The sequence below is a fragment of the Myotis daubentonii genome, chromosome 14 (assembly GCF_963259705.1).
Source record: "Myotis daubentonii chromosome 14, mMyoDau2.1, whole genome shotgun sequence".
Classification (NCBI taxonomy): domain Eukaryota; kingdom Metazoa; phylum Chordata; class Mammalia; order Chiroptera; family Vespertilionidae; genus Myotis; species Myotis daubentonii.
In genome coordinates, this window is record NC_081853.1 from 29182416 (window position 1) to 29254504 (window position 72089).

At 46.1% G+C, this 72089-nt stretch overlaps 2 protein-coding genes and 1 pseudogene across 2 annotated transcripts; all 3 read left to right on the plus strand.

The window, feature by feature from the left end:
- Nucleotides 1–32091: 32091 nt before the first annotated feature.
- On the plus strand, nucleotides 32092–32862 carry LOC132215144 (proline-rich protein 23C-like). The gene has a single exon (XM_059662911.1). The coding sequence runs from the start codon at nucleotides 32092–32094 to the stop codon at nucleotides 32860–32862; it is 771 nt and encodes a 256-aa protein (XP_059518894.1).
- Nucleotides 32863–39849: 6987 nt separating this feature from the next.
- Nucleotides 39850–40620, plus strand: LOC132215145 (proline-rich protein 23C-like). Its single transcript, XM_059662912.1, has one exon. The coding sequence runs from the start codon at nucleotides 39850–39852 to the stop codon at nucleotides 40618–40620; it is 771 nt and encodes a 256-aa protein (XP_059518895.1).
- A 6189-nt stretch (nucleotides 40621–46809) lies between these two features.
- LOC132215414 (proline-rich protein 23A-like) lies at nucleotides 46810–47578 on the plus strand (annotated as a pseudogene).
- The last annotated feature ends 24511 nt before the right edge of the window (nucleotides 47579–72089 follow it).

The following is a 72089-nucleotide window of genomic DNA, read 5'->3' on the forward strand; positions in this document are numbered from 1 at the left end:
CAGACCTTGAAACAAAGGCTCAGTGGCCATGGGCAGAGCATCAGAGGCTAACAACAAAGTCTGCAGCCTGAGGGAAGCACGGACATGTGTGTGGGCGCAGAGAGTAAGGCTAAGCTTCAATTAGGTTGATCTGTTTTGTAACTTGTTCTGGCCTTTTAAATCCCAACTCTCATGGAGGCCTCTGCTTTCCAGGAAGTTGTTCCCATCAGCAGTTGTTTCTGCAATCGTTGCTGTTATGAAACCCTTTGTTTTGAAAGCACATTTCAAAACAAGGCTTCTTACGCACTCAGCTTTCTCTGGTTCGTTTGGAGCAAAATGGCGCAGATGTTTCCCTGTGGCCCATACACCCTATGTTATCCCCGCAGGCCATTCAAGTCCCAAAATCCATCGTGTAGTCACCACGGAAAAATGCAGAGGCAGGCTGTGGGGGACGCACGTCAACTCATCCCAAACACTCCCCTTCAGCCGGCTCCCTGCCCCACACGTGGCTGAGCCATGACTCAACGGCCTGCTCCTCAGAGAGTAATTCATTATGTAATTAATTTTTTTCATCAAAGTCAATTTCTAAAGCAACTGCTGAGATAACACCAATTAGGAAACACTAACAGAGGAGGAGCTGGCCCTGACGTCAGGGCTCACGCCCGTAAGAGTTTACATGACTTGTCAGATGCTTGTGCGCGGGACCCTGACAGAATGCTGGGTAAGAAACAAACAGCACATGCTCCTCAGGCTGGAATGGACCTTCGTAGAGTGGGCCTGTTCCCACAGGGGACCAGGGTGTAGTCATGCAAAGTAATGGACTTTGAGATGAGACCAAGGGGAAACCTAATCCCTACTCCAAGTGTTACCAGCTGGGGCCCCTGGGCAAGTCACTTCACCTCTCTGAAGCTCACTTTCTTCATTGGAGGGATGTTTTTATACTACCTACCTCACAGGGCTCTGTGAGGGTTAGAGGTAAGACATGTTAAACACTGGAAAACAGTGCTGATACATAGTAGGTCTCTGTGTGGAGTCAGTGCTACTGCCTTCCCACTCTGGAGTGAATTTCAAGTCCATTGGTCCCTCGTTGGCATGGCCAGAGTTCTCACCCTCTGTTTCCTCCTCCAGAAAGCTGTCCACAGACACTCAGCAAATGCCAGAGGCTTCCCCACCTCTCCTTGGTTCCATTCAGGGTTTGGTTCAGAAAACTCCTCATAAGCCCTGCTCTCAGGGTCTCACTTTGCAGGGAGGCAATAGACCGTTAATCCCAATAGCTCCTGACCAGGGCAATGAGAGGCGTGTGTGCTTTCTGGAGGAGGAAACAGAGGGTGAGAAGAGAAGTTTCTGGGAAGATGGAATGGGGATGAGCAAAGGCTCCGAGGTGAAGAGGCAGGAGCCGTGGGCAGGACCAGGTCTCTGGCTGCAGCATGAAGGTGCTCATCCTTCAGCTGTGTGTTTAAGAAGGCACCACCAGCAGAGTGAGGACAAGGGATTGCACAGGTGTGACGTGGGACTCTGGTGTCTAGGAGGCAGGCAGAGGCAGCCACTCAAGGGAGGAGGGCAGCGTGGTGGCCCACTGACAGCTGGGCCAGGCTTATCTTCACTCTGGAACCAGAAGGGAAAACCAATTTGACAAATGGAAAAAGTCTCAGGTCCAGGAATCAAGTTACCGCTGGGGCAGCAGGCCTTCCCCTGACCTCCTTCCTGAGGCAAGTTCTCTCTGCAGCCCTGTGAGCCCAGCCCTGGGCCAGCCCAGCTGCATAAGCCCAGGCTGCAGGCCATCTGACTGGGTGGGAGCTGGAAATAGGCCTCACTCGGGAAACAGGTGGGAAACAGCACAGGTGGGCCCCCTCTGACCTGCCACAACTCTCAGCCCACTGGGTCGTCTACCCTGTGATAGCCAGACCAGAGCTTTTGCCACCTCAGAAATGACACAGGGCCCCCCTTGCTTGCCACCTGCCACTACTGTGGGCTCAGTGAGCGGCCAACCTCTCACACAGGTGTCAGCCCCCTCCTGCCTGATGACAACTGCTGTCCACAACCATCAGGCTGGATCCTGCCCACCTGTGGACTCAGTGCTGGAAACCAGGTCCCTGGTGCCGATCTTCAGGATTGGCCATCTAATGATTTCAGCCCTTCTCTGAGGTCCCTGTGAGTGCCACACCCAGATCCTGGAAGGTTGGCCTGATGACAGAGGAGCGCTAGAAGCCAGGCCTGGGCTGGGAGACCTTGGGAGGAGTCGGATTTCAGAGGCCTTGATGGAGATGGGGTCCAGGAGCCCCTCACACTCTCCATCCCTGCTCTCGCTGTGGCACCATGAGAAGAGCTGTACCAACGCTGTCTGCCTCCACTTGTGATTTAAAAGGAGAAGCATACCCAATTATCCCCCCCTTTAGAAGCGTATAATTTGTACATTATAGACTTAAGAAAATATATAAAGAAACAACGCCTGCCCTGGCTGGGTGCCTCTGTTGTTGGAAGATTGTCCTGTTCACCAAAGGTGTCAGGTTTGATTCCCAGTCAAGGCACGTCCCCATGTTGGGCTGCATACGGAAGGCAACCAATCAATGTTTCTCTCTCTCTCCTCTCTCTCTCTCTTTTTCTTTCTCTTCCTCTCTCTAAAATCAATAAAAACAAATCCTTGGGTGAGGATTTCAAAAAGAAACAATGCCTGACCTGTGCAATTTACACTCACATACATTCACACCCCAATACCCAGCTCCAGAGGACTCTACAATGTGCATGTCTCTGGGAGAGGCTGTTCCTCTGACCCATGAGTACAGCTCTCCCCTGGTCAGGGGGCAGTCAGCCATATTGTTTAACCTGCTGTGATTTTGACTGTGGGGGCAATACCCTCACAAAGAAGAGGTTTCCTAAGCCATCCCAGATCCAGATGGAGAGAGGCCAGTCAGTCCCTGTGATGGTTAATTTTATGTCAACTTGGCTGGGCTAGTGCTCAGATATTTGGTCAAACATGTCTGAATGTCACTGTGAAATTTTTTTTAGGTAAAGTTAACATTTAAATCAGATTATCTGCCAGTATTGCTGTGCAAAATGTGGGTGGGTCTCGTCCAATCAGTTGAAGGCCTTAAGAAAAAACCTGATATTCCCTGGAGAAAAGGGAATTCTGCCAGCAGCCTGCCTTCAGATACAAACTGAAGCATCATCTCTTCCCTGGGTCTCAGCCTGCCAGCCTACCCTGAAAACTGTGGACTAGCCAGCCTCAACCATTACATGAGCCAATTCCTTTTTCTTTAATTCCTTTAAAAATATATAGGGTGCCCCCCACAAAAATGTATACACACACTTTGAATAATTATAAAGGCAGGGTTTATTAAAATACATTTCATTTTCAGAATTGAGTTATCAGCTGTTAAAGTATGAGTACATTTTTGAGGGGACACCACACACACACACACACCACACACACACACACACACAAACACACACACATCCATCCCCTGTTGGCTTCTCTAGAGAACCCTGACTAATATAATACATCAAAGGTGATGGAGACCTGGTCTCCAGCTTGGGTACCATGTAGAGATGGTGCTGCATTCATGGAAAGGCCACCACCTTCTGGATTCTACCTTGGGTCTAATTTCTAAAATGCATATGCACATTGGTATACACACACATATACATGTATGCACACGCAATACCTCCACCCTATCTGGCTACTCTAAACCCTATTCATTCCAAGACACCTGTGATACATCCATACAACATATACAGGTGGAAATGGATGCCCAAGCCAGCCCTCCCTTAGACTAGTTTACCGATGGCAACCTCCTTGAGGGCAGGCAGGGGCTGACCAAGCACTCTGCCTCTTACTGAGTAGATCTTCTTAGACATGGGATCTGACCTCTTTGGCCTCAGCTCCTTCTTATGGAAATGGGACTAATAACAGTGCCTGTCTCATAGGGTCACTGTCAACAAGATGGAGTGCCCAACACAGCTCCTGGCCACTCCCAATAGAGCATTCCCAATAACTGAATATTATTCTCACTCACAGGATGCATACATGTTCCCACCTTCATATTTATACACACAAAGACTATTAAGCAGAGCTCATAGTTCACTTCATGAAGGTCTCAGGAGAAAACGCTGACCTTGCTTTTAAATCAACTCCTTGTAGCCACAGAAACTGACAGCCATTATGTTCTTTGATTTTCTCTAGATTGTGGGGTACTGAGTAGCTTAGTCCATATGCTAGGTGGAAACAGTGAAGCAAAGGGACAGCATGGGATATACTTAATTTGGTGATGGAGCTGCCGAAAACCTGCAACTCCTGGCTCTACTCCCTAGGGCTCTGCTGGTTCCGACTGGTTCCACTTGAGCAGATAGGCCACAGAGGCAGCCAGTGCGGACCCAGCCCTTAGGCAACTACCTGGCAGTTCCACCCACCCTCAGGCAATCCTTCCTTGTGGCTCACCTAAGACACTCTTGCACTCTTTCAGTCTGCCAACTGGGGTTTAACCGGAGTCACCAGTCTTGGCCAAGGCCTTGTGTAATTTGCTGCCCTGTATTCTTTCAAATAACTCTCTCGTAAGATTTATTTTCCAATATCTAGACTTACAATCTTCCTAGCCAGAATCTAACTGGAATACAGAGACACAAAGAGGAGCATTAATTTGGAGCTTTCTCTTGGCAGCCATGTCAAAATACCCTAAAACACCAGACAAAGGAAGTTGGGGTGGTGTTGAGGACTGTCCTTGTTTGAACAGAGAACTAGGTCATCTGGAAAGGCAAGGTTTGTTCAGAAAGGCGTGGCCACTGGTGGTCAGAGACCCAAATTCCAATCACTGCCACTAGTCCTGGGTCCATGGGCACCTCATTTTGCCTATATGTGCCTCAGTTTCTACATCTATGAAATAAATGAGTGATTTAGATAATTTCTAAAGTCCTAAATATCTAGGATTCTCTTGACTTACAGGTGCATCCTCATAGATAAGTTAAGAAAAAATATGTTATGAGTGCTACTCTGACCCCAAGCCTTGGGCAGACACCACTGATTGGCAGCAGCCTTCCTTCCTCTTAAGCTAGACCCAGCCTCAGAAGTCTTCTCAACATAGCACTCCAGCAGCTACTACCACCCATCCGGGGTTAAGATGCAAAATAAAATGTATTTGCATTAGAAACATCCGAGCCCCTGAAAACTTCCCCCCAATCCAAATCCCCCAAACTGCCCACCCAGAGTGTGGGGCATGCTGGGGCTCTGCACTGTCTCTGGGCTTGGATTTCAGGAGAACTCGCCAGCCTCCCACAGAGGTGGGCTATTAGGAGAGCTGGACCTGCCCTGGTCACTCAGCAACTCCCTGGGGTCAGGTGCTCACTTCCCAGGGCTCATAGGAGATGTCTCAGAAGCAGTAACTTCTATCTTAAGGAACAATTCCAGAGAAGCAGAGGCACAAAGGATGGGCTGGGGCATTGCAAGACCCAAGCCAGGGATGCCTAAAACATGCGTGCGCGCACACACGTGTGCACACACACACACATAGACTCCCCAATCAGCTCAGATATTCATGCATGCACACCCTCACACATACACCCTAAGATGGGCTTCTGGGTGGAAACAACCTGCAACAGTGCCATCTAGTGGGGGCCGGGGCTGTCTTGCCCTCAGAGGTTTCCCCACTGAACCCCAGAGGGATGGTCTCTAGATTCAGGGCCATGAAGGCTGTGGCTGTGTCTTACGGAGAAGGATACAAAAGAAGCGATGAGACTATCTTGGGACCTCTCATCACCCCACTAAATTCCTACCTCCACGGGTGCTAAGTGACCCCCATACCTACACATCCAAATGCTCATAGCCCTGTCAAACCCTGCACCCGACAGAGATGACAAGCTCTCCACATGAACTGCAGGAAACTCATATGGGAACAGTTCTGTAGGGAGTGGGAAAAGAGCACATCGCATTCACCCAAGCCAAGAAATGTCTGTGCTCCTGAGAGATGGTGCAGTGCAGGATTTAAGGGCACAGACCAAGTTCAAGTTCCTGCTACAGGCACTTCTACCCCAGCACTCAGACACACAAATATGGGCAAGGCTCCAGCCAGATTCTGCCTCAGTTATTCCCGTTTCCTGCCTCTGAAACTCAGTTTACTCTTCTATATAATGGAAGAAGAATAATGCCTTCCTGACTGGGCTGCTGTGTCCATGATGTTTCAAAGAGCCCAGCAGCACCCAGGAAGGTCATGGCTCAAGGTGGTTGGGAAGGCCATCTGCTAGAGTCAGGGTAGGACTCATTCCTATAGGGGCTGAGAGTACCTGGACAGTCCCTCTGCTCCCCTGCTAGGGACTCTTCAGTGGGGGGTAGGACACTATCATTTTATTTATTTTTTTAATATGTTTTTATTGATTCCAGAGACAGGAAGGGAGAGGGATAGAGAGATAGAAACATCAATGAGAAACAAACATCAATAGGCTGCCTCCTGCATGCCCCCCACCAGGGACTGAGCCCACAACCCGGGCATGCACCCCAACCAGGAATCAATCCTGTGACCTCTTGGTTCATGGGTGGAGCTCAACCATTGAGCCACCCCAGCCGGGCAACACCATCATTTTAAATAATTAAATATAACACAGACTCTTGCCAAGAGGACCCCTCTTTGCCTTTTTAGAATCTGTAGGACAATCTGTTATAATTTAATGATCTCTGGTTTGGGCAGAGGTTGGGGGAGAATGGTGCTTTACAAATCAAATCACCCCCAATCTCCCCCTCTTACTGCTCACACTAAACCACCTCTGGCCCCATGACAAGGTCAGAACTCCCAGCATCACCCAACACTCTCTCTCTCTCTCTCTCTCTCTCTCTCTCTCTCTCTCTCTCTCTCTCTCTCTTCTCTCTCTCTTCTCTCTTCTTCTCTCTCACTCCTCCCTCAACTTTTTCTACTCACTCACCTGCTCACACATGGCCACATCATGACCAACCAGAATCTAGCCTCAGCTCTTGAGTTGTGTCCTACCAGCTTAAGCACCCCACACCTTTCTCTGTGTATTATCTTAAATCTCAAGAGAAAAATCTGACTGGTTTAATCTAGCCTATGATTTGGATCCTCTGGAGTCAGATGGCCTTCCTATCCAGTCAGCTGTGAGCTGGCCCCAGGCAGTTGGGATGAAGAGGGTAGTTAGGGTTGGGTCACGTGGTATAAGCAGAGCAACTGAAATGTGTGATGTGAAAAGAAATTGGGTGCATAAGAAATATGATATATATATCAAATATATGTATGTTTATGTGAACGTATGTATATGTATATATGTGTACACACACACACAAATATTAAGTCCTTCTTTAAGGTCCTAGATGGGTTCTTGGAACTGTGGTGAAACAATGTATAACAAAGCCAGTTTACCATAGGCCAATCAATATAAACAAGAGTTAAATTCCCACAGCATCTCATCAACATTATAATGAAATGACTTTAAATGAAACCAACTTATCCAAGCACCTCCTGTATGTGTATAATATGCAGAGATGTGAAAATGTTTCATACAGTATTATTTATAACAAAAAAATCACATTTCTCACCCACTGGTTCACTCAGTTATTAACTCGCTATGCATTCACTTAGCACGCGCTACTTTTCAGACTGTGAATGGAACGCTGGACCCTGAGGCAAGGAAGTCTAGCCTCAGCTCAGTAAAACACAGTCACTACCTGGATAGAGGACCAAGCCACAGACAGCATCTCCAAGGGAAGGGCTAGGCAAAGGCCAGCAGGTACCTCTAGAAAAGAAAAAAATAAATAGCTAACAAATCAAATACGCCAAGCCCCAGTGAGAAACCTGCAGAGCAACCAGAATAACACTAAGGGCAATAGGCCCTTCCTGGCGGGGGCAGGTGATGACAGTATCCGGGCTCACGGGCCAGTGGCCAAGAGCATCTGGCAGGAGGTCTAGCCTCCCAGCTTGAACCTGCCTTTTGGCCTAAGAGCCAGCAGCCCCAGCTGACAGACACAGTGTCCTTGCCTCTACCTGAGTTTAATTCAAACCATTCTGTCCGGCCCTAATTCAGAGCTTTTATTGGGTTTTAAGTTACTCTATATATGCCACAATAGAAATATTTTTTCAATCTTAAATTAGAAACATACCACAGGAGGATTTTTGAAGCTTTTTAACAACATTGCAGAGTGAAATGTCTTCAACTCTGCAGCTGAAATCTAACCAAGTCAACCTTCCTCTAGAGAGACTTTGATATTGAGAGTGGCATGTGTCCTCTGGAATGTGCTCTTCTCCCCTTCTTCCAAAAGCAGTCCACAGTGGTCCTCTAAGCGGTCTGGGTGTGCAAGTGTTGAAAGAATACTCTGGGATTCCTGAAGGACCAACATCAGAGGTGGACAGAGCAAAATCACCACTCTGGACATACCCTTTTTAAATATATATATATTGATTTCAGAGAGGAAGGGAAAGGGAGAGAGATAGAAACATCAATGATGAGAGAGAATCATTGATTGTCTGCCTCCTGTTCGCCCCCTACTAGGGACTAAGCATGCAACCTGGGCATGTGCCCTGACCCAGGGAATTGAACCATGACCTCTTGGTTCAGAGGCTGACACTCAACCACTGAGCCACGCCGGCCGGGCTTTAAAAAGGTATTTCCATCACCACCATCAACTACGATAAAGTGAGGCCTGGGAGAAGGCTGTTGTCCAGATGGATCACACCAGATTCCTGGCTTGCCTGGCAGTTAGACACCTGAGGCAAGTTGTAAAGGAGACCATTCTCATGAGAGGAGGGGGTGCTAGAGACCAGGAGACAAATGGTCTGAGCTCTAGATGGCCCCAAAGTACTTAATCTAGAAAATGCTTCTGGCAGCCCTGCTAATAACAGCTCCTCCGCAGAGCGCTCCTCTCAGGAACGAACACATTTCACACGCACTCTGACATGAGGGGCTCAGGAGCTCCTCTGCATTCTGGCTGTACCCCTGCTGGACATCGTAAGGGTAGCCTGTTGAATGATCAAAGATGCAGGCATATGGCTTGGCACATGGCAGAGCCCAATCTTTTGACATTTTGGACCCAGCGTAGAATTCTGGAATGAATGTAGTTGTCTTTTGGAAAGAAATCAAGGCAATGAATAAAAGGCAGCTGATAAATGCCAGGAAAAAATATAGGAATCATGAGAATATGCGTAGATTTGTCCTATATGGGGTAATCTCATTTCCTTGAATTGTACTAAGAAACCCTGAAATCTAAAAACCAGAGCATCACTCTCCAAGGCTGTTTTGTCCCTGTGATCTGACCAGCATCTCGAGGGCAGAGCAACTGGACAGCTTGGTGTCACTGTCACCATACTGAAGACAATGCAAACACAGGACCAGGAAGACAAATCGCCCCTTTGAAGCACTGAGAAAGGGTGGGCTCATTCCTCAGTGTAGGGATTGTGTTTGCTATCCCACAAGCCAACTGGCTGAGTGGCACTGTCAAGTAGAATAAAGACAATCTGGCACCTCCAGGCTTTGGGGCCTGAGGTCACATGGGGTACCTTGCCCCCATTTGAAGACAACCCCAGACCACAGCTCTGCCTATGGCCCCTCTGATGCTGGGGCTTCCTGTACGCCTCCACCCAGTGCTGGGCTGGTGCCTGCTCACCACTGTAGGCTGGTGGGGAGGAAGTGACCTTGGTAGTACAGGTTCCTGCCTGGTGGTAGAGACTGGACCTTCATGTGAAATGGTGAGGGAATTACACAGGCCATAGACCTGAATGGAGTGTCCCTGATGTCCATAAATTTACAGGAGGAACTCTGAGTGAAAAAAGGTCCAGTGAGCTGGAAAAGGCATAAAGGCTTTCCAGAGAGACAGGCCTGGAGTAGGTCCTTAAAAGAGAAACAGAAAAGGGGAAGGCATTTAAGGCAGGTGGTACAGCCAGCGCTAAGACTTGGAGGTGGAATAAACAAGGCATGTCAGAGGATGGCCACAGCAGGACAAAGGGCTTGCCTTGCAGGGGAGCAGGAATGAGCAACGTTTCATCTCCCCTAGTTTATTCCCTGGTGGGTTCTCATCTCTGAGAGTCCTCTGAGGTGGATCTTCAGATCTGAAATGCCACCTGACAAAGAGAAAGCAGGCAGGGCTGCCCGGAACAGTGCTGAGCCTCCCCTCCTCCAGCCCCCAGGCCAAAAGTTTTCACAGTGACCAATGACTTGAGAGAAGTCAGCTGCGCCTGTTGCCCCTGCCCCCACACTTCTGGCTCCCACAATCTTGGACAGCAGCTTCTACCATTGATAACTCCCCCAGAACAGGTTCAGTCTGCCCTGCCTTTGGACATGGGGTCAGAGTGAGCTCTAGGCCTTGGGCACAGCCCTCAGATGTTGGGCAGGTTGAAATGCAGACCGAGGCCCGGCCTCCTGCCTGTCCTCGGCCTTGAGAATATCACTCTATAGGATGGGAAACCAATGGAGCCTCACTGCATTAGAAGGTGGGGGCAGGACAGCTTTAGACCCTCCTCCCCCAGTCAGGAACCCGGGCCAGCCTGGCTTTCAGCTGACCTCTGGAAATGGAAAAGATCACAGGCTCTTATCTGCAGGCACTACCAGGCCTCCAAGGCTTTCTCTGCAGCATCGGACTCTCCCTAAACCAGCCTCAACTGGCACATCTGTTAACTCAGCTCGCGTCCTTCTCCTACCTCCTCCCCTAGCAGCAGAAAGCAGCACTTGGGAGTTCATTTGGATGCTGCCTCACATGCTGGGTCCCCAAATGGAGCCTGCTCAGGTCAGCAACTCCACCTTCTTCCTCTCGGCTCACGCAGGCACGGCCAGATCCCACTGAGTGAAAAAGAGGGCTGGGGCCCAGTCCCACTCAACCCAGAGCCCCAGTGACCAGCACAGGGAGTTAGGAAGTGGCCATGGCTAGACCAGACCAGAGCAGCTCCTGCCCCCAACAAAATCTACCTTGGAAAGCTGCTGCTCCTTCGTGTGTATGAAAAAGGGTGAACAGCAGTGTGGTTTACACCTGTTGTCCCTGCTCAGTTCACTCTTGAAAGTGTTCCAGTTGAGATGATGAAGTATATGGTCACCCACTTCTACCAGTTCTAAGGCTAGTGAGTGGTCAAGATAAAATTTGAACCCAGATCTGGCTTTAAGTACCAAATTATCCACTCAGACATAAGGACTAACAAAGGCTTGAAGAGGGTATGGTAAACAATCAGAGTGGTACTTTAAAGAGTAGCCTACAGGCAACATAAACAAGGATAGGGAGGACCCTGGAAGACCTCCTGGAAGAGGTGATGTGGCCACAGGCTGTGGCAGATGAGCAGAAGGAAGAATGTGTGCAAAGGTGGCAGGCAGCCTGACTCTGAGAGAGACATCTCAGCCTCAGAGACTCCCTGGCTAAGATGGCTGTGATGAAGACATTATTTTCAAATAATGAGTCTGTCGTCTAAAATATTTCCATTTTGGCTTGAATGAAGAGGTTTGATCTCCGAATGGAATCTGGGTATATAGGACAGCAATCAAAGCCAGGCATCTGATGTCAGACAGAAGTATGTAAAAACCCCTGGGTGAGTAGAGGATGAATCGTTCTTCCTCTGAAGCATTAGGGACATCTGCTGGGCCAGGTCGTGAGCAGGCCAGGGCAGAATGTGCAGCCTGGAGACCTAGGGAGGTCTGCTCCACTGTGTCTAGTGAGTCAGCAGCAGCACCAGGAATTTGGGCATTAACCCCAGAGTCTTGCAGACTTGGGCCAAGGTGTAAACTGTGAGGGCTCCCTGAGGGGTACCTTGTGGGCAGGACCGGAGGTACCGGCAATGCAGGAGTGTCACAGAGCCCAGGAAGGCCCCAAGCCAGGACATCTTCCCTGCCTGGCCAATTCCTTCTCATCTTAAAGTTTCGCTCCTCTGAAAGGTGAGCAGTATTATCCCGTTTTACAGGGGAGACAGCTGGGGCCAGAGGGGCCAAGGAAGCACAGCTCATTAGAAGGCAGGCCCTGGGTCCACATACGGGCCCACTGACACCCAACCCATCCCGGGCTCAGGGCTGCCTCCATCACAGGCCCTGTCCAGGCTCTGCATGTGGGGAGTCTCGTGTCAGTAATGACAGGCTATAGCACAGCTTCTGAGACTGACTGAAGGAACGTATGCTTGGCTTTCACCACAGGCAGCAGGAGGGAGCCACCATCTCCAGTGGTAATCTTGCCAGTCAAGGTCCCAGGCCTTGCTTCACAAACAAAGGACCTTGAAAATAGGGGCAGGGCTGAAGATAGTAGGGAAGTCCCACACTTTTCATCACTCTTCTTCCCAGCTGGGTCAGGGGCAGTACTGGTCATGAGCCATGTTAAAACCAAAGAACCTAGGGGAGACCCCAAAGTAGAGGGCAGGGCCTGGGGGCTCCATTGGTCAGAGAGAGAACGCAGTCGAGAGAAACTTGGTGCAGCAAATAACAGCCACTTCCCTTCCACTCCCTCTACAGAACACATGTCTCCTCCCACACACCTGAGCCACACAGAGGGGGTTCTAGCAGGTGGGGCAGCAACAAGACAGGGTAACTCTACTGTCCTTCCCGTCTCCAGACAGGAGTGTTTGGTGGGGAGACAGGCCAGGCCTGGGGTCCCTGCAGGGCTGTGAGAATGCAGGGGCAGCAGGTGGGATGCCTGAGAAGCTGGGGCTCAGGGAAATCAACCCAGGGACAGTACTGCACGGTGGCTGGCGAGCCAGACCCACGTTTCACGGCAGGAGACCAAGGCCAGACAGGGAAGGGCTTTGCTCAGGGCCACAGCGTGAGGGCGGGCTGTATTGGGGTGGGCTCCAGGCCTGGATTCCTCCACACCGCTCTGAAAACTGTTCCTCTCTGACCCCAAGCCCACTGGGGACTGGGCAGAATCAACTGAGCGGAACCGGGCTGAAGAAGGTATCCATGGGACCTAGACCAGCAGGCCCCAGACTTGCTTCTCTTTCACCCTGTGAACTGTGATTTACCTCCTCCCTCCCCTCATGGATGTGGTCATGGATGGAAGCCAGGTCCCCTGAGTCCCTGAGAGGAGCCACCCCCATCCCCATTTCTTGGGCATGGAGAGAGAACAAATGGTGGGCCACAGGAGGGGTGGAGAAAGACCAGGCTCTGTCAGTGTGCAGACCTGTACTTAGGCTCCATACCTGCTGGCTCGCTGCTCTTGTCACCTCAGCTCTGAGTCCTCATCTGTGAAATGGGGGCAGTGACAGTGCCTCCCTTGGAGGACGGTGGGAAGGATGAAACAGGCCCATGTGCAGCTAGCACTCAGTCAGCCTCCTTCAGGACAAGCTCCTCCTCTTCCTTGCTGTGAACAATCTCTTCCCACCCCATCCACACAATCTCTGGGCTTCTGGAAAGCATTTCTATGGATTCTTCCTTAAGTCCCAACTTGACCCTGGCATATGGGATTGAGGTCTGATATACAGCACAACTTATTGAGCCTCTGTGTGTGCCAAGTCAGTGAGGATGCCGCAGTGGGGGGTATCATATTCACAATTTGACTGAGGAGACTATGGCTTCAGTAGGCACAGAGTAGGCCCTCAATAAACATCTGCCCAAAATATTGACTCATGGCTCATATAGTCAATCGACAATCATTCTCAACCTCATTCCCCTGTTTTCGTGATGGACTGTCACACCAGAGGATGTGATAAGAACACAGAGACTTCCCAAAACTTGCATGAAGTCACCACAGCAGGCTGGTGCCAGAGACTGGACCAGGGAGGCAGCAGAGCAAGTTTATTAACAGAATAACCCAAATTGGCTTGAATCCCATTTCAAACTCTGGCTTTATTTTCCACTTAAGGCTGTGTGACCTTGGGCAGGGTATTTCATCTCTCTGATCATCCGCTTCTTCTGCAAAATGAGGTAACATCTTTCTCCCAGAGTAGAAGTGAGATTGACAAGAGGCCCATGGATGTAGTATCAAGTGTAGTGTGAGACACTTGGAAGGACTCAGTACCTGCCCACCCTAAACCCCCCTCGAGTAGCCAGAGAGCTGTGACACACTGAAAAGGCCTTAAGTGCCAAACAGTGAAGCTCAGTTCTAGAATGTCCATAGAAGAGCAGCAAGAAAATAGAAAACCACACAGGAGCTTGTTTTCAAAAACAAAGAAAAATAGGATTAACCAGGCCCAAGAATGCTGTTATAAAAGAATGAAAATATTTTCCTTACCAGGGCAATTGTATGTCAACAGATGATAAGGGGTAGGAGCAGCCACCACAAGGCCGCCAGACACTGCGAACCACATGACATGAAGGTCCACAAGCAGGGGCCAAGCAGACCCCAGTGGTCCAGCAGGTAAGGGAGGCTTTTCAAAGGCCTGTTCTCCAGCCTGTGAAATGGACTGCTCAGTTTGGTCTCAGTCTGGCCTGGCTCCTTTCTTTTTCTCTTTCTTTTTTAACTAATAATTATATATACGCAAGGTACACAACATGATGATCTGATATACATGTTTACAGTGAAATGGTTATCATAATCAAGCTAATTAATAAACCATCCCCTCACATAGTTACCTTTGTGTGTGTGTGCATGGTAAGAGCATCTGAAATCTGTTCTGTTAGCAAATGTCCAGCATTTAATACAGTAATATTAATTATAGTCATCATGCTGCACCTTAGACCTCTAGGCTTATCCGACATAACTGCCACTTTGTACATCCTGACCAGCACCTTCCCATGCCCTCTACCCCTCTGCCCAGATAACCACTGTTCTAGTCTCTGCTTCCATGACTTTGACATTTTTAGATACCACATAATAGTGAGATCATGCAATACTGTATTTTTCTTTCTGTGACTGGCTTATCTCACTTAGGTTCATCCATGTTATTGCAAATAGCAAGATCTCCTTCTTTCCTAAGGCTGAATAATATTCCATTGTATTCATACCATAATTTCTTATCCATTCATCTGTGGCTTCCTTCTATTGGCCCTCTTCTGGTAAACTGGAGTGCAGTCGCTATAATTACTGCCTCCAGGCCGGTGGAGGGAGCTGATACGTGGTGGTCAGGCTCAGGAAGGTTAGGGACAGTCCCTGAGGTCACACAGCTAAGAGGGGCATGGTGAGGCTGGACCATGGCCCACCTGGCCCCACTCTGCCACACTGTCTCCCATCCCTGGGGGCTCCGTGTTCATTCACTCAGGCCCCGTGAGGGCACTGATATGAACCAGCGACTGGCCCACGAGCAAGCTCTCTCAGCACTCCTGCCCCATCCTCTCACTTGAGGGCCAGCCACCTGGTCCTGTCAGCTCTGCCCCTCACCCAACACCCAGACACAACATGTGGGAATTTTCTTTCTGGTTGTCCTCACTTTGCTCCTCTCTGCTCAAGCAACCATGACCGGTTTCCTATTCTCAGATTCCTTGCCTCCCTCTCACCTTCCTTTCCCCACTGTTGCCAACCTTGTCCAACTCTCACCTGATCCTTGGGTCACGGCAAGCACCCTCCTGACCTTGCACATTCTAGATTTCCACCTCTCCCAAATGCCCCCATGGAAACCAGTGTCTGAGGAATGCCAACATGCTTATCCTCCCCCAACCCACCCACACCCCCACCCTGGCTTTGCATCCTTCTGTACCTCCTTCCCTCGCCAACTACCTGATACAGTTCATAGCTTCTGTAACTATACTCACACCACCACCTGCTGTACACAGGTGCTCAATAGATGCACGTTGATGATAAATACTTTTGTACATTTGGTTAATGTCACTGGGATCCCCTTTTCTTTCTAGATTTCATCCGCAGCTCCTGGAGTCTGTAAAATCCCAGCAGGAGCCATTCCCACAGTGGGTGCTCACAGAGCACCTACTAATCCGCCCTGGGTCCAGTCCCTCCTGCATTTTCCAAGCAAGAGGAAACCCACCTCCCAATTTCCCAGCCTTACACACTGACTTCTGAGCCTCGACAGCACAGAGCAGTTCACCCCCAACTCTACCTTGGGACAGAGCCATTCAAGACTTAAAACACCTCCGTGTTCTCAGGATGGAGATGCTTAAGTGAGGAAACTGAGACTCCAAGAGGGATGTGTTCCAGTCACCCAGAGCCCAGGTTCAAGCCCTAGCTGAGCTGTTCTGGCCCATTCACTGCACCCTGCCATCCCCCTCCATCCAAATCCCCTGGCAGGGGATCACAACCACCCTCAGCCCCAAGGGGACACCTGCTTCAGATCCTCTTCCAGGTCTACCCAGGTCCATCCCAGAGGCATTATCTCACCAGAGAACTGCCCAGCAGCTGCAAGTGCTTGGGAAGGTCTCCCAAAAAGCTTCCTAGGAGGGGGGGGGGTGGTGATGAGGGCACAGCAAAAATGTCTGCGGAGGCAGCCCATCCAGGTGCAGACACTCCCTTCCTCTCCTGCAGGTGGCAGGCAGAAACGACCAGTTCCCAGGCAACCTCTCAGGGCCAAAGGGGCAGTGTCTGTGAGAAGACAGGCTGCCACCAAGCATGCTTTGTTATGAGCCCCGCATGGAAGGTGAGCAATGTTGGTGGCTCCACTATTTATCCTCTGTGCTCCCCAGCGCCAGGGCAGGGGAGGAACTGGGAGACACTCACAATGCTGTGCAGGCTGAGAACTGGTGCAATGTACAAGCAATGAGATTTTCCTGAACAAGAGCTGCCACGTCTAAAACCTCCCCAGACCCAGGCCCAGTGGATCAGTGCTTACATTCAGGTGGACATAGTAAAACAGCAACAATCGGGGCCTTGGGGAGCCTGCAGTCCATCCTGATGGGAATCAACATCACCACCATGGTTCTCAGGTCACTGGCTGTTGCTGTGGGTCTGGCCCTGTGCTAAGCACTGGAGATGCAGGTGTTAATGAGATGTGGGCCCCATACCGCAGAGTTTGGGCAGGTGAGAGAAGACAAATGAATAGCCCTGCGTCCATGTGCTGAGGCTGTCAGTGGGTTAGAGATGCAGACCCATGAGTCTGCCTGCTCCCAGCTCCCTTCTGCAGGACTCTGCTGTCTGGGCTGCCATAGTGTGGGCCACATGACTCCACCAGCCCAATCCCAGCTGATCCAAACAGGGGGGAAACTGGCCCAAGAGTAGCCAGTCTACTAGCTGACTGGTGAAAAGATGAAGAGGGCAGCCCTAACCGGTTTGGCTCAATGGATAGAGCATCGGCCTGTAGACTGAAAGGTCCCAGGTTCGATTCCGGTCAAGTGCATGTACCTTGGTTGTGGGCACATCCCCAGTAGGAGGTGTGCAGGAAGCAGCTGATCGATGCATCTTTCTCATCGATGTTTCTAACTCTCTATCCCTCTCTCTTCCTCTCTGTAGAAAATCAATAAAATATGTATTTTTTAAAAAAAAAAGATGAAGAGGGCAATGATGAGTCTGACTTTAGAAAATTAGTTTCACAAACAAGTGAGTTTGGCCTGGCCGGCATGGCTCAGTGGTTGGGCATCTATGAACCTATGAATCAGAAGATCACGGTTCAATTCCCGGTCAGGGCCAAACTCACTTGTTTTTGAAACTAATTCTCAGTAAGTGACCTAACTCCCTAAGCCTCATGTTCTCAGTGTCCTCAGCACAAAAGGGAATCATAATCACACCTATCTCAATTAGCTGCTGTGAGAATTAAATTAGATAATATGTGGCTACACTAGGCACAGTGCTGAGGGAAGGCTACCCTGCTAGAGCCCAGAATGTACCAAGCATAAAGTATGAAACCAATCAACATCTGATTGACTGAAAGATTGATTTGCACATTGTAAGCACTCAGTAATAACTGTTATTTTTACCATTTGTTTATGAGTTCTCACAAGTGGGCATGTTTGATAATGAAGATGCAGGCATGGTTTCTGGATTTGGGATGAGAAAAAAACAATATTGTTCAGGCAACCAGAGAAAACACCCCTGTGGTTAAAATGATTAAGGATTTTCAAGAATCAAGGTGTCTAAAATTCCCCTTTAAGCTGTTTGCTTCCTCAATATGTAATTCTCCTCTACTGCCTAAATCCTTCAATAAAATCTGCACATACACAATCTCTTGGGAAGTAGAGTTGGAGGGGTGAGATGATTGGAGCATGTCCATCAAATGACATGAAAAAGAAAAAGCACAAAACACACACACAGCAAGCAAACACAGAGAGCTGATGGAGAACTTAGCCTCTGCTCTGGGGAGCAGAAACATGCACACTACACATTGCATCTATCTATAGAAGAACCATTAAAAGGGCAGTACAAGAGTATGTGATTTCCAAACTAACAGAAAACGAAATAATTAAGTCCAAAAGAGGAAGACAAGAAAAAAGAAAAGAGAAACCTCATGTGGACAGAAAGAAAGCATATAGTAAAAATGGAAGATGTACTATATTGAATGTAAAAGGACTAAATGCTCCACTTAAAAAACTCCAACGAAAGGTTAGCAGAAATACTTTTAACTTAAACACATTTATTTAAAAAGAGAAATATAGCCGAAACCGGTTTGGCTCAGTGGATAGAGCGTCGGCCTGCGGACTAAAAGGTCCCAGGTTCGATTCCGGTCAAGGGCATGTACCTGGGTTGCGGGCACATCCCCAGTAGGAGGTATGCAGGAAGCAGCTGATCGATGCATCTCTCTCATCGATGTTTCTAACTCTCTATCTCTCTCCCTTCCTCTCTGTAAAAAATCAATAAAATATATATATAAAAGAATTTTTTAAAAAAAGAGAAATATATAGAACATAAGTATATAGGAAGGTTCTATGATATGAATGTTTCCCCCAAAATTCATATGTTGAAAGGTACTAGGGGGTGGGGCTTTAGTGCCCTCATAGAGGAGACTCCATAGAGATCCCTCACTATGTGAGGTTACCTTTACAATACAGACAGCTATGAGGAAGCAGGCCCTCACCAAACACCTAATCTGCCGGTGCCATGTAACCCAACTTCTAGCCATGGAACAGTGTTTGGACTTTTCCTATAAGCAATAGGAGTCCACTGAAAGTCAACTCAGGATTTAAAATAGGAAGCAACTGGTAAATTTTCTTTTTAGAATGCTCCTTTCAGTTATAATGAACTCCCCAGCCTCCAGAACTATGAAAAATACATTTCTGTTATTTATAAGCCAGCCAGTCTATGATATTTTGTTATAGCAGCCCAAGCAAACCAAGACAGAAAGGTTATGAGTAAAAGGCTAGAAAAAGATATACCATGCAATCAATAACCTAAAGAAGCAATGTGGCTACACCAGTGGTCAGCAAACTCATTAGTCAACAGAGCCAAATATCAACAGTACAACGATTAAAATTTCTTTTGAGAGCCAAATTTTTTAAACTTAAACTATATAGGTAGGTACATTGTTATTAACTTAATCAGGGTACTCCTAAGGCTTAGGAAGAGCCACACTCAAGGGGTCAATGAGCCACATGTGGCTCACGAGCCACAGTTTGCCGTCCACTGGGCTACACTATTATCAGTCAGTGAAAACTTTAAAGCAAAAGGCATTACTGGAAAACAGGACAGCCAGTTCATGGCAAGAGAAGGTCCAGTTCATCAGGAAGATAAACAATTCTAAATGTGTATGCAGATACTAATGTGCCTTCAAAACATATAAAGCAAATATGGGCAAGTCTACAAGGAAAAGAGATGAAGTCTCAAAATGAGAGCTTTAATAATCAGTATATGTTAAAAGATGCAGATTAAAAAATCAGTAAGGGTAAAGAATATTTTAACAACATTGAACTAATGGAAAATTATAGAACACTACACCCAACATCTACAGAATAAAAAATTTTTTCAAGTTCACATAGAACAATGCCAAAATTAACATATACTAAACCATGAAATAAGTCTTAACAAACTGAAAAGTATTGAAATCATAACAGTATGTTCTCCAACTACATGCAATTAAATTAAAATCAGTAACAACAAACCCTAAAAAAATACTAATATGTTTGGAAATTCAGGAACGTATTTTGAAATAACTAGTGGATCAAAGAAGTCCCAAGGGAAGTAGAAAAATTCTGACCTGCATGATAACAAAAATACTATGCAGAAGAATTTGTCAGATACAGCTAATTCAGTGCTTAGAGGAAATTTTATAGCCACTAATGCCTGTTTGTAACTAAAATTCATGAACTCAGCACTGTTTTCAAGAAATCTGGTAGTTAGTAAAAGAAATTTGATGGCAGCAAGGTGACAGCATATTTCTTTAATTTTCTCAGATCCCCATTAAAAACAGGAAGTATTTAATTAGCAAAACCAAAAATCTATGGACATTTACAATAAAAATAGAAGATAAGACCTAAATAAATGAGGAGATATCCTATATTCATGGATTAGAAATCTCAATATTGTTACGATAGCAACATCATTAAAATGTCCATACTACCCAAAGCAACATATAAATTCATAAGTCTTCTCAGCTCCCCAAACACAACAAGCTCCTTCCTGTCCTCAGGACCTTTCTACCACTCCTAACAAAGGTACTCCACCCGAACCGTTTCTCTTTTTCACGTCCACTGGAAGATCTGTCCCCAACCACTTAATCTAATCTAAAGCATAGTCCCCCAATTGTTTCATTCCTAGTTCCTATAAAAATGTGTAACGACACTTCTTATGTCTGTTTATTTTTTGGTTAATGGCCTCCACATAAGAACATAAGTTCTATGAGGGTAGGAACTGTGTTTGGTTGTTGTTTTTTCACGACCACACCCCAGCACCGACTCAGCACCTCCCACACAGCAGACTCACCAAGACCAAGGATTTGTTGAGGGAATGGTGGCAGAGACCCTCCTACAGCCGTGTCAGAAATCCCCATGGGTCTGGGCCTACGACAAGCCCCTCTGGAGCTCCAGGGAAGCAAGAAAGAGGTACAGACACTGAATCACAAGGCTGGCCAGCATCGCAAAGCAAACTGCAGTACCAAGGGATGAAAAGAGTAACATTCCAGGATGGAGAGAAGCCCTGGAAGTCAGCTGCAGGACAGACCCCCGCGCCCCCTCCCCCCGCCCCCCAAACCTGTCAACTTTCCCCACATCTGCAAGTCCACATTTAAGATAACACCTTGGGCTCCAGGAGTGTGGGGCCAAGATGGGAGCATTTTTTAAAATATATTTTTATTAATTTCAGAGAGAAAGAGAGAGAGAAAAAAAATCAAAGATGAGAGAGAATCATTAATTGGTTGCCTCCTACATGCCCCCCACTGGGGATCGAGCCCACAACCCGGGCATGTGCCCTTGACCGGAATCGAACCTGGGACCCTTCAGTCTGCAGGCCGACGCTCTATCCATTGAGCCAAACCAGCTAGGGCCAAGATGGGAGCATTTTTAATGTTCTCCTGCTCTCAGATGGGCCAACTAGCGGTCAAAGAGAGCAGAATCTGGGTAGCCAGAAGAGATAAGCTTCTGTATAAATGGGTATAATACCTACCTCACTAGACTGTTGTGAGAACTAAGTGTTGTAATATATGGAAAGGACCTTACCAGGCATAACATACATGCTCTTCTCTCCCTTCTCCCATTCCTCCACCTCCCAAGGAGAAAGACTCAGGACAGGACGTATAATCCCTCTCCCTGCCTCCTCCATGTCTACCCTGAACTGTGATATCTGGGTGGGAAACAGCTCCGGGCTGCAGATGCTATGACAGCGTTGCTTAAATTGAATTATACTGAAACCAGAGACGCCTTCAGCTCTCCCAGGGAGTTCAGAAGTTTTCACCCTGAGAGTAACTGCACACTGCTCAGGAAAAGGCACTCAACTTGATAAGAAGTCATTCGGATCACCATCTAACGCAGCTTTAGCCTTTGAAATAAACTCATTCCTTATTAGCACACGCTTGGGATTTCCAGGACTGACTATTATTATTTCTATGACACAAAGCCCATTTTGAAGACATTTTTTCATGCTGTCAGAGTCCTATGTAATTTCATCTCTCTACAACGTTACTCTCTTTCATGTGTATAGAGTCACAGGCCCTGATGAGAAAGGAAAAGAGAAAGAGAGAAAATGAACAAGAGTCATTGGTTCAATAAGGGCTAGAAGCAGGGCACCAGTACAAATGGCAGACAAGTCCATATCACTGAGAACTTCTAGCCATGGAACAGTGTTTGGACTTTTCCTGAGAGCAATAGGAATCCACTGAGAGTCAGCTCGGGATTTAAAATAGGAAGCAACTGGTAAATTTTCTTTTTAGAATGCTCATTTCAGTTATAATGGAAAAGACATATGCAAAGTGGCAGGTAAGGAAGAGTAGTTAAGAAACTATTCAATAGACAGTAATATTGTACTGTTGTGATGTGATAAAGATCTTCCAAATAGCAACCGTGTTACAATATATAAAGGTGTCAAAGTAACATGCTGTACACCTTAAATTTACACAGTTACATGTCAAAATTAATTTTTAAATTAAAAAGAAAAAGAATATTAATTTTTTAAAAAAAATAGAGCTTGAATAAATGAAGTATTTCAGATTGTGTTTTCAAAATATTTACTAATAATTTCTAAACATAAAAAGAAACTATTTAAATGCTTATCCAATTTAGATTTAGACCAAAACCAAAACAAAAACAACCAAGCAATAAAATAAAAAATAAAGAAATTGAACATCATCAAAATTCAACTTTTGTGCTTCAAATGACAACCTAAAGAAAATGAAGAGAACCCACAGAATGGAAGAAAATATTTGTAAATCATATATCTGATAAGAAACTTGCCTCAAGAATATAAAAAGAATCCTTACAACTCAACAGTAAAAATATAAGTCACCCCATTAAAAACTAGGCAAATAATATGGATGGACATTTCTCAAAAGATATACAAATGACCAATAAGCACATAAAAAGATGTTAAACATCATTAGTCATTAGGGAAATGAAAATCAAAATAGGTATGAGATTCCACTTCATACCTATTAGGGTGTTTAGAATAATAAAGACAGACAAGTGTTGGTGAGAATATGGAGTAATTGGAACCCTCATACATTGCTGGTGGAAATGTTAAATTGTGCGGCCACTTTGTAAAGCTGTTTGGCAGGGCTTCAAAAAGTTAAACATAGAGTTACCATATAATTCAGTAATTTCACTCCATTCCACCCAAGAGAACTGAAAGCATATTTTCACACAGAAACCCACACAGAAATGTTCATAGTATCACTATTCACACTGGCAGAGTGGAGACAATCCAAATGTGCATCAATTTGGTAAATAAAATGTGATATGTCATATAATAAAATATTATTCAGCCGTAAAAAATAATGAAATACTAATACATGCTACCACATGGATGAATGTTGAAGACATAATTCTAAGTAGAAGAAGCCTATCACAATAGGGCACATATTGTAGGATCCAATTGATAGGAATTTCCGGAATAGGCAAATCTACAGAGACAGAAAATAGATTAGTGATTGTCAGGGGCTCAGAGAGGAGGGAGAGTGGAGTACCTGCTAACAGGGATGGAGTTTTTGCAGTGGGGGGTGGGGTGGGAAATGTTCTGGAATTAGATAGTGGCGATCAATGCACAATTTTGTGACTATACGAAAAACCATTGAGTTGTACACTCCAAAAGAGTGGACTCTATGATATGTGAATTACAGTTGGCCCTGGAGCAATGCGGGTTTGAACTGGGCCCAAACTGTTCAAGGGTCAGCTGCATTTTCCATCTGTCTGGGTGGAGGGCCAGCAGAGTTTCGACTGCCTGGGTCATTCACACCCTCAGCCTCTGCATTGTTCCAGTGTTAACGATATATTTCAAGGAAGCTTTTACTAAAACATAAAAATCATTCATTTAATAAATAAATCGCCCAGCACTGTTGTAGGCAGTGAGAAAAGAGTGAACAAATCAGGCACAAATCCCTGCCCTCATGGAGATGACATTCCAACGGAATAATCTTAGTGAGAGATCATGAGGGTCTTAACGAATGGCACTAGAGAGAGAAGTGGATGGACTTGAGAGACTCATGCTACAAAGAAATGGCTAGCTGACCCATTGGAACCGGAGAGAAGTCTGAGATCACTGCCTCTTGGGGCCCCATAATAATTTTTATTGCCACCCATCTGGCCTCCACAGTCATTGTTCCCCTACTTTAAAAGCACTAGAAAATTGGACAAAGTGCTCTTTACAAATCAGAAATTTCGGGAATCTCTGAGAGATAAAATAGAGAGAAGATTTGGTTTGAAAGAGAAAAATCACAGTCAAAACTAAAGCTCAAAAGAACTTGGTGCATAAAAGCAGGCAGGATCCCAAAACTACTCAAATCTCAGAGGCAGTGGATTCCAAGAGCAGTAAAGTATTGGGAGAGAATTCTCCAGGGGTCTCCCACATTTCTGTATGTCTTATAGACAGAAGCACAGACAGGTTCTGTTGCAGACTATCCTTTCAAGGGTGTCTGAATAGAGAACAGCCTTAGAAGACAGCGATAGTATCTCCCTCCAGAAGCAGGGAGCAAGTTTGATTGCTGTCCAGTACAATAAAAATAAAGTCACCCTCGGGGGCAAATGATGAGTAAATTTGCTTGAGGCCATTATAAAAGATTGGGGTTTCCTAAGCACAGGATCCCTTAGCAATCCATTGCTTAGGCTATATCCATCTGAGCCAGCTGTGTCACCCCCATGAGACTTGTGGGGAAGAGGCAAGGGGAACTGACATGACAATAAAGCTCATGCTGCTTCTGAATCCCAAGTAACCAAATCATTTGTCTCTGATCCTGGAGTCTCGTGCCTTCTGCTGGCATCCATGAGATTGTGGCAGGCTCACTTAAAAGCTTGCAAGTCAGGTAAAACCTCAGACCTTCCCAGCTCTTAATAGAGAGGTCCTGAGGCAATCAGCTGGGTAACTGGTCAGGGAGACCACAGGAAGAGCAGCCAAATAGGTCATCCTCTCCTTCATCTCTTACCTGCTAGTATCAGACAATGATATCTGGCCCAGGAGGGGTCAGTGAGGGAGACGACAGACGGAGGGCAGCCCACAGGAAGAACAGGGAGCTCTCACAGCCAGAAACAAACAAGTGACACATCTCCCAAACAGCACCCTCTCCCCACATACCCACAGGGTGCAGTTACAAAACACAGCAACCACAGGCTAACTTAGCCTCAAGCAAGGGAAAGGGAAAGGGAAAAGGAAAGGAAAGTAATGCAAGAGACACCTTTCCTTTACACCTGCAATAAATAATTAGAAAATGTAATAGAAAAAGAAAATATCCTATGCACAAGAGCAACAAAACAGTAAAATCCTATATAATAAAAGGCTAGTATGCAAACTGTCCCCACTGGCGAGAGTTCAACCTACTGGGAGTTAGATGTGCACTGACCACCAGGGGGCAGCATGAAACATGATGGGCATCCACGATGCTGTGCTGGCAGCTGGTGACAGTGGAGGGGCTGCTGGCCCCAATGATCCCAACGACCAGAACTTAATCGCGGCAGGATGGTGGAGCAGATGAGCGGGCAGTGCCAGGCCAAGGCGGGTGCAAGCGGGGGCCCCGATCACCCCGTTGGTCACCCCACAGATCAGCCCTGATCCCCAACCAAGCCTAGGGACCCTACCCGTTCATGCATTTCGGGCCTCTAGTTAAACCATAAGAATGAACCTAAAAAGAAATTCCCAAGACCTACATGGAGAAAGCTTTAAGACTTTTATATTTTTAAAAACTGAATGGTTAGTCAAGATGGTGTGGCTCAGTCGATTGAGCATTGTCCCATACATGAAGGAGTCTCCAGTTCAATTCCTGGCCAGGGCACATAGCCAAGTTGTGGGCTCAATCCCCAGTAGAGAGAGTGCAGGAGGCAGTCGATCAATGGTTCTCTCATCATTGATGTTTCTCTCTCTCTCCCTTTCCCTTCCTCTCTGAAATCAATAAAAATATATTTAAAATGGGCAAAAGAGCTGAACAGACACCTCACCAAAGAAAACTATAAAGATGGCAAATAAGCACCTGGAAAGGTGCCTCCACATCATGTGTCATCAGAGAAATGAAAATTAAAACAATGAGCTACCAATATTATGTCTATTAAAATGGCAAAAATCTAAAACACGGACGACAACACCAAATGCTAACAAAGATGAGGAGAAACAGGAACATTCATTCAATGAGAGTGAGGATGCAAAGTGGCACTGCCAGCCACTTTGGAAGACAGTTTGGCAGTTTCTTACAAAATTAAATATACTCTTACCATCTGCCCCACACTGTGTTCTTTGGTATTTACCCAAAGGAGTAAAACCTACACTCAAGTGTTTATAGCAGGCTTACTCATAATTGCCGAAACGTGGAAGCAAGTAAGATGTCCTATAGGTGAATAAGTAAACTGTGGTGAGTGCAGACAATGGAATATCATTCAATACAAAAATAAATCAGTTATCAGCCATAAAGAGACCTTAAGTGCATGTTACTCGGTTAAAAAACCAATCTGAAAAGGCTGCAACTGTATGACTGCAACTACATGGCATTCCAGAAAAGGCAATATTATGGATACAGTAAAAAGATTAGTGATTGCAAGGGGTTATGGACAGGGAAAGAATGAATAGGGAGAGCAGAGCATTTTTAAGGCAATAAAATTATTCTGTATACCATAATGATGAATACATGTCATTTTGCTTTCATCAAAATCATAGAATGTACAACACCAAGAGTGAACCCTAATGTACACTATGGGCTTTGGGTGATGATGTGTCAATTAGGTTCATCAGTTGCAACAAATGTACCATGCTGGTGCAGGATGTGACAGTTGGAGAAACTACACATGTGTGAACCTAAAACTATGCTGAAAAGTAAAATCTATTATTTTTAAATGCTATAAATATAGTCTCTCATGTCTTCTCTTAAGTTCCTTAAAAGACATGTCTGTATAATGCAATAATTAAACACTATATTACTGGATTCATAACATAAGTATAATATAGATGAGAATATAGAACAAAGAAGAGGGAATGGAGTTCTACTGGAGCAAAATTTCTATATATTATTGAAATTAAGTTAATATTATCTTAAGTAAATTTTTATAAGATGCATATTGTGATTCTTAGATCCCCACCACAAAGAGAACAGCTCAAAATAATATGGTTTAAAAAAATCAACAGAGAAATTTATAATGATACACACACAAAATATTTATTTTACAAAAGAAAAATTATTTTCTCCTTTCAAGGAGCAACAGAGGAACAAAAAAAAGACAGGACAATTAGAAAACAAATATTAAAATGGCAAGTGCAAATGCAACGATATCAATAACTACCATAAATACACATGATCTAACCAGCAGTTACCAACCTTTCGATCCTCATGGTAGAAAGTAGGAATTGTTAGAATGGATTTAAAAAGCAAGATCCAGGCGAAACCGGTTTGGCTCAGTGGATAGAGCGTCGGCCTGTGGACTGAGAGGTCCCAGGTTCGATTCCGGTCAAGGGCATATACCTGGGTTGCGGGCATATCCCCAGTGGGAGATGTGCAGGAGGCAGCTGATCAATGATTCTCTCTCATCGATGTTTCTAACTCTCTATCTCTCTCCCTTCCTCTCTGTAAAAAATCAATAAAATATATATTTAAAAAATAAAATAAAATAAAATAAAAAGCAAGATCCAATTGTGTGCTGTCTATAAGAGACATCCTCAAGCAGTGCCCTCAGCGGTCCCGGATCTGTCTCTTGCTTCAATAGTTTTGGATAGAACAGACCCCAGGACGCCCCTTCTTCCAGCCTCCAGCCACTCTCCTGGGTCTCATCCAGTCACCACCTTCAGAACCACCTCCTGGACCAACCAACACACCGGGGGGTTTTTCTACCTTAACTCCTTATTGCCAAACAACCATGTGCTCCCATATACGTCAGAATTATTCCACCGAGGTGGAGGCTGAGGCCAACCACCTGGCCAGCCTGCATCTGCGGGCCTCCCACACCTACCTCTCTCTGGGCTTCCATTTCGATAGGGACGATGTGGCTCTCGAGGGCGTGGGCCGCTTCTTCTGCGAGTTGGCAGAGAAAAATCGAGAGGGCGCTGAGCATCTCAAAGTTGTAAAACCAGCGCAGTGGTGGCCGCATTCTTTTCCAGGACGTGCTGAAGCCTCCCCAGATGAGTGGGCAAAACTCAGGACGCCATGGAAGCCGCCCTGGCATTGGAGAGGAACCTGAACCAGGCCCTTTTGGAGCTGCAGGCCCTGGTTCTACCCGCACAGACCCGCAGCTCTGTGATTCCTGGAGAACCACTTCCTGGGTGAGGAGGTGAAACTCATCAAGAAGATAGGCTACACCTGACCAACATCCATCCACAGGCTGGTTGGCCCCAGGCTGGGCTGGGCGAGTATCTCTTCCGAGAGGCTCACACTCAAGGACTTTGGAGCCCAGAGGCCTTTGAGAGGCTCCTCTGCATTCCCCTGGTGTCTGGCTTTTACCTGAGCCTCTTCCCGAAACTACTAGTCATTCTTTTAACCACCCTGAAGCCCTCTCCCATGCACTGGACCAAATGAAACAATAAAGCTTTTTGCAGCAAAGAGAGAGAGAGAGAGACATCCTCAAGATTCAAAGTAACCATAGGTAAGAGAGCTGGAGTGGCTATATTAATATTGGAAGAAAGTAAACTTTAAGGCAGGATTTATTATTATTATTAGAAAAGAGCTATTTTATGATGATAAAAAGGTAAATAAACTGGGACTATATAATAATTGTAAATGTACATTCACCTATAACAACAGAGCCCTAAAATATATGAAGAAAAAGGACAGGATTAAAGACAGAATAGGCAATTCAACAAGTATAACCGGAGGTCTTAATACTTCACTCTCAAAAATTGGCAGAACAATTAGAAAGAAAATCATCAAAAATAGAGAACATTTAAACACCACTATTAACTAACTCAATTTGACATATATGAAACACTCCATCCAAAAACTGCAGAATATATATTCTTTTAAAATGCACAGAACAGACCACATTCTGGGCCAAAAAATCAGTTTCACTAAATTTTGTTCTCTGAATGCAATAGAATTAAGCTATAAGTCAACAAAAACAAAACTCTGGAAATTTTCAAAATATTTGTAAATTAAGCAACACATTTCTATATAATCCAAAGAAGAATCCACAAGGAAATTGGAAAATATTTTGAACTGGGTAAAAAGGATTATAAGAAAATATTATAGCCAAAGCCGGTTTGGCTCAGCGGATGGAGCGTCGGCCTGCGGACTGAGGGGTCCCGGGTTCGATTCCGGTCAGGGGCATGTGCCTGGGTTGCGGGCACTTCCCCAGTGGGGGATGTGCGGGAGGCAGCTGATCGATGTTTCTCTCTCATCGATGTTTCTGGCTCTCTGGCTCTCTCCCTTCCTCTCTGTAAAAAATCAATAAAATATATTTTAAAAAAAGAAAAAGAAAATATTATAAACATCTTTATGTGCCTGGCTGGTGTGGCTCAGTGGTTGAGTGCTGACCTATGAGCCAGGAGGTCACACAGTTCAATTCCTGGTCAGGGCATATGCCCCAGTTGCAGACTCGATCCCATGCTGATCCATGATTCTCTCTCATCACTGATGTTTCTGTCCCTCTATCTCCCTTCCTCTTGCTAAAAAAATATATATATTTTAAAAAAAACAAAAACCCATCTGTATGTCAACAAAAGATGAGTTAGATAAAATGGGCAAATTCCTAGCCCTGGCCAGGTGGCTCAGTTGGTTGGAGCCTCACCCTGTGCATCAAAAAGTTGGTGGATTCAGTTCATACCTAGGTTGCAGGTTTGATCTCCGGACAGGGCATATCAACGTTTCTCTCTCACATAAATGTTTCTCTCTTTCTCCTCTCTCTCTCTCTCCCTCTTTCTCTAAAGCAGTGGTTCTCAACCTTCCTAATGCCACGACCCTTTAATACAGTTCCTCATGTTGTGGTGACCCCCAATCATAAAATTATTTTCGTTGCTACTTCCTAACTGTAATTTTGCTACTGTTATGAATCATAATGTAAATATCTGATATGCAGGATGTATTTTCATTGTTACAAACTGAACATAATTAAAGCATAGTGATTAATCACAAAAACAATATGTAATTATATAAGTGTTTTCCGATGGTCTTAGGTGACCCCTGTGAAAGGGTCGTTCGACCCCCAAAGGCAGGGGTCCTCAAACTACGGCCCGCGGGCCACATGCAAATACAAATATTGTATTTGTTCCTGTTTTGGTTTTTTACTTCAAAATAAGATATGTGCAGTGTGCATAGGAATTTGTTCATAGTTTTTTTAAAAAAAACTATAGTCCGGCCCTCCAACGGTCTGAGGGACAGTGAACTGGCCCCCTGTTTAAAAAGTTTGAGGACCCCTGCCCCAAGGGGTCGCGACCCACAGGTTGAGAACCACTGCTCTAAAGTCAGTAAAAATATATTCTCGTGTGAGGATTATAAAATAAAAATGGACACATTCCTATAAAAACACAAATTACCAAAACTGACTTCAGAAGAAATAGAATGTTTGAATAGACCTAACAATATTTTTTTAATTGAATTAGCCATTTAAAATCTTCCCACAAAGCTAAGTCCAGCCCTAGCTGGTTTGACTCAGCGGACAGGGAGTTCACAGGGAGGATTCACAGGGCACAGGGCAAGGATGAGCTCACAGGTGAGGTGCTGAGGTCAGGCTAGCAGCGCCACTGGGTTCAGAACCCCACTACTGGCCAGGCCAGGAGCCTAGAGCTCCGCCTGGAGTCCTGGCCAGCTTTCAACTCGTCCATCTGCCTGTTACACCATGGCACCTTCACCCTCCCTCTCCTGAATGTTGCCCCCATTAGTCATCGAACGTGGAATGTTCACGGATGGAAGACAGAATTCTCCAGGGCCAAAGCGATTCTTTCCTGCCAGCTCCTCCCACCACGGCGCCCTCTACCCAGACACCGGAAACACAGCAGCTGTTCCCATCGCCTGGCAGCCTGGGTGTAGGTACCAACCGCGTGCACCTTTGCCCGGCGGGGACCGCCACAGGGTCGTGCCACCTACGGGGAATTTCCGCCCGCACGGACAGGGAGACAGGAAATCAGGCCGTAAGGGCAGATGCAGCCTGTAGTGCTGGCAAAATCCCCCAGTGCAGCCCGGAAAGTCTGAGTTCCCTTACGACTTCGTCACTAACAAGCAGGGCCCTGACCAAAAGCATAAACCACCCCTGGAACCTGACAGGGGTAGAAGGAAATATTTCCTTCTCCTCCGTCACCACATGAAAGAGTTACATGTTACAAAGTCAGTGTTGGGCGTTTACTCCTGTCAACACCAGCTAACGCATTGAGCCACACCTTCGCTTTTGCAGCCACGTACGCCACGCACGCCACGCACACCACGCACACCACGCAGACACACCTTTAACCGACATTCCGACTAAAGCCCCGATCCTGCATCATCTTAAAGTGCCGTTTCCCGTTTCCGCCCAGCTCTGCTGGTTCCGGGCTCCGGGACAAAATCCTTCTGCGTGGCATGTTTATCTGTACACTGGGCTCAAAACAGATACACTTCGCCGCTGTAGTTTAGGTCAAACTTTTCTGCTCATGGTAGCATAATAATGACGATAGTACTACACTGATATGTATATATAGTCGTAAGTTGATTGTATGGAGGCTGCTATTAACACACTCCATTCTAACACGACTGAAAGGACCTGACAGTAATTTACAATTTAGGCAAACAGAAAATAATGATGTAACCCAAAAAACGCACCCCACTATTGCTCCAAAAGAGACACGCGCAGGTCACTAGGGGATGGGCCTGGGGGAAGATGGTCTTACCTGTCGGTGTCCTGGGACAGCGTTCTGTTGGTGAGACTAGAAACCTAATCGGTGTCCGGGTGATAATGTCCTCCGCATCCGAGGTCAAATCCAAAACCAACAGGAACTACACTGGACATCAAGCCTAGAGCATCACGGTTGTTCGGCCCTTTGGGGCCTCCTTACCGTGACTTACCAACCACAGCCGCGGATATTGGGCGCCCAAGTTGCCACCATCTCCGCGGGACGGAGCCTCGGAAGGGGCGGGGCTTAGCCAGAACCTGTGATAGGCTGGATCCGGGCGTACGGGGCACGCACGCCTGGGCCAGCGGGGCGTATAAAGATTCGAAGCCCAGACGCAGGTTCCCACCAGCCAGACTGCAGGCCCCCAGGTAGGACGCCCAGGAGCTCCGAGGACTTGCCCCGTGACGCGACGCGACGCGCGGCTCTTCGCCCAGCCCGCCCCCAGCCCGCCTCACCTGTCGCCAACGCTGAGTGACACTCGCCCTCTGCCAGGCCCCCGCAGCGCCATTAGGATGATAGGCAGCCGCCTCCCCAGCCCCAGCTTCCATGCTGCGCCCTGGGGGGGACCCCAGTCCGGGGGACCCGGCCCCGCCAAGCGCCGCCGAATTGAGGAGCCCGCGGGCCCTGAAGACGAGATGGCGCCCAGCCTGCAAGGCCCGGCGGGACCCCGGGCCGCCGACGCGCTCACCTCCGTGCTCGTCCTGGCTGCAGGCTGTGCCCTGCAGCTGCCTCTGGACGGCGGCGTCGACCTGGTGCTGCAGCCGGAGCCCACGTCGGTCCTGCAAGTGTCTCTGGGAGGGCACACCCTCGTGCTGGTCCCCGAGACGCTCTTGGGCCCGGGAGCGGGGGCGCACCCGCCCGTCGTCCCGGAACCCGGCGCTCTCCTGGGCGCTCCCGCGGGAGGCGTCGCCATCCAGCAGGGATTCTTCTGCGCATTTGCCCCACACATCGCCGTCCCAGTAGAGGCCCACCACCAGGACGAGGACGCGGCCCCCGGGTTCCTGACTCCCTGCATGGTCCCTGCAGCCGGCTCGGTCGCTGGAACGGCGTTAGGCCCCCACCCGCATGGCCCCGGCAGACAGCCATGGCCTCGGGCCCCCACGCCTAGTCCAGAGAGACGCCCGCCTGGGCCCGACTTCAACCTGAACTTCCACCTGTGGGAGCGCTTCCCCAGCTCACCGCTCCAAGCTCTACCTCCGTCCCCCAGTCCAGGTCCGCAGGTGCGCCCCCGGCGCCCTCTGGGGCCTGCTCCCAAGGCCCGGAAACGCCTGTTCTGGGAATGAGCTGCTGCAGTCCCGCCCCACGGGGCTGAGGACCAGGAGAAGGGATTCTGATAGCGCTTGTGTGGATAGTGCACATCCTACAAGAATGGATAAAGACAGATACTCTTGATGCAGGACGCTTTGCAGAATTTTCCATCAATGGTAGACTAAAACATTGGGAAGAAAGATCACAAAGTAGCAGAGAAATGCTGCTTCAAACACAGGATACTTGACTTTGGGTGGTGAGCACACAATGCTATATACAGAGGATGTATTATATAAAATTGTGCACTTGAAACGTATGTAATTTATTAACTAGTGTCCCCCAATGAGTATACTATTTAAGAAATATTTTTAAAATACAGTGTACATTCAGATTGCTACTTAGGTTGTTTTCTTTATATAGGTCACCTTTAAGCAGTTCCATTCCCCTTAGTTTTGCTTCAAACCTTGACACCAGTACTTTGCTCTAAAAATACTTCCCTTCCCCAGTAACCTACCACTATACCTCTTTTCTCCCAAATTAGAGTAATTACTAAATTTCTTTTGTTTAATGGGTTTGGGCCCTAATATCCATGCCACCAGCCCCTGGGGAGGATCTAGCAAATAGCTACATGTGGGCAAATGTCAGTTGGGTACAAAACAAACAGAATGGGGACCAATGACCGTGCTCCCTCCTCTCTTCTTAATGACTAGGTAAGCAAATGATTTAACTATATTGCTGGGTTTGTGGAGGTTTTTTCCCCCAAAGTATCAACTCTTTTCCAGTATTTTCTTATATTTTTAATATAATTTTCCTGTCCTGGAAATGTAGTTCTAAAGACTGTATTTTTATAGTTCTAAGATCCCAGATATATTTTGTACATTGGTACTGGCATATGGAAATAATTTATTCTCATATTGATCTGGTATCCAGAAAAATTATTTAATTTCTTTAATGGCTTATTTGTAGATTCTCTTGCTTGACTGATAAAAACAATACTATTTCCAAATAGTGAGAAATTGTCTTGTTGTTGTTGTTGTTAAACCTCACCTGAGGATATTTTTTCCATTGATTTTTTTTTTTAGAGAGAATGGAAGGGAGGGGGAGAGACAGAGAGAAACATCGATGTGAGACACATCGATTGGTTGCCTCCCACATGTGCCCAGACCACGGCTGGGACCAAGCCTGTGACCGAGGCTCCTGCCCTTGACCAGAATTGAACCTGAGACCCTTCACTCCACAGGCCAGTACTCTAAACACCGAGTAAACCGGCTAGCATGAGAAATTGTCTTTTTTGACAAGCCTCTTACATGTTATTCCTTAGTCTCCTTTATTAGACATCACTTCAAGTCCAGGTTGAACAGTAATAGGGGCATCCTGTCTTATAACTTGTGTAAATGTAGGTGCTTCTAAATTTTACCATAAATTGTAATCTTTTCTGTACATGCTTGGTAGATAACCCTTACCCTACTAAAGAAATTAGTTTTCGGTCTTTCTAGTCATTAAAAATTTTGGATTTTTGTGTTGTTTGGGGCTGACTACAAAGACTTTCTCAGATTATTCTGCATGTTGGAATTTTATTGTTTGTGTGTATACATAAAGTAGCTACATTCATTCTTTGAGTCTTTGGGTACATACAGAAAGCTGGCAACAGAGCAAATGAGACCAAGCTTGGGGCTTCAGGGATTTTAAAAATTGCATGCCCTTCTGACTTCAGAAGAGAATGTGGAAGGGAAAGGCAGTAACTGCAGGGTCACTTTAAAGGTTTTAAATGTTAAATTTTGAAACTAATTTTTCTGTATGTATAAGATGACTTATTGTAGTTCCTTTTTAAATCTATTCATGTGGTCATTTACACTGACAGACCTTCTAACAGTATCTTCGCATTTTGGTTATTTTACATTATTTTATATGATTCTAATTCCACCCTTGGTTCTTCTTTGTTTTTTTTCTTTGTTTATTGCAACCATATACCCACCATTCCTAATTTTTAAATTATTTTTCTAGGTTTGCCTCCTATTTTACAATGAAATAAATTATTAGTGATAAAGCTAATATCAAGATACTAGCTTTTTTCTGTTGAACATTAATAATTATTTAGACTTACCAACATGCTTTGCCAGTATCTTTGCTCACCTTCTGTTCTTGCATTCCACTCCATTCTGTCCTCATTTTTTTTCTTACCAAGGAATACTCTTTCAAATTCCTTCAGCTGTGGCCTGTGTAGAAATCTTAGTTTTATATGCCTGCACATATTTCAATTAAACCTTCAGACTTGTATAATTCTAGCTTGGTTTGGAATTCTAAAATAATGCCTATACTCTCTCACTACTTTAAAGGCTGCTCTGTTGTTTTCCCTGCCATTTACTGTCACAGTTCGGAAGTCTTCTGTCATTTGTATTGCCATTCCTTTGTAGGAGATTAGGCTATTTACTTCAGTATTTTTCTTGACTTTGATGTTCCACAGTTTCAACCTGATGTGTTTAGCAGTAAAAATGTTGCCTGCTGCAACTCAGTGAGCTTTCTAAATCTGAAGAATTGACTATTTTCTTAAAATCTCAAAAAAGAATGAGTCAGTATCTCTTGGGCTATTAAAACCCCTCTCCAATCTGTGGGACTTCTAATAGAGAAATGTTGGAGCTGCTTAACTAATGTCCCTAGCCTTATCTCTCTTTTCAATTTCTATATCAATTAGCTCAATAATTCAACTTCCTCTGGCATAAAATCTCCAATTATTTGGCAACATGAAATAAGACTGATTTTCTCCTGGGCAAAGAAATTTGTTTTGTGGACATACTTTGAATGGGAATACATTTTCTGCTCCACATTTGAATTTTTCATTGCTTCTTCCTGGTTCCCTAAAAGCCAGAACTCAGGCCCTAGCTGGTTTGTCTCAGTGGATAGAGCATTGGCCTGCAGACTGGAGGGTCCCAGGTTCAATTCCAGTCAAGGGCACATACTCCAGTTGTGGCCTCCATCCCCAGTAGAGGGCATGCAGGAGGCAGCCAATCAATGGTTCTCCCTCATCATTGATGTTTCTATCTCTATCTCCCTCTCCCTTCCTCTCTGAAATCAATAAAAATATATTTTAAAAATAAATAAAATAAAATTCAGAACCACCTATACGGAGCTCATATAATTTGAACCTTAGAAATATTCCCTTTCTTTTCTAATGCACCTTTCAAATAAACAGTTTTGTTCAAGTCAAATCATCCTTGGTGAAGTTATGTCATTTCAAAAGATAGGCACAAGGATTAGGATTGTAAAAAAGACTACATATAAGAAGCAGGCATTTTTCCTGGAAGAGGAGAGGATTTAGACTTTGATTACCCCATAAGAGCTGTGAAAGGTGGTAAAACATGATACCTGTGCACCTTATGTCGTAGGCCCCCAACATGATGGTTGGCTGCCTCTGAATGCACAACTGACAGTCTACACCCCCTAGCAGGAGGAACACCAGAGAAAACACTCTTTCTGAGTCAATTCCAAACTTTCAGGACAAAAAGAAAATCAGGAGAGGAGAACCTCTTGGTTTTATTGATAAGCCACAGCAAAGTTACTCCAAATGGATACCAGTCTGGTGAGAACTGCATCATTGATGTTTCTATCTCTATCTCCCTCTCCCTTCCTCTCTGAAATCAATAAAAGTATATTTAAAAAAATAAATAAAATCCAGAATTCAGAACCACCTATATGGAGCTCATATAATTTGAACCTTAGAAATATTCCCTTTCTTTTCTAATGCACCTTTCAAATAAACAGTTTTGTTCAAGTCAAATCATCCTTGGTGAAGTTATGTCATTTCAAAAGATAGGCACAAGGATTAGGATTGTAAAAAAAGACTACATATAAGAAGCAGGCATTTTTCCTGGAAGAGGAGAGGATTTAGACTTAGATTACCCCATAAGAGCTGTGAAAGGTGGGTAAAACATGATACCTGTGCACCTTATGTCTTAGGCCCCCAACATGATGGTTGGCTGCCTCTGAATGCACAACTGACAGTCTACACCCCCTAGCAGGAGGAAAACCAGAGAAAACACTCTTTCTGAGTCAATTCCAAACTTTCAGGACAAAAAGAAAATCCGGAGAGGAGAACCTCTTGGTTTTATTGATAAGCCACAGCAAAGTTTCTCCAAATGGATACCAGTCTGGTGAGAACTGCAAACTGACCAGACTGTGATGCTGGCCTGAGCAACAGGCTCGGAGGACCTATTACTGTGTCATATACCCTAAGTTTCTCGTTCTTGTGACAAACAACACTTTGAGTCAGCAAATGCAAAATGGGAACATGACAGAGAGCACAAGGAGATGAGAAAAAATGGCTTGATTCCACCAAGGATGCCAAATAAATGGAACCAGTAACAAAACCTGGTACCAGGTCTGACTGGTGTGGCTCAGTTGACGGGGGTTGTCCCATGCACCAAAAAGTTGCTATTTTGATTTCCAGTCAGAGTACATGCCCGGGTTGTGGGCTCAATCCCCGATATGGGGTGTGCAGGAGGCAGATCGATGTTCTACTCTCATATTGATATTTCTCTCTGAAAATCAATTTTGAAATCTTAAAACACACACACACACACACACACAAACCTGATACCGAACTAAGAGTAAATAGCCAAGAAGCTACTGCTCAGCACATTGGCCCAGACTCCATAAACTGAGAGTATCAAGGCAAAAGGTGCCTCCATGGGTGCTGTACCTCTTTGAAGGCTGAGGTCCACGGGGATGGGCAGTGCTGACTCTATCACACAGGGACCTCCAGGAAAACTGAAAATAAAGAAAGCCCACTTCAATTAGAACAGCAGTTCTCAACCTGTGGGTCATGACCCCTTTGGAGGTCGAACGACCCTTTCACAGGGGTCGCCTAAGACCATCGGAAAACACTTATATAATTACATATTGTTTTTGTGATTAATCACTATGCTTTAATTATGTTCAATTTGTCACAATGAAAATACATCCTGCATATCAGATATTTACATGACGATACAAAACAGTAGCAAAATTACAGTTATGAAGTAGCAACGAAAATAATTTTATGGTTGGGGGTCACCACAACATGAGGAACTGTATTAAAGGGTCGCGGCATTAGGAAGGTTGAGAACCACTGAATTAGAACAAGCAGAGGCTATTTACTCAGAGCTTGTTAGAGCAACGGTGTCAGCCCTGTCACTTGCTTGCATTTGACAAACTTATAGGTAAGCCAGGGAGTAGGAAAGCTTTATGGTGGAGAAAGGAGAGGGCTTCGGGTATGTTTGGAGGTTGTTGGCCGGGGAAAGCTGGAGGCAGGCTAACTAGAAGCAGGATATCCTATGTAATTGGATTGGCTTGTGTGCTTTGAGTCTTAGGCATAGCAGGTTTGGCTTTCTCAAGTTGGCCCCGAGTTGGAAGTCGGGGTGGAAATTAGAAAAGCTGACCAAGTCCTGAACATTTGGGGCCAGTTGCTGCAGAGGTTATGGTTTTCCTTCTGGGCTGCTTGCTACAAAGGTGTGGGTCAGAATTCTGTTGTCATATGTGGTCTGGCCATTGTTTTGTATATTCAGCCTCTCAGATCCCATTTCCCCATCCAAAATCAGAAAGGAAGAAGTAACATCTCTATCTGCAGATTATATGATTGTATGTGTACAAAACCCTAAAGACTCCACAACAACAACAAAACCATTAGCAATAATAAATTCATTGAAGTTGCAGAATACAAAAATCAGTGTCATTACTATACACAAACAGCAAACTACATGAAAAAGTTTAAGAAAACAATTCAAATGATAGAAAAAAAAATACTTAGGAATAAACTTAACAAAGGAGGTGAAAGGCTTATACATTAAATAGTATAAAATATTGCCAAAACCGGTTTGGCTCAGTGGATAGAGCGTCGGCCTGCGGACTGAAAGGTCCCAGGTTCGATTCCGGTCAAGGGCATGTACCTGGGTTGCGGGCATATCCCCAGTAGGAGATGTGCAGGAGGCAGCTGATCGATGTTTCTCTCTCATCGATGTTTCTAACTCTCTATCTCTCTCCCTTCCTCTCTGTAAAAAATCAATAAAAAATATAAAAAAATAAGTAAATAGTATAAAATATTGATGAAAGAAATTAAAGAAGACAAATAGAAAGATGCCCCATGATTACGGATTGGAAAAACTAATGTTAAAATTTCCATAGTATCCTAAGTGAGCTCCAGGTTCAATGCCATCCATATCAATATCCCAAAGACAATCTTTAAAGAAAACAAACAGCCCTGGCTGGTTTGGCTTGGTGGATAGAGCATCCGCCTGCAGATTCAAGGGTTCCGGGTTCGATTCTGGTCAAGGGCATGTACCTGGGTTGCGGGCACATCCCCAGTGGGAGATGTGCAGGAGGCAGCTGATCGATGTTTCTCTCTCATCGATGTTTCAGACTCTCTATCTCTCTCCCTTCCTCTCTGTAAAAAATCAATAAAAATATTTTAAAAATCTATATATAAAAAAAGAAATTTCAAGGAGTATTTGGGTGGGTCCGTTTGATGCTGGGAACTGAGTGGTCTAGTGGAGTGGTCTTTTTTTCTAGAATGCCTGAAATCAAAGGAAAACATCAGTCCCAAAAGTAAGCGGTTTCAAGTTGTTACTGGGATATCATTTTTTCCCTAGACCAGTACTCTGCCCCCTAGAGGACTATGGAAGTATTTCCTCATAGTGACCCACCAACCACAGACACGGATACTGGGCTGGATCTCTTGGGGGCGGGGCCTCGGAAGGGGTGGAGCTTAGTGAGAAGTGAGAGTTTGGTTCCCGGGGCCTCTATTGCAACTTCCTCGGTCCTCCCTACGCGCACAGGTCAGCACGAGGAGCCAAAGATTCAAAGCCAAGGCGCGGGCTCCCCACAAGCTGGACGGCCGGCCTCCGGACAGGTGACCCAGGAGCTCCGAGAACTCCCCCCGCAACGCGCGGTCCTTCGCCCAGCCCGCCCCCAGCCCGCCTCACCTGTCGCCGACGCTGAGTGACACTCGCCCTCTGCCAGGCCCCCGCAGCACCGCCCGCAGCGCCACTCGGATGATAGGCAGCCGCCTCCCCAGCCCCAGCTTCCATGCTGCGCCGTGGGGGGGACCCCAGTCCGGGGGACCCGGCCCCGCCAAGCGCCGCCGAATTGAGGAGCCCGCGGGCCCTGAAGACGGGATGGCGCCCAGCCTGCAAGGCCCGGCGGGACCCCGGGCCGCCGACGCGCTCACCTCCGTGCTCGTCCTGGCTGCAGGCTGTGCCCTGCAGCTGCCTCTGGACGGCGGCGTCGACCTGGTGCTGCAGCCGGAGCCCACGTCGGTCCTGCAAGTGTCTCTGGGGGGGCACACCCTCGTGCTGGTCCCCGAGGCGCTCTGGGGCCCGGGAGCGGGGGCGCACCCGCCCGTCGGCCCGCAACCCGGCGCTCTCCTGGGCGCTCCCGCGGGAGGCGTCGCCATCCAGCAGGGATTCTTCTGCGCATTTGCCCCACACATCGCCGTCCCAGTAGAGGCCCACCACCAGGACGAAGACGCGGCCCCCGGGTTCCTGACTCCCTGCATGGTCCCTGCAGCCGGCTCGGTCGCTGGAACGGCGTTAGGCCCCCACCCGCACGGCCCCGGCAGACAGCCATGGCCTCGGGCCCCCACGCCTAGTCCAGAGAGACGCCCGCCTGGGCCCGACTTCAACCTGAACTTCCACCTGTGGGAGCGCTTCCCCAGCTCACCGCTCCAAGCTCTACCTCCGTCCCCCAGTCCAGGTCCGCAGGTGCGCCCCCGGCGCCCTCTGGGGCCTGCTCCCAAGGCCCGGAAACGCCTGTTCCAGGAATGAACTGCCCCTCCCCCCAGAGTTATACTAAATATCCTACAACCTGGAAACTGAGCGCTTCATGTGCAGACTGGCTCTAGTAAGCAGATAAGATGGTAGGAAGAGAAAGCAAATTCTGGACCTCATCACTGAAATGGAAAATCTGCCCAGGGATATGAGACAATGTTTTTCTCAGGGCTGGGCTTTTTTACAAGATCATTCTCAGGCCCCTCCATCCCCTTCGTTTCGTATCAGTTATTTTCTCTCAAACTGGATCAGCCCCATACAGTTACTCCCATTTCTCCCCAAACCAAGAGTTCACGGGATTTCTCGTGGGTTTTTTTCTTGTAGGTTTTCTCATGAATGTATACTCTTAGCCACTGGTTTTCTCTTTCTTGGTGTGTCCAGATGCCCTTCTGGAAAACTGCAAAACAGCATAATGGTAACTGTTGGATTTTATCAGATGTTTCCAGCATGCATTGGGATTTTTAAATCTGTTCCCCCGGTGGTTTTGACCTATAGACTGATGTAAAATGTTTGCATTTCTGCTAGTCCACATCATTTCATACCTTTTTAATTTTACCCTGACCTTTTTACTATGTAAATCAAACTTTAACATTTAAAATTTTATTTATCATATTTGCTTCACATTTTTATTAAAGAAATAAAATATTATTGATCAGGCCCTGAAGTCAACATGATTTCTTAAATATATTTTTATTGATTTCAGAGAGGAAGGGAGAGGGAGAGAAACATCAATGATGAGAGAATCATTGATGGGCTGCCTCCTGCACGGCCCCTACTAGGGATGAGCCTGCAACCTGGGCATATAACCCCGGATAGAAGTGAACTCCGGACCTTTCAGTCCACAGGCTGACACTATCCACTGAGCAAAACCAGCTAGGCCCAGTGGTCGGCAAACACATTAGTCAACAGAGCCAAATAGCAACAGTACAACGATTGAAATTTCTTTTTTGAGAGCCAAATTTTTTAAACTTAAACTATATAAGTAGGTACATTGTTATTAACTTAATTAGGGTACTCCTAAGGCTTAGGAAGAGCCACACTCAAGGGGCCAAAAAGCCGCATGTGGCTCCCGAGCCGCAGTTTGCCGACCACAGGCACTAGGGCAACATGATTTTATTTTTTTAAACATCGATACTAATAGGTTTACCACATACTTTACCAATTCTTCTCTGCCTCTTTCTTCTTATGTTCCACTCTTAAAGTCTAGCCACAATTTTCTTCTTGCTGAAGACTATCCTTTAATAGTTCTTTCCACTATGTCCTATGTATGATAAACTATCTTGGTTTTGTAAACCTGAACATGTTTTTGTGTGGTAAGCTCTCTTACTCTTATGTTTTATTGCATATTCACTAATTCTAACGTGATGTTTAACTAAAGATGTTAGTCCATTGTTCTGCCATTTTGTTGTTTTTGAAAGCAAGAAGTCTTCTGCTAATCAGTTTGTTATTCCTTCTGTATTTAATTCTGCTATTAATTTTAGCATATTTTTTAATGTTTCTTTTCCTTTGGTGTTCTAGAGTTTTATTGTAATGTCTCTGGGGTAAATTCTATTTTTATTTGGCTGAGTGGAATTTATCAATATGGGGAATTATCTCTTAACTGAAATCCCACAAAATCGTAGGCCCTATATCTTAGAATATCCCACATATCCCCATCTCTGGAAATCCAATCAGATATAGTGCTCAATCTTCCATGACTCTTAACATTTTGTTATATGTATGTGTGCCTTAATTCCAGTTTTCTTTATTCTTTAACCCAACTAACTGTTTCATTAACTGTTTCCAGTATTCTGTTTATATTTCTATAAGAAAGTTTTCATTTCAAAAATTATATTGTTTTCTTTTTTTAATTTTTTTTCTTTTTTTTTCTTTACAGAGAGGAAGGGAGAGAGATAGTTAGAAACATCAATGAGAGAGAAATATTGATCAGCTGCCTCTTGCACACCCCCTACTGGGGATGTGCCCGCAACCAAGGTACATGCCCTTGACCAGAATCAAACCTGGGACACTTCAGTCTGCAGGCTGACGCTCTATCCACTGAGCCAAACCAGTTAGGGCTATATTGTTTTCTTTTCAAGATTTTTACTTCCTTCATCTTGTTTCAAACTTCTCCAGTTAGTGTTATAAACTCCCATTTTTGTTTCATGGGTGGTATTCCATCCTTTATATTCTGAAATTTTTAAAACATGAATTAATAGCTCAATTAATTCAATTTCCTCACAGGTAAAACCTATTATTTGTTTTTAATCCCATTGGAATCTCTCATGTGCTCAGTAATTTTTATGAGCGGGCACATTTTGAGTGGGAATTCATCTTCTGCTTCCACAGTTATAATTTCTATAGTTTCCACTTCCAAGTGGACCACAACTCAGAACTAAGGCAGGACTCTTGTAACTTGTCTCTGTGAAAACTCACAGGTCGAATCCCCAAGCAATCATACAGTGACCATTCCCAGTTTCAACCTCTTTCTTTGATCAACCACAGGCACTGCCATAAAATAGTGGTAAGTGCCTCTTCAAACTCTGATGATTGACAATAGGCCGATATTCAGCCCTCTCAAAAGAGCAGAAATTCCATTAGTCTCAGTACCACAAATACACCATATCAGCTGTCCATCAGAGACTGGATTTTCTACTCTATTTCTGGTCCCTGAAAGTAGTAGTAGATGTCTATATTTAATATGACTTAATATTTTCTATCTCTGCTTCCAGTAGGAGGGATTTCCCCTGTACTACCATCTTGTCCACAATTTCTACCACACTCAACCATCCTTCCTCCTTCTCCCCATAACATATCAATTAATCAGCCAAATTATCTGGTTATTTTGAAGAGAGAAGATGGCCCTGTTTGCAAAACTGTCTTCTACTGCAAAAGCTTCATAATCTATACTAGAAATCACTAAGAACATCCATTTTTAGCAATATGTGAACCAAATAGTCAAAAAATCCTCAAGAACAACACTCTTGAAACTGATGAATAAAATGTTATTCTAACATTTTTGAAAGGTGTATCTTAGCTTGTAAATGTAAGAGAAGTCCTCCAACAACAAAAATGATGACATGCCACAAATCCAGAGAGGAAAGTAGGTGCTGAAACAAGAGGACACATAGGGGTTCCTAACATCCTGTGGCAACCTAGAGCTTTAGTTTTAATGGTCCATTTATGAGAGAGAGAAAATACTATTTAGTTGTCACACAGCCCTGAAAAAAGTCCTAGGCTTCCCAAACATAATGCCTCCAATAGATAATCTAACAAGCAAAGGAAAAAAATCATAATACAAAAGGAGATGGGACTTAAATGTATCTGGGCTCTGACTCCAGGTAAAATGAAACCAAATCTGTTGGGGGGTGATGAGGGGAGCTGAGAGCTTAGTTTAAGATAGTCTCTGGTTGATGGTGAGCCTGGCAAAAGCAGAACAAAATTTCTCCAAGGAGAATACACCTTCTGCCCAAGGCTAAGTATCTTCTCAGTGATAATCTTCCACTGATTATAAATTCATAATTCAAATTTTAAAAAACATAAAAGGAAACAAACCAAAATAAAGTGAGAATAAGTGAGAGACATTCAAAACAAGAAAAAGGAGAATTGATGAATTATCAGATATAAAATATTTTTAAATAAATTTAATTTGATTGAGAACATAAAAGAGGGCAACCTAAATGTAGCTAAGAAAAAAATATCAAACCTGGCCGGTGTTGCTCAGTGGTTGAGCATCAACCAATAGTTCTGGAACATATTATAGTATCTTCATTCAAGAAGCACAACTTCCAAGACTGATAAATTTAAATATGCACATTTAGACAGATTACTGTAAACCCACCAAACACCAAATTTAAAGAGAACAGTGTTATATACAAAAAGAAAAGACAACCACAATGAAAAGGCCTATTACACAGATGTTACATGAATGGCCAATACATATATGAAAACCTCATGAGTAATCAGAGAAATACAACACAAATACATGATGGGATACAATTTACACCATCAGATTGAAAATGCTTACAAATCTAACTATATTAAGTGTTGTCAAGGATGTGGTACAAAGGGAACACAGATACAGGGTAAATATTTAAGAAAGAAGTTTGACCTTATCTATTACTGTTAGGGTGCCACACACTGCTACCCAGCAATTCCACATCTAGATGTTTTGCCCTAAGCATAGAGATAAAAGTCAAAGATCTCTGTTTTAAGTTAAGCAAATCAGCCCTGACTGGTTTGGCTCAGTGGATAGAGCGTCGGCCTATAGACTCAAGTTAAACAAATCCAAGACATACTATTTAATTTCATAAAATTTCCTTCTCTCCTCTGAGCTTCACCAGTGAGGACTGGAGAGAGCATCAGGTTTGGTACAGTGCAATGGCAGGGCAGGTTTCTGGAAAGTGTAGGGGAATGCTCCTTGGGGGCCCCATGGCATTTATTCGTGAGGGGAAAATTAGCCAAAATACAATCTCATAAACCACTTGCTTACTTTTACAACTGCCTATGTCTAAAGTCTCTAAGATTTTCCTGCAGGCTATGGGAAGCCTTTACCCCATCTCTGACCACTCCTTATGCAAATGATTCTTGACATTTTTTTCTTTAAATAAAAAAGGTTTTAAAATATTCAAGTGAAGCTGCAGTTTTTTGTTAGAGATCAGGCTGTGGTATTGAATAATAATAGTAAAAATTTAACATAAGGTTAACTTTTTGTATTCAAACTTTCTATCTTACTTGTATTACATTGAGTCCTTAAAAATTAGTTTATTCAGTCCTCATTGGTGAAGCTCAGAGGAGAGAAGGAAATTTTACAAAATTAAATAGTATATGTTGGATTTGTTAAATGAATGAACAAATGATTTTTTTCCTATCATCACATCTGAAGAATTCTTATTCATTATCTCTGTGAGTAATGGTACTTCCCTATTCTCAGTGTTCTCCCTTTCCATCTCCAATAGTCATGTAGAACTGCTTTCTCTCTGATAATGTCTTTTAGTTTGCTTTTCTTATTTCATATGTTTTTAACCTTCTTAGCTCCATGCATACTATTTCTAGTTCAGTATTTCCAGTTTCAATTCTGTCCAAACTTTTGTTTAACCCATTCATTGAATTTCTTGCTTCCATGTTTCCATATTTAATCCCTAGAAGTGTTTTTTTTTAGTTCCCTTTTAGTTCCCTTTTTTAGTTACAGCTGACCTATTAGTTCATGTGTACAATATAGCAATTAGATATTTATATTCCTTACAATCACCCTGATAAGTCCAGTACCTGGCACCAACATCGTTATTACAATATTATTGACTATATTCCCTATGCCAGTGGTTCTCAACCTTGGCTGCACACTAGAATCACCTGGGAATCTTTTTAAAATCCTGATTTCTGGGCCTCATCCTCCGGAAATTCTGTTTCTTTGTTACTAATGTTGTGGCCCCACCCCATAACAAAGAAACAATTTCCGGAGGATGAGGCCCAGAAATCAGGATTTTAAAAAAGAGTCCCAGGTGATTCTAATGTGCAGCCAAGGTTGAGAACCACTGCCCTATGCTGTACTTTATCATTAGCTCCTTTTTAAAGCTGCCATATTTAACAAACATGTATTAAGTGCCTACTACGTACCAGGCACTTTTCCAAACTCCAACAATACAGGCAAGAACAAAACATTTAGAAACCACTACCTTCATGGAGTGCAATAATTCACCCAATAAAGAATGCTGCCTTACATTAAAGTAGGAGCAAGAGGAGAGATATGAAGCTGCACGTAGTTGGATATATTTTGAAGATAGAGAAAACAGGATTTCTTGTGAAAGCTGTGAGAGAGTCAAGGATAAATTAAGAGTTTGGGGCCTGAGCACAAAAAGGATGGAACTATTATTTTCTGAGATTGGAAGGTCCTTGAGCAGATAGAGAGAAAAAAAGGTATGTTCCATGTTTAATGTGTTGTTTCAAGTGCCAGGAGGCGGGGCTTATAGTGAGACGCAGGTCACCTGACATCCCACTTTGTCACTCAGTGCGCTGGAGGGCAAGACCTAAGCCCCGCAAGGCTTTCCTAGAATCTGGGGCTGCGGGCCTCCCGGGAGGCACCCCCCGAGGTCCCAGGACTCGCTCAGCGATGCCCGACCCTTCGCCCAGCCCGCCCCCAGCCCGCCTCACCTGTCGCCGACGCTGAGTGACACTCGCCCTCTGCCAGGCCCCCGCAGCGCCACTCGGATGACAGGCAGCCGCCTCCCCAGCCCCAGCTTCCATGCTGCGCCCTGGGGGGAACCCCAGTCCGGGGGACCCGGCCCCGCCAAGCGCCGCCGAATTGAGGAGCCCGCGGGCCCTGAAGACCGGATGGCGCCCAGCCTGCAAGGCCCGGCGGGACCCCGGGCCGCCGACGCGCTCACCTCCGTGCTCGTCCTGGCTGCAGGCTGTGCCCTGCAGCTGCCTCTGGACGGCGGCGTCGACCTGGTGCTGCAGCCCGAGCCCACGTCGGTCCTGCAAGTGTCTCTGGGAGGGCACACCCTCGTGCTGGTCCCCGAGGCGCTCTTGGGCCCGGGAGCGGGGGCGCACCCGCCCGTCGGCCCGCAACCCGGCGCTCTCCTGGGCGCTCCCGCGGGAGGCGTCGCCATCCAGCGGGGATTCTTCTGCGCATTTGCCCACTCATCGCCGTCCCAGAAGAGGCCCACCACCAGGACCAGGACGCGGCCCCCAGGTTCCTGAAAGAGAGGATGGTCGCTGCAGCCGGCTGGGTCGCGGGGTTCCGCCCCTCCGCTAGAATGGTGTTAGGCACCTCCGCTAGGTCCCATCAGAGCGTGGCCTCAGGCCCCCACGGCTAGTCCCCTGGTCCCTACTTCAACCCGGACTTCCACTTTCTGGAGCCCTTCCCCATCTCTACCTCCAACCTCTACCTCCGCCTTCCAGTCCAGGTCCCCACGCCGGCCCCCAGCGCCCTCTGGGTCCTGCGCGCATGGCCGGGAGAGGCCTGTTCCAGGGATGAACTGCCTCCCAATTCCTTGCCACCGGCCTCTGGCGCTGGTGATCTACCAAGACTCGCTGTGAGCTCTTACCATTACTCAGAGATGGAGCATCTTCATTCGTAGACAGTGGGCAGCTGCGGTTTTTGTTTGTTTTGTTAGTTTTTTTAGAAAAGGCCTTGCTCCGTAGCAGGCAAGGCCATTTTTAAAAAGCAGATTCTTGTAAGGTCCTTTAGCAAAGAGCCACAGAGAGCTAAGCATGGATTTTTAGGTTCCTTGTCTCTGTTGCATGAGCAGCTTTTTCCACCTCTCTTTCACCTTCAGGCAAATCCATTTTTGTTTCACCCCTACTGTTGCCTCAAACTCATCTCAATTTTTCCCCAAATTTATCTTTTTCCCCCAACACCTCCTCCATGCATCTCTCCTTTCTCTCCATTCCAGGTTGTTGTTGTTTTGCCTTTTTGTAGCTATGAATAGGTCTGTATATTTCCCTAATGTTGTCTGAGGATCTTCTGATCAGCATTTTTTGTTTTTGCATGCACAGAATTTATTAAGAAGAGCCTTGCGAAAGAGAAGCAAAGTAAACAGCAGTGGTCAGAGGGAGAAGTTGAGGTGCTACAGGTCCAGTAACAGCTCCAGCCCACCTCGTTGGGAGCTCTGGAGTGAGCATGGCTGGCCAGAGTTGTCCCATGGTAGGCAGAAATAGGCCAGTTCCCTCATTCATCAGCCCCTGGGTGTGAGACACCAGGGAGGGGCCCTGGTCCTGGTCAAGGCAGCTTTCTTCAGCTGAGACCATTTCTAAAGGGGATGGCAGCTGGAAGCTTTCTGTCCATAGGACGCCTCGCAGTGATGATATTGATTTCTTTTTACCTTGATGTCCATCTCCATTTATTCCTCCCTTTAATTATGACTAGCAGTGAAGTGATTGTAATATTACTTACGTAAGCTTTGAATATTTGGATAAAGTCTGATCGCCAATTTTCTTTATCCAACTTTGTTCTTGCTTTTCTAACACCTTTCCCTGGACCTGGTCGATCAAGATAAATGCATATCGAAGAAGTAAATGAATAAATGACACACAAGTGTGATGCCTTGGACCTCGGGGGATATTTCTAAAATTAGAACATAAAGTTAGTAAAGCAATATTTAATGAAAGGAGGAAGCTAGGATGTTGATTTGTTACAGAAGCATATACAGTGCCATGTTCTCCTGCGCTTTACCAATCAATCAAGTGGGTGTTCTTAATCATGGCCGTCTAGGCTTCCCCTGACTTCCCCTCAGAATGACAGGAAGAACAGCTGCTCACTCGGATGCACTCGGCTTCACAGCATGGATATTTATTATTGAGCATTTTTTCATGCTCATTAGCCAACCATCCAGAATTCTTGGGTGTTATTCCTTAGTACTACTTTCATAATGTTGGTTTCACTAATTTTTTACAGATAATGTAATCATATCCTTTGCTCCCCATTCCCTGTCCCCTCCTCACCATTGCCAGAGGATTCTCATCATGTTATGAATTTTGTGGATATCATCCTAGTCACTATATGAATGCTACATATACTGTTTCCAGATATAAATAATCAATATTTATGTTGTTTCATTGACAATTAATTTTATATAACTGGCATCGTATTCTTCAGTTTTTTTCCTCAACTTTATTTTTGAAATCATAAATAATAAATATATATGGTTCATTTCTCCTAAATATTTAAGTTTCCATTATAAGAATATACCATATTTTATTCACTAATTTAATAATAGATATTTGTGCTTCCAGCTTTCAGTATTATAATCAATTACTGAATCATTCATCCTTTACCATTTATAATGCCAATTCAGTTCTATGCAAAATTCCACCATGATAATAAACTAAAGACAGTTTTAAATAAACATAAAACTGAATTACTTTGCCACTAGTAAACCCTCTCTAAAGGAAATCCTAAATGATATACTCCAAACAGAAGAATAGTGATGTCAAGGTGGAAGTTCTGAGAAGTAGGGCAGGAAATAAGAATAAGCAGAGTACTATATACATCAGTAATGAACCTAAATGAATAATGGCTGACTAAAAGATTAATAATGTCTTAAGATGATAAAAACAAAACAAAGATAAGAGTAAAACATATACCAACCATCAAGAGAATGAGAAGACAAGCTCAGACTGGGAGAAAATATTTGTAAAATATATATCTGATAAAGAATTATTAGCCAAAATTATAGAAGTAACTCCCAAAACTCAACAGCAAGAAAACAAAGCAGTTCTAAGAGGGAAGTTCAGAGTGATAAATGCTTACATTAAGAAACAAGAAAAATTTCGCCCTAACCGGTCTGGCTCAGTGGATAGAGCGTCAGCCTGCGGACTGAAGGGTCCCAGGTTCGATTCCGGTCAAGGGCATGTACCTTGATTGTGGGCACATCCCCAGTGGGGAGTGTGCAGGAGGCAGCTGATCGACGTTTCTCTCTCATTGATGTTTCTAACTCTCTATCCTTCTTCCTTTCTCTCTGTAAAAAAATCAATAAAATATATTTTTTTAAAAAAAGAAACAAGAAAAATTTCAAGTAAACAATCTCACTTTATACCTCAAGGAACCAGAAAAAAGAAGAACAAACTAAGCCCAAAGTTAGTCAAAGGAATGAAATAAAGATCAGAGCAGAAATTAATGAAATAGAGACTTAAATGATACTAGACAAAAATTAATGAAACAAAAAGATGTACATTCAGAAAGCCAAGAGACATATGAAAACATGCTCAAAGTCACTAATCATCTGAGAGATGCAAATCAAAATGATAATGAGGTACCATCTCACACCTGTCAGACTGGCTATCATCAACAAATCAACAAACGACAAGTGCTGGAGAGGATGTGGAGAAAAAGGAACACTCGTGCACTGCAGGTGGGAATGCAGACTGGTGCAGCCACTATGGAAGACAGTATGGAGTTTCCTCAAAAAACTGAAAATGGAACTCCCATTTGACCCTGTGATCCCACTTCTAGGAATATATCCCAAGAAACCAGAAACACCAATCAGAAAGGATATATGCACCCCTATGTTCATAGCAGCACAATTCACCATAGCTAAGATCTGGAAACAGCCTAAGTGCCCATCAGTAGATGAATGGATTAGAAAACTGTGGTACATCTACACGATGGAATACTATGCTGCTGTAAAAAAAGAAGGAACTCTTACCATTTGCAACAGCATGGATGGAACTGGAGAGCATTATGCTAAGTGAAATAAGGCAGTCAATGAAGGAAAAATACCACATGATCTCACTCATTCATGGATAAAAGAGACCATTATAAACTTTTGAAGAATAATAGATACAGAGGCAGAGCTGCCTCAAACAGATTGTCAAACTGCAGCGGGAAGGCCGGGGAGGGTTGGGGGGCAGGAGGGAGGGGGGTGGGTAAGAGATCAAGCGAAGGACTTGTATGCATGCATATAAGCATAACCAATGGACATAAGACACTGGGGGGTAGGGGGGGAGGCCAGGGGATTGTCAAGGGCGGGGGGGGGGGGAAGGACACATATGTAATACCCTTTGTAATACTTGAAGCAATTTAAAAAAAAGAAACAGAAAGATGTTTTTAAAAAAAGATAAACAAAATTGGCAAACCCTTAACTAGACTCACCAAGAAAAAAAGAGAAAGGACTTAAATAATAAAATCAGAAATGAAACAGGAGACATTACAACTGATACCACAGAAATACAAAGGAGCATAAGAGATCACTATGAATAACCATAAGCCAAAAAAATTGGACAATCTAGAAGAAAAGGATAAATTCCTAGAAATATACAACCTATGAATACTGAATCATGAAGAAACAGAAAATCTGAAGAGATCAATTACTAGTAAGGAGACTAAGTTAGTAATCAAAAACTTCCCAACAAACAAAAGTCCAGAACCAGGTGGCTTCACTGGTGAATTCTACCAAACATTTAACGAAGAATTAATACAAATCTTTCTCAAACTCTTCTAAAGTAGAAGAAGAGGAAATACTTCCAAACTCATTTTCTGAGGCCAGCATTACCCTGATGCCAAAACCAGACAAGGATGCCACAAGAAAACAAAATTACAGGCCTATATCCCCAATGAACATAGAGGCAAAAATCCTCAGCAAAACATTACCAAACCAAATTCAACAATACAATGAAAGGATCATACACCATGATCAAGTGGAATTTATTTCAGGGATGAAAGGATGGCTCAATATCTACAAATCAATCAATCCCACTTAGAACCTCACTGTCCCCATCTGTAAGATGGGCAGGTGTCAGACTAGATCTCCAAGGGCCCTCCCAGCTCTATCGCTTGAGCCTGAAACCCAGAAATATACATGACAGGTAACAACAGAGAGCGGACAATGCACGGACAAGAGCAAGAAAGGTAGAAGAAGGAGAAAGAGGGGCAATGTCACCTAACAAACTCCTCCTCAGTCTGACTCTCCCCAGTGTCACCTTCTCAGGAAGCCTACCCTGACCCCCACCCCTATGGCCCTCTTTCAGGCTCCCCTTTAGTACTCAGCTAGGGACCAGGTCAAGGCCGGGCCCTGGCTGAGTGAACGTTAGGGAAGTGAAGAAACGAAGTTCTGAGGGAGAGAATATGTGAACAAAGTGTGCTGCCTTCTCTGTGGGGCCAGCGGTGCTAGGAAAGCCCCCTAGGATTGAGCTGGCATGTGAACCAATGATGTGTGAATACATGAGTGAACTGGAGAAAGAAGGACCTAGCCGGGAAAGCTGCCTCCCCCGAAAGGGAATTGGGAAGGGACAGACTAGCTGGCTGGTACTGGGGTGATGCCAGAGGCAGTTTCTAGAAACAGAGTTTTGAATGCATGCTAAGTGCACCGAGTCGGGAGCTGAGGTTTGGAAGGAGGCATGAGGAAGCAGAAACGCCAAAGAGAGTGGAGGAGTTCGTGAAGACACTTCTTGACCCCCAGCCCCAACTCGGTACCTTACTAACTCCTGCTCATATTACTAGCCTCTGATCCCCAAACCCCCAGTGTGGCTCCGCCCCCTCCTGCTACCATAATTTTAGTTAAATGACTATTCAGTATCCGATTGCTTTTCCCCACAGGGTCTGTTAGCTTTGAGAACACAGAGGCAGTGCCCTGTTAACCACTGAATGGCCAGCCCCGGCCCCAGCCCTGGGCCTGGCACATGGCGGGCACTCAGGAAATAGTTGTTGAATACAAGAATGAACGGAAGAATGGTGTTTGGGAAACCTCTGGGGGCAAGGCAGGCCTCTCAGGGCCCCGGTGGAAGTCACCTGCTAAGGATGGATGGATGGGGACCGGCAGGTAGGCTGGCAGCCCCTGACACGTTGGCCATGCAGTTTGGCCACAGATCCACCGGGAGAGGGTGGGACCACAGCTGCCTGGGACCGCTCAGCACACTCCAAGCAGCATGTCAGTGATTCTCTGCCCTGGTTTGAGGACTGGGCCGGCAGCCTTAAAGGAAGCTTGGGAAATTGTTGCAACCAGCTTGCCCTTCTGGGGCCTGCCATCATGCCGGCCTGTTTTCCTGCCCTCTACTATGGTCTGGTGATGAGGGAGCTTGCCTGTGGCTCATTCTCCATCACAAAAGCCCAAGTGAGCCACATTCTTCCTCCAATTCGCACATGGAACCAAAACATCCTGGCCCTGGTTTTACTTTCCCTCCTAAGCCCCTGTGCTTCCCTGACTGAGCGCCCTTCTGAAATCCTAGAGGTTTGTTCCCAAGCAGTGTATTCCACACACAGCCTGAAGTGGGATTACAGTCGAGATAAATAAAAGATTAGTTTCCAAGTTTTGGGACTAAATAAAGGATCAGATTCTTGGTGATTGGGAGATAAAAGGAATTGGGGGGATTGTTCATGGATGAACCAATTCAGAAGCCGTTTGGGGCAGTGGGTGGGACCGGGAGCTCAGTTTTCCCTCGGGTCTCCTTGTGGGTCTCCCTCACTACCCACCCTGCCCATCTGGTTTCACTTCTGAGACAGGCTGAGCAAGCGAGGGCAGCAGGGAGCCCAAGCCAGGAGCCTGCTTAGCGTCTCTGACCAGGCTGGGTGTAGTCAGGGATGACTGAGTATATAGAACTGGCCCTGACACTGGACTCAGAGGGTCTTCTGTATCCCAGTGGAGTGTGATGTCCAGGTCACACTTCCCTTCTCTGGAGGATGTTTGCATGCCAGTCATAACTCTCGGGAACTTCGATAACGACCTCGGATTAAGCAAAAGCAGGCCGCTGGCATTGGATACATTCACTCTTATTTTTCACCAAGTTTAACAGCATTATCTATCTTGCTTTTCCCTAGGGCCTGACAGATTTGCTACAGCAAGTTAGAAGGGAAAGTAGAAAAGAAAGATTCCCTGAAGCAAAGACAGTTGACTGTCCGGATGGGAAGGGGGCACCATGAAAAGCAAGGAGGAAAACGCCTCAAGAAGCACTCGCTGTGGGCCAGGCAGTGGCCTGACAATCACCAGCTGATGTTCGGAATCCTGAGCCCAGGAGCCCAGAGAAAAATTAGCCCACACCCAGGGAGCTTTACTTGTACAGGCAAGTGAGTTCGGCGTGGCCTCCCCGTCCCGGGTGGCAAAAGGTACAGAGATCTCCTCTCTTAAAGCATGAGTTCCGGGGCTGAGAACGTAATATCTATAGGACGGATCATTGCTTATTGATTTGGGATCATTGAGGGTGCTCTGGTTAGATTAATGTTAGCAGCATTGTATCCGTAGTGGCAGTAGGAATAAAGAAAAGTGGGCATCATTTTATGAGAATTTACCAGGCACTATTATAAGCACATTTCACATGTTAATTTGTTTAGTCCTTATAAGAAGCCCATGAAGTTAACAGAACTTGTTAGCTGTGGGGAAAAGTCCTGGGAAGAAAAGGAAAGAATTATAATTTTTCAAACTGGATTTTATCTTGAATATTTAATAAGAGCTCAAAAATCCAACTATCTCTTAATAATTCATGAATTCAGCCTGAATGATGATGATGCCATAAATGACGAATATGACCTTAAAGTAAAAAAATCCAAAAATATGTTTTAATCAGTCATCTACATGCAAGCTGCACTATTGCACCCTGAAACATATGGAATGAAAATTTCAATTTCCAGCTAATATGTGGGTATTTGAGAAGATCTCCATGTTTAGCAACATGCAGGGGGAAAAAAGCCAAATATCTGACATTTTTCCCCCACTCAGTTGTTTTGGGAACCTGTAGACAACCAGCATCAAAAATCTCTCTCTCTCTCTCTCTCTCTCTCTCTCTCTCTCTCTCTCTCTCTCACACACACACACACACACACACACACACACACACACAACCACCACCACCACCGAAACAAGAGTACCCCAGCTAAGCCTCAACCAACCTGCCTCCTGGTTACCCTTCCTGGAGACTCCTGATCTAAGGCTGTAGGTGGAGTTGGGGTGAGTGACACACGTGTTCCACACAGGACAATTGCTGATGAGCAGCACTGGCAACCTAGACCCCTCCACCCTACCTCTCCGCAACACTCCCATTTTATTGGAGATAAAAGGGGAAATGCCCCTGACCTGGCTGCTTTCCATGTGGGCCTCGCAGATCAGAGCACAGAGCCCTAAGAGCATCCGTCAGCTGAGGATCAAGCCTCCCCTGGAGGCAGCCAGTGAGGGGTGGAAGGAGCCGTTCTTCCGGCGGACTCCCTCCCAGATGCAGTGGCTCCGGGAACTCCAAAGTGGAAACTCAACTCCTGGAGAACAACTGGCCGCAAACTGAGAGCTCCCTGTTTATTTTAACTTCCACTCTGAGCCTCCCAACTCCGCAGTGGGTGCCGGACCACCTGCAGCAGCATTCCCAGGAAAGCCTTTTGAACCTGGACCGGCTCCCTGTGGTGGGGTGCAGGAATCTGCATGTTGAAAGGGCTCCCTGATCAGCCTTACGCTCCATAAAGGCTGGGAACCACTTCCCTAGAGATGTATTCACTCCACCTGGGTGCAGCTTCTTCCATTTCTTCAGGTCTCATATTGGACTGTGCTTCAATTCAACAAAATTTATGGAGAGCCTGCTCCAGACCAGACCCTGTTCTAGGCACAGGGGGTGCAGGGCTGACAGGGACCCAGGCCCTGCCTTCAGGGAGGCTATGGTGACTTCAGTGTCAGAACGATGCCGACAGCCAGAGCATGTGTGAGGACTCCCTTTTTACAAATGAGAAAGCCTGTGAGTTCAGCGTGCCCACAGCTCAGACCTAGAGCTCAGAGAGTGTAAGCAACTTGCCCAAGGTCACACGGCTGCTAGGTGATATGGCTAGAGTTAGAATCGCTCCCCTCAGTTCAGACCCATGCCCTTGCCCTGCCCCTCCGAGCATTAAAGACTCCAGTGGGAGAGTCAGAGCTGGAAGGACCCTTCGCAGACAACTAACTGTTCCAGGAACATGCAAGAGATTTTCATTGTCATTTCAACTCTAATCACCTAACAATGATTCCCTCCAATCGTGGGGAGGGCTCTGCAGTCATATCCAGGATCACTGACAGAGATGCTGCAATTCCTTAGCCACGTCTACAGTGGGTGCAGGACCAGGGAGCGGCTGCACATGGACTACATGTCCACGCTGGTCCTGCATATAGATAAACCCTCCATTTTATTGATGGGGAAACTGAAACCCAAGAAAAGACAGATATTGCCCAAGTCTCAGACCCAGGACTAGACTAGAACCAAGGTCTCCAAAACGCTAGTCAAGGGCTGTTTACACTGTCCAGTGCTGCCTTTCCCATGCAGCCAAGGCGATTAAACTGATCAATGGATCAAACTGTCCGGAATCAAAACCCTTCTGGTATCGGTGCAAAGCGTCCTGTGGAGTCCAGGGAGGGAGAGGAGGCTGAAACAGTAGGGGGACCAACTAGGGAAGTGGCGCCTTCTAGCTCTCCCCTTCTGAAGCGGGAAGAAAGAAACACATTTCTGAGCCTCCACTTGTGCTGGGCACTGTGCTAACTATCAACTATCCGACTGAATCCTTGCCATTACCCTGTGAGGAGGCTTCACTGTGCAGAGGGGAGACAGTGGTGGGAGAGGCTAAGTGACTGAGCCCAGCTCACATAACCCAAGTGGCTAAGCCAGGACGGAATCTCAGGGCTCTGGGCTCTACAGCCCACCCCTGCACCAAGTGGGAGGGTTAGAGCACACGTTTGGGGGTCAGAAAGGCCTTGTTTTGAGTCCCAACTCTACCATACTGACTCCGTAACTTTTGGAGGTGCCTTCACCACTGGGCACTTTAGTTTCTTCATCTGTACAATTAGGAGCGAGCAGGGCTTAGCTCAGAGAGTTGTTGTTAGTTTTAAATGAAATAAGATAGGAAATGCTAAGCTATAGCTGGCACCCCACAAATAGTAGCTCGTAATCGCCCTGCTACCACACCGCCCTGGACGTATATATCACCTGGACACCTGCCACCCAGGGCTGGCCTGGATGTCCCAATTGGAGAAGGTCCCATTCTGAGATCATCTTGCTAATTTCCCTGTTTCCCACACCTGGAGTTAGAACCCCAGAGCCCCGTATACAAATGTGTGCAAGTGCTATATAAACACAAGGAAGCCCTGGCTGCTTTGGCTCAGTGGATAGAGCATCGGCCTGGGGACTGATGAGTCACGGGTTTAATTCAGGGTAAGGTCACATGTCCTGGTTGCGGGCTCGATCCCCAGTGGGGGACGTGCAGGAGGCAGCCAATCATTGGTTCTCTCTCATCATTGCTGTTTCTATCTGTCTCCCTCTCCCTTCCTCTCTGAAATCAATAAAAAATATATTTAAAAAAAAATAAATCACAAGGGAGAAAGAAACATGTCTTTGAAAAGTTAGGAAGTCGGGTACCCACAGGCAGACTCACCTCAGAGCAACTGCCACAAGGTGGCAACCTAAGAAGTAGCTATAAATTGGCACAGCTGTTCCAAGCCAGGCCACTCCCTCAGCTTCTCAGTCAGAAGGGGTCTCACCCAGCTGTGTTCACACCAGCGACAGGAAGGTTGGACTGTGCACGCACACAAAAAAGTCTTTAAAGCACTGCTGAGGTGGTCACTGCTTTCCTGGCCTCACTAGGGATTGTGAGCACATCAAAGCTCGGTGGCCTGGCCGGCATGGCTGTGTTGAGCAATGAGGTTCGATTCCGGCCTAGGGCACATGCCCACGTTGCTGCTCAATCCCCAGTGGCGGGGGGGGGGGGGGGGGGCAAGCATGAGGCAGCTGATCAATGATTCTCTCATCATTGATGTTTCTATCTCTCTCTCCCTCTCCCTTCCTCTCTGAGATCAATAAAAATGTATCTTAAACGCTCAGTGGTTAGAGTTTTCACCCTGAGACAGTGAGGAATTGTGCTCTTCTTTACTGTTTGGTGCCCACGAACAATTGATGAGTTTCTTTTAAATGCTTCTTGAATGGATGAAGAATGTACTTAAATTACAAGAGTTAGTAAAAGGAAAAACAAAATTAACTACTTGTATCTATGACGCATATGTAAATAAGGAAGCTGCTGGCTAGGGAGACTGCAATCTGTTGATGTCTCCTGGTGACATTTAACCTGCAAAACATTCGGTTCTAAGTCTGGGCCTTAGTCGTAAGAGGCAGTGGTCACTATTTTCTATTTAGTGGAAACTAAGTCCAAAGGAGTGGTGGCCTTAGAAGGCCTGAGACTCCACCTCCTATGGGCTGTAGTGTGTGCCAGCATCTCCTCAGACCCACTGACACGAGAAGGAGGGGCACCCCACCCTCATTCATTCCACAACTGGCATTTACTGTGCTTTATATGCATTATCTGATCGACCCCTCCTCACAAAACCTCATGCAAGTCACATAGCTACTATTTTGGTCCCCATCTTACAGATGAGAAAACTGAGGTTTAATGACATCAAGTAACATGCCCCAAGTTCTCATCCAGGAAGTGGCAAGTCCAGGAGGCAGACTTAATTTCCTGACTCCAGTACCTAATTTCTAACAACTTCTTAGTCGTACCTGTCCTGCCGCCCAAGGAACCCCTAAGCACCCATGAAGGCCCCGACAGTGAGGTTGGGGAGTGGAAAGACCATGGTCTCTGCCCTCGGGGGCCTTTCCAACCATACGGGGCAAGAACAACAGTCAGAGTTGCCACTGTGAGGCTGGGATTGTTTTCTTGGAGAAGAATCTTAGGAGAGGTTCTGAAAGAGGAGCTTGCACCAAGAGACCAGGACTTCTTCCGATGGCTCATTTCTGCCAGAATCTCAGAGAGCCGCCATTTTTACTGTATTTCACTGGAACAGGCAGTGTGTATGTGTGTGCAATGGGAGGGAGGAGTGGGCCATGTTCTAATGACAGAGCAAGCATGATGTGACCTCGACTTGATCTTGCTGTTTACCCACCGATGTCCTGGTCCGGAGTAACACAATCTGTCACCTCGGGCAGGAGCCAACATCAAGAATGAGGCTGGAGTCATCGGGTTTCCCCCAGCGAACTGCTGGGACCGAGAAGCACTTTCAAAGGGCAGCTGATAAAACTGCTGTTTGACCCTCCTTTTAGCTGAAAAGCAGACACCCTCAAAATAGCTTTTCTTTTTATTAACTACGTTATTGGAGAAATAGTGAGGGACTGGTTTCATAATCAATTCTCCAAATAAAGGTAACGTCTGTGGAGTAAGCAGGCAAGAGCTGCCAAAGGATAGATACGTGTGTGTGTGTGTGTGTGTGTGTGTGTGTGTGTGTGTGTGTGTGTTCACTGTGTGGCTGCGTCTCATCTCGGAGCTTGTGGTCCCCTCAGACCCTCTGTTCAGCCTCCATAGGCAAGACCTTTTGCCCCTGGACTTCATAGAATGCACAGTCGTCTGAGCACATTATCCCTGATTTCAGCCTGAAAAGCAGCGAGCTCTAATGAAGCGGTCATTATAGCAACAGCCCACCGAAGGAATTAAATATTTGAAATGAATTTATTCACTCACTTAGGAATCAGCAAGTGTTTATTAAGTCACAGGTAAGGTACTAGGTGCTGAGGATACAAAAGTCACCAAAAAAGCTAGTCCTTGCCCTTACACAGTGTATAAGTGACTAGCAGAGGCAGACATAAATCAAATGATCAGGTAAGCAAGAGTAAATGACCAAAATATTAAAAATAAAAATAATAAATTACCAAAGATGATGGTGACTTGGCGAACGGAGCAGTAATGGAGATAGAGAGGAGAGGACAGGATGGACGGGTAGCTAGAAGGTTCAACTGAGAGTGCTGGTGATGCACATGAGCAAGGCAGGAGCTGAGCACAATTCCTGTGCCATTCACCAGGCTGGGGACCCTGCAAGAGGCCAGCCCAGCCTGGGGATGGAGGTGGTTATGAGTTAGTCTTGGGCATGTAAAGTCCTAGGTGCCTTGGAATCATCTGAGACAGATGTCAGATGAGTCGCTGCAGTATAGACAGTTGGGAGTCAAGTGATGATGACACCCTGGGTGTGGATGAGGCTGCTTGAGTAGAAAGGATGGGTTGAGAAGAGAATGGGATGCAAAACTAGGTCTTGGGGACCTCTACCACTGAGCTACCCTTGGAGTCTCCCCAGTAACAAGAGATTCCAGTCATTTTGCCACAACTTCAATGGTGTGATTCCCAGCTCTGCCACTTACCTTGTGTGTAACCTGAATTCACTTACTTAACCTGCGTGGGCCTCTGTGTCCACACTCCACACATTCCTTCTCAGCCTTTGGTCTCTCCCCTTTTACTGCCTCGCACCTGATGCCTGATCTCTACCTCAAAGCCTCTGGTCCCGGCCCCTACTCCTGGCTCCTCGGTGGAGGGAATGAGAGCTCCAACCCAGCAGTTTCCCTTCACAGGGGTCCTCAAGCCTGGATGCTCTTTGGAACCACAGGGAGATTAACAGGACACTGATGCCCAGCCCCACCCAGAGACACCGTAATTGGTCCGGGTAACCTAAGTGGTGTGAATTTTTCAAAGCTCCCCAGGTGATGTCATGTGCAACCAAGGTTGAGAATCACTAATTTAGAACCAAGAAAGCTGGGATAGCCACAACTGGTGAAATCATCCCCTGGCCTTGTACACAACACCTTGACAGGAAGGGTTTCCCAAGCATCGCGATTGGCAGCTCTGATTGGGCGCCTGTCTTTCAAGACCTTGACCATCTTTGACTTAAGAGGAGGGCTCTCCTCACCTCAGAACTGAGGGTCTGTGACCAAGAGCCTAGACTTCGGTATCAGTCCCAGCTCTTTGTCTTGTGGGCTTAGCCCATTCAGCCTGTTATAACAAAATACCATAAACTGGGAAGCTTAACAACAACAAGCATTTCTTTCTCACAGTTCTGGAAATTGGGAAGTCTGAGATCAAGGCACCAGCTGCTTTGGTATCTGGTGGGAACCCACTTCCTGGTTCATAGCTTGAACTTTCTCACTGTGTCCTCACATGGTGGAAGGTATAAGGGAGCTTTCCCGGTCCCCTTTTATAAGGGCACTAATTCCATTCATAGGGGCTCTGCCCTCATGACCTAACACCTCCTAAAGACCCCACTTCCTAATACCATCACATTGGGCATTAAGTTTTCAGCATATAAATTGGGGGCACAGACATTCAACCTAAAGCACAGGTCTTGGCATTTGGGAAATCACGAAGATTTCTGAGTTTCCGATTCCTCCCCTGTTAGGAAAGGATCATACTAACTTGCAATGGGGGATCGTCACAGGTGGGACTTACTATAATCTCCATACACAGTAACCACTCACAGAAATCTATCAATAAATCATTACAGGAGTTCGTTTCCATCAGCATCAAAGTTCCTCCTACTTCCCATGGGCTTTCGCTCTCTCTCTTTCTCCTCCCCTCCTTTATTCCCTGGATATCCCTTTGTCTCTCCAAAATGTTGAACAGAACGAGGGCCATAGGACATGCCCAACAAATAAAGATAACAATAGCTACCACTTATGAAGTACCAGCTATGTGTCAGAATCTCTGCTGAGGATTTAGACCATTGATTTTCAACAGGTGTGTCACAAGAAATTTTTAAACATGTCATACCTGACTATTTAGTCAGGGGCACTGACCTCTTTGCAGGTAGACTGTCAAATTTTAAAAATGATAACAGCCAACACAACAAATAGCCACTCGGTGTGCATGAATCAAAATTATACCTATTTTTTTTGTCAGATTGGCAAAAAAATCGATTTTTGGGGGTGAAATGCAGGATGTTAGTAATTAGTTTATGTGTGCCATGAGATGAGAAAGGTTGCAAATCACTGGTTTCGACACAGATGCTCACATCAACGTCATGAGACAAGTACTATGGTCCCTCTTCATGAGGCCCTGGGAGTTTGAGCAATGGCGTTGCCCACAGTGACACAGTAGGTTGTGACAATGCAAGCCTGTCTGACTCTGGAGACAGAGTTCTCCCCTGTCCCTTGTACTGCAATATACTGTGGCTCACAATTTGCTTATTGCTTCACTTGTATACTCAAATTATTTTAAAGTTATAGAATCTTAGCTTAAATGCCAGGAGGGGGATGTTAAACTATGCTCCCTGTCCGGCTGGTGTGGTTCAGCTGTTGAATGTTGACCAAGGAACCAAGAAGTCGACAATTCAATTCCCAATCAGGGCACATGCCTGGGTTTCAGGCTCAGCCCACAGTAGGGGGCGTGCAGGAGGCAGCCGATCAATGAATCTCTCTCATCATTGATATTTCTATCTCTCTATCCCTCTCCCTTCCTCTCTCTGAAATCAATAAAAACATATTTAAAAAACAAAACAAAACAAAAAACGTATGTTCCCACCACAGGACCCTAGGGTTCCATGGGATACCCTGACATGTTTTGGAGAACACGTGGACCAGCTCTGAGACCTCCAGCGCTGACCTTAATGAGAACAACCCACCCCCATCTACTGGAAAAACCACCAATTTTACAGATGAGGAAACCTGGAGGCAGAAGTCTCCTTTCCTCCAGGAATGCAAAAGACACATGGCTTTCCTAGTCCACGGTACCAAGCCACCATGTTTGCAACCACAGGGGCCCTTCCTCTGCCTGGTGGGCTACCATTAATACATGGGGTTGCGAGGGGTGGGCACCCGCCACACAGTCCAAGAGGCCTCACTGCCCTGTTTGTACTCGATTCCCGGATCATGCCTATCAACCCCACTGGCTGTGGTGTCAGAAAGTGCAAGCCTGCACTGCGAGCCAAGTCACCCTGCGCCCCAGGGCCGCCCGCTGGAGCCCCTGTTTATTTTCCTTTCTGGACACATTGGTGACTCGGTGTTTGAAAAGCCCCAACGAGGCTGGAATGAGTCCACAGGAGAATGGACGGTGGCCTCGCAGAGGCCTGCTGGTGATTTGGAATGTCCGTTGGAAGGCTTTTTAATAAACTTTGTTTGTATCTGCCTTGATGAGGAACACATTTGCCTGGGACCGTGCAGGGATGTTTGGTTTCGAGGCTTCCCTTTCTTGGCCTTAGAAGTTCTTGGTGGCGGTGGCTGCCTGCAGGCCCTTGGGACTCCCCTGTGGAGGGCTGACCTGCCTCCAGCTTTGCCCCAGTAACTTTAGTCATGCTCCACTCCTGGCCCCTGGTGGCCCTGATAAACTGCAGAGCACACAGTGCAGGGTCAGAGAGGTTTGAAAGTTCAACAGGAAAAAGTCCCATTACCTTTTAAAGAAACTTCCAGGCCCAGCTTTGGAATTTGGGGTTTGTTTTTGTGTGTGTGTGGTTTGTGTGGGGTTTTTTTTTAGAAGAAATAAAACTATTCTATTTGTACATGATATGATTGTTTATACAGAAAAACTCAAAGGATGCTACAAATCACTTACTAAAACTAGTAAGTGAATCTAGCAATTTACGGGATTGAATTTAGTTTTTTCAATCCATCACGTAATATCTCTTTGATCCCTGCCTCTCCAGCCAAGAGAAACCCCATTATAAAGAGGAAAATGTTGAGGAGCCTGTTCCTCCCACTGGGTTCATCTCCCAGACAGAAGTAGCCACAACCAGCTGCTTTCCCAGACTCCCCACATGTGGCAAGCACCCTGAACCCCTGAACTGCTGCTGTTCACACAATGTTCTATTTGGTCGGCAAGGGGAGAAACTCAGCCCCAAGTGCTCTGTGGTCTGGCTATGTGTGAGCTGATCAGCCGTACGCTGGGGAAAGGGCGGCGATGTCACCTTCGTTGGTACTTATTTCCTTTTGCCTCTTGTGTGCACAGGGCAGAAGTGGTCCAGGTAAGCATAGGTTGGCAGCAATTCCAGATCCGGGGGGCAGGAAGGAGGCAGCAAGACAGAGTTCCGGCCCCATTTATTCAGGGCGGCTTCCATGTGGCCCAATGTATCGAACGCCCACATTTGGCAAAAATAATAGCAGCACAGAGAAGGAATGGCAAGGTGGAGACCAGGTGAGAAGCACACGACAAATCCCTGAGTCCAAAGCCTGTGACCCGCTGGGGGTCAGGGCAGTGCCAGAGGAAAAGGATTTGCCTGTCTATCTCTGGAATCACAGTGAAACCCAGCTCCACTCCTTCCTGGCTATGTGACCTCGGGCAAGTGGCTCAGCCTCTCTTCGCTTCAGTTTTCTCACCTATGAAATGAGTACAACGGTACTTTCCTTGAAGGACTGTTTTTACAGTTAGGAATAATATGTGATGTATATGTATATGAATGCACAGAAAAGAATATGGAAGGATAAACACCAAAGGTGTGCGTGGAGGATGGGGGGGGGACTGAATGTGGAAGAGAGGGAGGGAGGCTTCCACTTCCACCAGGTAGGTAAGGACAACAGTGTAGCCCAGCCGGTGTGACTCAGTGGTTGAGTATCAACCTATGAACCAGGAGGTCACGGCTCGATTCCTGCTGAGGGCACATGCCCAGGTTGCAGGCTCAATCCCCAGTAGGGGGCGTGCAGGAGGCAGCTGATCAATGATTCTCATCATTGATGTCTCTATCTATCTATCTATCTATCTATCTATCTATCTATCTATATCTCTCTACCTCTATCTCTGTCCCTTCCTCTCTGAAGTCAATAAAAACATATTTTAAACAAAAAGAGAAAGAAAAAGAAATAACATTGTGAGGGAAGAGAGAAAGAAGAAGAAATATGTGTGTGTGTGTGTGTGTGTCTGTACTCGTGTGTCTATGTGTGCGTGCACGCACAGGTGACTTATTTTATAATATGTCTAGCACACTGCACATAATAAATGTGTAGTAAATGATAACTATTATTCTATTTTTCTCTCTCAGAAAGTCCTAGGTAGTCATGCCGGTGGTAAAGGGCCTGTCACCATCGAAAGCAGTGGTTCTCAACCTTCTGGCCCTTTAAATACAGCTCCTCATGTTGTGACCCAACCATAAAATTATTTTCGTTGCTACTTCATAACTGTAATGTTGCTACTGTTATGAATCGTCATGTAAATATCTGATATGCAGGATGGTCTTAGGCGACCCCTGTGAAAGGGTCGTTCGACCGCCAAAGGGGTCGCGACCCACAGGTTGAGAACCGCTGCTCTAACGCCTCCTGTAGAAGTCCCTTTTGATTCTGACAGGGGACAGAGGAAGGAGTTTTAGACAAAGGGCCCCTAATCCCCTCTTTATTTTGGTTCAGAAACACCAACGGGAGAGGAAGCTGGATATGTGGACACTCCATGGGTCACTTTCTTGTTATGAAACCTGAGAGGGAGCAGTTCCTGCCCAGCTAGCAAACCTGTGGCTGCCGTTCCAGCCTCGGCTGGAGCCCCTCTGGGTCTGGGCTCTCACCCCAGCCCGGTGGCCCGAGGTGCCTCCCTCCCGGTGCCATCCTGGAGGGGCAGCCCAGATATGCAGTACAAAAACACACCGGCAGCAGCCCGTTCCGTAACATCACGTGTCCAAATAAATGGAGCTGTTGACTCAGACTAATTAGATGAGGGCCTTTCCTAAAGAGCAATCTGTGTGAGGCTAAGAAAAACAGGATTTCTCGGCGGAATTAGGCTTCTAATCCCCGGCTTCCCCGGCAGAGCCATGGCCTGGAGGAGCTGGGGGCCTCCCAGAGATGCCCTGTCAGGAGCTGGCCAGAGGCTGCATTCCTGTTCTGCTGCCTCCAGGCTGGTCCACCCTGCCTGGGCGGGAGGGTGGGGACTGCACCCCTGAGCCGTGGCAGCTGGGGTTGGTGAAGGGGCCCCTCAATCCCCTCACCATCACCCTAGATGGGTTTATTTCTCTCAAGAGGTAGGTACTATCTCAAACCGTGGCCACTTAGGCTCACTTTCCAAATGGAAATTGATTAAAGGCAGAAGTGGGATTTGGGGAGACACACACCCCACCAGCATACAAAAGAAAAATCAGAAAAAATAAGAGGGGCTGTGCTATAAGGCATCTGCAAAGGAGCCAGCCACCTGCTGGGGCCACACTATCTTGCATTCCCTTCTCTTACTCTGGACTCCTGTGAGCAGGGGCCTAATTCAAGTGACCTCTACCCTCAGGCTAGTCAGGACCCAGGGCTTGCTGTGAGGACTAAACCAGGAAATTTGTGAGAAGTGCTGGCCTCTAGCCCAGCCTGCAGCACATCTTTTATCAGTGGTCTACCCTTGCCCATGAGGCTTGCTGGGCAGGCCGGGAGTGGGTTAGAGTTGTGGCTCCTGCCAGAACATGGGGAGTTTATAAACTGGCGAGACAAGGCAGGTTTTTGAAAGGGACCCAGGCACCCTCAGCTAAGAACCAGGACAGATGGAGTTCAGAGAAGAGAAAGAGATTACATTCCAGGTCAGACAGGGCTTCCTGGAAGAGCTGAAACTTCTTGTGGAGCAGGCAGGGAGAGGCAGGGCTGGGATAGGTGGGGACGGTAAGGGGTGAATTTCAGGGAGGGGAACAGCAAATGCAAAGGTGGAGACCAGAAGAGAGCCCGGCAGTCGCGGAAAGTCTGCAGAGGGCCCAACTGGAGGAGAGGTGAGCTTGTTGGAGGAGACAGCAGATCAGGCAGCGGGGCCCTCAAGTGGGCCAAACAAGGCCCTGGACGGAAGAATGAGGGTCTTGACCAGGAAGTTATGCATCAATCAAAACTTTTACCTCGCTGACCGCGGTGCACACCCAACTTGGTCCTGCCTCCTTGCCTTTACTGGTGCATTCCTACCACCTCTAATGCCTCCTAAGGCTTAGCCCCTCATCTGCCCTCATTCATACCCAAAACTCACCTCCCCCCTCCCCCCAGAAGCCTTCTGGAAAGAAAAGGCATAGGTTTTGAAGTCAGACTGGCTTTGAGCAAGTCCTTTAACTTCAATATATCTCATCTGCATCCTCATACTTGCTCATCTGTGAAGTGGGGAAAATATCTACCTCCATGGCTACAGTGAGGATGAAATTAGATGAGGTGTGTAGAGTGCCTAGTAGGCATCTGACACATAGTAGGTTCCCAGGAAACAGTTGTGGTATGAATGGATTCAAAGCCATGTAACCTTCAAACGTCTCCCATTATACACAGGAAGGTCTTCTGTCCATCCTGTGACACCCTGGTCCCTTCTTTCCTCTCCACACTTGCTGGTGTAGGCTAACCCCAACCCCAGAGAGGCCCAGCTCAAGGCTCGGGTCAGCATCCTCAGGCCTGACATCACATGGCTTCCTAATAGTGTACCCAACGTTATAGGCTGCTCTCTCAGAGGGCGTGTCTGGCTGTCCACTCCTTGGGGACAGAAAACACACCACCTTCCCTGGTACCCTCCACAGCACCCAGGACAACACTGGGAACAAGCTACATGAGGGGCAGGAGCTGCTGCTCAAATCTCTTCCAGAGCCAGGCGGGTACGTGGATGAGGGGTGCAAGCCTACTGGCAAACAGTGGGGCATGGTGGGGCCTGTGGCAAGCTGGACAGCTTTCCTGTGTGTTGACAGAAGTGGGACAGGGAAGAGTCTCTATAAAGACAAAAGTCTTGGATCACTAGCTCATCAGGTGACTGTGGCCAACTGCCTCCCCCTCTCTCTGGACCACTGGGACGCTGTTTGTCCAAAGAGGCCTTCAAACCCTCCCAAGGCAGCTCCCAAGCTGTGAAGAGGATCAAAGGAGTCGGTGCTTATGAGAACACTTTGAAAGCCTGAGGTTCTGTGGAAACCTGAGGCACCACGTTCAGAAGTCCTAACATTTTCCCCAAACCAGACCCCTAATCTCAGATGATCAGGAGCAGGTATACGTAAGGGGAGCTTAAAAGGCCCTGCTGCCCTGCTGGGAGCCGCCTCCTATCTCCCTGGGATCTCTGGCGGCCCTGGCTCCACAAGGGGGTGGTAATTGGGTCCCTCTGGAAAACAGCAGAGGCAGCTTAGGGCAGCTGGAGGCGGCAGAAACCCTATCCCCTCCAGAGCCCTGACATTCTCATCAGCTCCGTTCCCGCCTGCCAGCCAGGCCCACAGCTTCCTGAGACCACCCAGCTTCCCCGCCCTCCTCTGTTCCCATGGCTCCCTGTTGCTCCTCTCCGCTGCCCTGGCAGAGGCCAGTGACTGGAGGTGCCCCAGGCCTGCCTTCCCTCCAAGGTCTCGGTGGCAGCTGCCAAATGGCACTGTGACCTCCTCAACCCCCAGCTCCAGCGTCACTCTCACCTCCTGGGGTAAGGGGGCACTGAGCCCCACCTGTGGCCCAGCCTGACCCCAGACACTGAGGCCAGCTGTCGCCAGTCACCAGGAGCACAAGCTGCCCATGAACAAGTGTGCTCACTGGCTTCGTATCAAAGATGCTACTACGATAGTCACCAGGGCTCAGCCACCTGCTGTTTGCCTGGCACTTTCCAAGTACTTCCAACAACTCCGAGAGGCCATGTTATTATACCCACCTTTCAGGCAGGGAAACTGCAGCTCAGGGAGGTTAGGCAACTTGCCAAGGTGCAAAAATGAAATTCACCCCCAGTTCTGACTATTAGCTACATGCTTGTGCTATCAAAATTCCTTATATGTTCACTTCACAAACTTTTACTGAGCACCTACTATGTTAGAGCACAGAGAATAAACGTATGCACAGAACAGATATGATCCCTGCTCGCATGACACTAATAGATTAAGAGGAGAAATAAACACTAAGGATCAGATGAGAGAAATTACTTTTTAAAGAATTTTTTTTTTAGAGAGAGAAAGGAAGGGAGAGGGAGATAGAGAAAGAAACATTGATCGGCTGTCTCCTGCACACTACCAGGGCTCTGCCACCAGGGCATGTGCCCTGACCGGGAACGGAACCAGTGCCCTTTCGGTGAACGGGACAATACCCAATCAACTGAGCCACACCGGCCAGGGCAGAGGGAGACATTTTGAAGCAGAGATGGTCATAAATGCTGTAGAAGAACTGTAGAGGCTCTGGCCTAGGTCAGATCCGAAAGATGAAACAATGTTAACTAGGGGAGGTGGGCATAAGGGAGTGTGTCCTGACGCAGAGAACAGGGGAAAGAACTGAAAAGCCGAAGTGGCTGGAGTGCAGATAGCCCTGTGACTGAAAGCAGGTACCCTCGAGGGTCACCAAGTGTGAGGCTGAAAACCTGCCATGTATGCAAAGTAACAATCTTGCTGGTTTACGTTTTCCTGCAGATTTAAATGAATGTCTCCATCTTCTTCAAATCAATTGACTTGCAGCTCCATCAAAAGTCTGTACTATCTTTAAATCTCCCCCCAAAAAAGTTAAGGAAACTGTATTATCTCTATGGAGGGCAATTTGGCAACATCTATCAAAATTACATGTGTACAAACCCTTTAATAATAAGGCAATTACAATTCTAAGATTATACTCACATACATGCAAAATTAGGTATATTTCTTGGAGGACTGGAGGACGATCCTGCCTACACATCTGTTTCTAAATAGCTCAAAAGGATTCACAAGAAGCTGGTAGTATTTGATGCCCGTGAAAAGGGACTGACTGGTTAGACAATGGAGTGGGAAAGACATGTACTTCTTAAATTTTGAACCATGTGTCTTATTACCTACTCAATAAATTAGGCCATATGTGTGCAATGGAATACTACTCAGAAAAAAACTTGAGTGAACTAGGGAATCACTCAACAACATGGATAAATCTATAAGATAAGCCCTAGCTGGTTTGGCTCAGTGGATAGAGTGTCGGCCTGTGGACTGAAGGGTCCCAGGTTTGATTCCGGTCAAGGGCACATGCCTGGGTTGCGGGCTCGATCCCCAGTAGGGGGCATGCAGGAGGCAGCCAATCAATGATTCTCTCTCATCATTGATGCTTCTATCTCTCTCCCTCTCCCTTCCTCTCTGAAATCAAGTAAAAATATATGTTTTAAAAATCTACAAGATAATATGCTGTGCAAGAAAAGCCAGATACAAAAGATAACACCCAGTCTAATTCCACTTACATGCAGTTCCAGAAAGATCAATCTAACCTGTCAGTGGTTGCCTGGGGCTGGAGGTGGGGTGGGGGATTGACCAGGAAGCGGCACAAAGGAACTTTTGGGGGTGATGGAAGTGTTCTATGTTTTGATTGACGTGGTCATTACATGGGTGTTTAAATGTGTCAAACTCATCAAAATATGCACTTTAAATGGGTGCATTTTTTGCATGAAAATTATATCGGTAGAGTTGTGTGTGTGTGTGTTTTTTCAGAGAAAAATATACGTCTGTTATATAAATCAATAAACATAGAGTTTTTAAAGTAACGAAAACCCAGTATTGAGAGCCTAATGAGGAAGGTATTTCATAACAAACTCGACATCATGCAGAAAGGGATGGTTCGATGAATAACCACAAGATCTCCCTGGTCCCATCTGCCGGCCTGCACACAATTAAGCCCCGGTCACTTTAAGAAGCGGGCTTTCTTTCACGAATCCAACTGTCTTGAGAACTAAATGTGGGTTGAAGTGAAAGCATGGGTTGGCCCCCGAGGCTGACTCTTATGTGTCTGTCAGGAGGTGATTTCTGGTCCAGGAACTTGAATGAGCAACTGCTTCAAGTCACAGCTTCTTAGACCTGGAAGGAATCTTAGTGGTTCTCCCATGGCAAAGGCCATGCAATCATCACTGTGAGAGGTGGCCCAATCATTCCGAGCAGATTCTTCCCCACTGCCCAGCCGAAGCCACTATCCCATCTCTCACTGACACTTGCTGTGGCCCCCAGAATTTCAACAGCCTGAGCCGACGGCCAAGACAAAGGTCTGCTGCCCCTTCAGTTGTCAGAATGGCTGGTACCAATGTGGACATCAGAGGAAAAGATTCAGGACTTGAGACTCTGCCAATAAAGCCACGGAGTGGCCACAGAGTCTAGGGTTGTGCCCAGCATCTAAGCCCCAGGGCCCAGAGGAAGGCAGCCATGGGCTGTCCCTAGAAGCAAAGATTACCATCCCCTCTCTCCTCTCCTCCCCCTCTTCCCCTGTGGAAACATGCTTATATTATTCTCATTAAATAGAAATATCTATATTTATATACACATATATGTTTAATTTATATATGTGTAAATATATATCTATTTATAAATAGGTACATTGTATTATTTCATGATAATATATTCTATGTAATATTAAATATATACTGATATTATGTAATCTATATGGTATATATCTATATATGGTTCTGACCCCTGAACATCTCTTTAGTTTTTACTCTTTATCTCCCCACTTTTCACCTACTTATATTAAGAAAATTGTCTGGCCGAAACCGGTTTGGCTCAGTGGGTAGAGCGTCGGCCTGCGGACTGAAAGGTCCCGGGTTCGATTCTGGTCAAGGGCATGTACCTTGGTTTCGGGCATATCCCCAGTAGGAGATGTGCAGGAGGCAGCTGATCGATGTTTCTCTCTCATCGATGTTTCTAACTCTCTATCTCTCTCCCTTCCTCTCTGTAAAAAATCAATAAAATATATTTTTTAAAAAAGAAAAAGAAAATTGTCTGTGTTATTTTCTGCACTTCCTCATCTCCTTCAACTAACTCCAATCTGCCTGCTACACTAATCCCCTCACCCCATGTCATAGATACTGTTAAAAAATAACAATATTTATAAAAATGTTCAGAGCGGCTTTATCATAATATGCAAAAACTTAATACAGTTCAGATGTCTAACAATAAGAGGATGGATAAACTGTGTGATAGCCAAACAATGAAATGCTACTCAGCAATAAATATGAGCAAACTACTGATACACACACAGCATGGATGAATCTCAAGAGCACTGTGCTAACTGAAAGAAAATTTACTCAGCCCTAGCCAGTTTGGCTCAGTGGATAGAGCGTCGGCCCAAAGACTGAAGGCTCCTGGGTTTGATACTGGTCAAGGGCACATACCTCGGTTGCAGGTTCCATCCTGGTCCTAGTCGGGGCATGTGCAGGAGGCAACCAATCAAAGACATCATATTGATGTCTTGCTTACATGAATGTTTCTCTCTCTGTCTCCTCCCTTCCACTCTCTAAAAATCAATGGAAAAATATCCTCAGGTGAGGATTAACAAAAAAGAAAAGAAAAGAAAGAAAAAAAAAACATACCCAAAATAGTACACCTGGTAAGAACCCAATCACATGAATTTTTAAAATGGGCAGACTAGTCCATGGGGGAAACATCAAAAGAGTGATTGCCTCTGCGTGAGGGCAGAGATTGACTGGGAAGGAGCCAGAGGGAACTTCTACGGAGAAGATGAAGTTC

Bases quoted from the DNA above. Each gene is read 5' to 3' on its own strand.
- LOC132215144 (XM_059662911.1), top strand. From the start codon at position 32,092: ATGATAGGCAGCCGCCTCCCCAGCCCCAGCTTCCATGCTGCGCCCTGG.
- LOC132215145 (XM_059662912.1), top strand. From the start codon at position 39,850: ATGATAGGCAGCCGCCTCCCCAGCCCCAGCTTCCATGCTGCGCCGTGG.